The sequence below is a fragment of the Rhopalosiphum padi genome, chromosome 3 (genome assembly GCF_020882245.1).
Source record: "Rhopalosiphum padi isolate XX-2018 chromosome 3, ASM2088224v1, whole genome shotgun sequence".
In the NCBI taxonomy this organism is placed as follows: domain Eukaryota; kingdom Metazoa; phylum Arthropoda; class Insecta; order Hemiptera; family Aphididae; genus Rhopalosiphum; species Rhopalosiphum padi.
The window spans coordinates 57,926,607-57,987,083 of NC_083599.1; the positions used below are offsets into that span (position 1 = coordinate 57,926,607).

The 60,477-nt window shown below is 29.3% G+C and overlaps 3 protein-coding genes across 6 annotated transcripts; all 3 read right to left on the reverse strand.

Annotated features, from left to right (window-relative positions):
• Nucleotides 1-38,463: 38,463 nt before the first annotated feature.
• LOC132925236 (uncharacterized) lies at nucleotides 38,464-39,729 on the reverse strand. Its single transcript, XM_060989646.1, has 4 exons — nucleotides 39,639-39,729; nucleotides 39,009-39,262; nucleotides 38,772-38,910; nucleotides 38,464-38,666 (listed from the first exon to the last, which is right to left on the reverse strand). Exons 1-4 carry the CDS (start codon nucleotides 39,727-39,729, stop codon nucleotides 38,464-38,466), a joined length of 687 nt encoding a protein of 228 aa, XP_060845629.1.
• Nucleotides 39,730-47,139: 7,410 nt separating this feature from the next.
• LOC132926668 (uncharacterized) lies at nucleotides 47,140-52,884 on the reverse strand. Of its 4 annotated transcripts, none has more exons than XM_060991058.1 (12): nucleotides 52,726-52,884; nucleotides 49,519-49,737; nucleotides 49,322-49,444; nucleotides 48,947-49,126; nucleotides 48,781-48,861; nucleotides 48,636-48,686; nucleotides 48,462-48,542; nucleotides 48,323-48,388; nucleotides 48,093-48,158; nucleotides 47,768-48,012; nucleotides 47,550-47,709; nucleotides 47,140-47,386 (listed from the first exon to the last, which is right to left on the reverse strand). In XM_060991058.1, the coding sequence occupies exons 2-12, from the start codon at nucleotides 49,715-49,717 to the stop codon at nucleotides 47,256-47,258; spliced, it is 1,383 nt and encodes a 460-aa protein (XP_060847041.1). In that variant the 5' UTR covers nucleotides 49,718-49,737; nucleotides 52,726-52,884; the 3' UTR covers nucleotides 47,140-47,255. The 4 variants fall into 4 exon arrangements, with proteins under 4 accessions (XP_060847041.1, XP_060847042.1, XP_060847039.1 ...); XM_060991059.1 differs by having other exon boundaries at nucleotides 48,645-48,686; nucleotides 49,519-49,747; XM_060991056.1 differs by having other exon boundaries at nucleotides 49,519-49,747.
• Nucleotides 50,127-52,240, reverse strand: LOC132925237 (uncharacterized). The gene is made up of 2 exons (XM_060989647.1): nucleotides 50,216-52,240; nucleotides 50,127-50,135 (listed from the first exon to the last, which is right to left on the reverse strand). The coding sequence occupies exons 1-2, from the start codon at nucleotides 52,238-52,240 to the stop codon at nucleotides 50,127-50,129; spliced, it is 2,034 nt and encodes a 677-aa protein (XP_060845630.1).
• Nucleotides 52,885-60,477: the final 7,593 nt, after the last annotated feature.

Genomic DNA, 60,477 nt, shown 5'->3' on the forward strand with positions numbered 1-60,477 from the left:
AGGATTATTAAATATTTTGGTTGGCAGATCAATGAACAAATTAGAAGTTTGACACCAAGCATTAATACACTATTACCATTTAATAACACTAGACAAATACTAAGCCGGTCATCATCACCTGACGTAAGTATTAATTAATCAAGTACATATATGTGAATACATAGTTTTTAATTATATGATTTTGACTTCAGTTTTTTAGAGGTGGACCATCTACTAGTTATCATAAAGAAGACCAGTCAACAACTTGATAACATAAACAAGTCAATAATCAATAAAGTATAAATATATATCATGTAAAAAATTGTTTAAATTAAAATTTATGTGAATTTAATTAAAATATATATTTTATTAATGAAAAGTATACCAGTATTATTTATTATGTAGGTAAATTAATTATTTGTATATTAATCTATATTTGTTATTTGTAAATAAATATTAATAACGTAGTAATTACACTAATTCATAATTTCTTTTATATTTATGTATGTAATATATGTATTATTCTTTAAATTATTTAATTATAAATAAAGACCGGATTTATATTACTCCATTATGGTACTCCAAGCCCCAAGGTACATACCATTAGAAGTGTTCATTATACAAAAAGGATATTTGTAAATATGAATTTTTATTATAATGACTACCAGTGTACCTTGCAAGGTACAACCTTATAATATTTTTTTTATAACTCGTTTTTCAAATATCCATGAAAACCTAATTTCTTTAATATTGCACTTATCGTCCTGATTTTTTTTTTAAATGTTCGAGATGCTATCCTTAGTCATATTATACAGTTGGAAAAGGTCCATCAACCCTAAATCCGAATCAGTAGGGTGAAATCTATGTTATTTGGGATCGTCAAAACATATCATTTTACGAAGCAATTTAAAAAAAAAATAATAAATGTACTATGACAAATAATATATGTACATATTCAGCACATACTGGTCTATCAGAAAAAGTTATGCTCATAAATTTTAGGTAAAAAACAAAATAGAAATAGCCTTACGTACAAAAAAAAAAAAAAAACCGCTTAAACGATGAAAATATACTGAATAATTTATGATTAATGCATGATTTTCTGGAAATGTTTTTTTAGCTAAGCTAAGGTTTGCATATCAAACGATTCAACGTGTAATTATCTATCAGAAAAGTATAACTTCATAGAGTTTGGTTGTGTATTATAGGTTTTTTACTACATATGGTTCGCAAAATTATGAAATAACGTATTTGCAGCTATACGTAAGCAGCCTGGACGTTTTTCAAATATCCATGAAAACCTAATTTCTTTAATAGTGCACTAATTGACCTGATTTTTTTTTTAAAATATTCTAGATGCTATCCTTAGTCATATTTTACAGTTGGAAAAGGTCCATCAACCCTAAATCCGAATCAGTAGGGTGAAATCTATGTTATTTGGGATCGTCAAAACATATCATTTTACGAAGCAATTTAAAAAAAAAATAATAAATGTACTATGAAAAATAATATATGTAAATATTCAGCACATACTGGTCTATCAGAAAAAGTTATGCTCATAAATTTTAGGTAAAAAACAAAATAGAAATAGCCTTACGTACAAAAAAAAAAAAAAACCGCTTAAACGATGAAAATATACTGAATAATTTATGATTAATGCATGATTTTCTGGAAATGTTTTTTTAGCTAAGCTAAGGTTTGCATATCAAACGATTCAACGTGTAATTATCTATCAGAAAAGTATAACTTCATAGAGTTTGGTTGTGTATTATAGGTTTTTTACTACATATGGTTCGCAAAATTATGAAATAACGTATTTGCAGCTATACGTAAGCAGCCTGGACGTTTTTCAAATATCCATGAAAACCTAATTTCTTTAATAGTGCACTAATTGACCTGATTTTTTTCTTTTTAAAATATTCTAGATGGTATCCTTAGTCATATTTTACAGTTGGAAAATGTCCATCAATCCTAAAACCGAATCAGTGGGATGAAATCTATGATATTTGGGATCGTCAAAACATATCATTTTACGAAGCAATTTAAAAAAAAAATAATAAATGTACTATGAAAAATAATATATGTAAATATTCAGCACATACTGGTCTATCATAAAAAGTTATGCTCATAAATTTTAGGTAAAAAACAAAATAGAAATAGCCTTACGTACAAAAAAAAAAAAAACCGCTTAAACGATGAAAATATACTGAATAATTTATGATTAATGCATGATTTTCTTGAAATGTTTTTTTAGCTAAGCTAAGGTTTGCATATCAAACGATTCAACGTGTAATTATCTATCAGAAAAGTATAACTTCATAGAGTTTGGTTGTGTATTATAGGTTTTTTACTACATATGGTTCGCAAAATTACGAAATAACGTATTTGCAGCTATACGTAAGCAGCCTGGACGTTTTTCAAATATCCATGAAAACCTAATTTCTTTAATAGTGCACTAATTGACCTGATTTTTTTTTTAAAATATTCTAGATGCTATCCTTAGTCATATTATACAGTTGGAAAAGGTCCATCAACCCTAAATCCGAATCAGTAGGGTGAAATCTATGTTATTTGGGATCGTCAAAACATATCATTTTACGAAGCAATTTAAAAAAAAAATAATAAATGTACTATGACAAATAATATATGTACATATTCAGCACATACTGGTCTATCAGAAAAAGTTATGCTCATAAATTTTAGGTAAAAAACAAAATAGAAATAGCCTTACGTACAAAAAAAAAAAAAAACCGCTTAAACGATGAAAATATACTGAATAATTTATGATTAATGCATGATTTTCTGGAAATGTTTTTTTAGCTAAGCTAAGGTTTGCATATCAAACGATTCAACGTGTAATTATCTATCAGAAAAGTATAACTTCATAGAGTTTGGTTGTGTATTATAGGTTTTTGACTACATATGGTTCGCAAAATTATGAAATAACGTATTTGCAGCTATACGTAAGCAGCCTGGACGTTTTTCAAATATCCATGAAAACCTAATTTCTTTAATAGTGCACTAATTGACCTGATTTTTTTCTTTTTAAAATATTCTAGATGGTATCCTTAGTCATATTTTACAGTTGGAAAAGGTCCATCAACCCTAAATCCGAATCAGTAGGGTGAAATCTATGTTATTTGGGATCGTCAAAACATATCATTTTACGAAGCAATTTAAAAAAAAAATAATAAATGTACTATGACAAATAATATATGTACATATTCAGCACATACTGGTCTATCAGAAAAAGTTATGCTCATAAATTTTAGGTAAAAAACAAAATAGAAATAGCCTTACGTACAAAAAAAAAAAAAAAACCGCTTAAACGATGAAAATATACTGAATAATTTATGATTAATGCATGATTTTCTGGAAATGTTTTTTTAGCTAAGCTAAGGTTTGCATATCAAACGATTCAACGTGTAATTATCTATCAGAAAAGTATAACTTCATAGAGTTTGGTTGTGTATTATAGGTTTTTTACTACATATGGTTCGCAAAATTATGAAATAACGTATTTGCAGCTATACGTAAGCAGCCTGGACGTTTTTCAAATATCCATGAAAACCTAATTTCTTTAATAGTGCACTAATTGACCTGATTTTTTTTTTAAAATATTCTAGATGCTATCCTTAGTCATATTATATAGTTGGAAAAGGTCCATCAACCCTAAATCCGAATCAGTAGGGTGAAATCTATGTTATTTGGGATCGTCAAAACATATCATTTTACGAAGCAATTTAAAAAAAAAATAATAAATGTACTATGACAAATAATATATGTACATATTCAGCACATACTGGTCTATCAGAAAAAGTTATGCTCATAAATTTTAGGTAAAAAACAAAATAGAAATAGCCTTACGTACAAAAAAAAAAAAAAAACCGCTTAAACGATGAAAATATACTGAATAATTTATGATTAATGCATGATTTTCTGGAAATGTTTTTTTAGCTAAGCTAAGGTTTGCATATCAAACGATTCAACGTGTAATTATCTATCAGAAAAGTATAACTTCATAGAGTTTGGTTGTGTATTATAGGTTTTTTACTACATATGGTTCGCAAAATTATGAAATAACGTATTTGCAGCTATACGTAAGCAGCCTGGACGTTTTTCAAATATCCATGAAAACCTAATTTCTTTAATAGTGCACTAATTGACCTGATTTTTTTTTTAAAATATTCTAGATGCTATCCTTAGTCATATTTTACAGTTGGAAAAGGTCCATCAACCCTAAATCCGAATCAGTAGGGTGAAATCTATGTTATTTGGGATCGTCAAAACATATCATTTTACGAAGCAATTTAAAAAAAAAATAATAAATGTACTATGACAAATAATATATGTACATATTCAGCACATACTGGTCTATCAGAAAAAGTTATGCTCATAAATTTTAGGTAAAAAACAAAATAGAAATAGCCTTACGTACAAAAAAAAAAAAAAACCGCTTAAACGATGAAAATATACTGAATAATTTATGATTAATGCATGATTTTCTGGAAATGTTTTTTTAGCTAAGCTAAGGTTTGCATATCAAACGATTCAACGTGTAATTATCTATCAGAAAAGTATAACTTCATAGAGTTTGGTTGTGTATTATAGGTTTTTTACTACATATGGTTCGCAAAATTATGAAATAACGTATTTGCAGCTATACGTAAGCAGCCTGGACGTTTTTCAAATATCCATGAAAACCTAATTTCTTTAATAGTGCACTAATTGACCTGATTTTTTTTTTAAAATATTCTAGATGCTATCCTTAGTCATATTTTACAGTTGGAAAAGGTCCATCAACCCTAAATCCGAATCAGTAGGGTGAAATCTATGTTATTTGGGATCGTCAAAACATATCATTTTACGAAGCAATTTAAAAAAAAAATAATAAATGTACTATGACAAATAATATATGTACATATTCAGCACATACTGGTCTATCAGAAAAAGTTATGCTCATAAATTTTAGGTAAAAAACAAAATAGAAATAGCCTTACGTACAAAAAAAAAAAAAAAACCGCTTAAACGATGAAAATATACTGAATAATTTATGATTAATGCATGATTTTCTGGAAATGTTTTTTTAGCTAAGCTAAGGTTTGCATATCAAACGATTCAACGTGTAATTATCTATCAGAAAAGTATAACTTCATAGAGTTTGGTTGTGTATTATAGGTTTTTTACTACATATGGTTCGCAAAATTATGAAATAACGTATTTGCAGCTATACGTAAGCAGCCTGGACGTTTTTCAAATATCCATGAAAACCTAATTTCTTTAATAGTGCACTAATTGACCTGATTTTTTTCTTTTTAAAATATTCTAGATGGTATCCTTAGTCATATTTTACAGTTGGAAAATGTCCATCAATCCTAAAACCGAATCAGTGGGATGAAATCTATGATATTTGGGATCGTCAAAACATATCATTTTACGAAGCAATTTAAAAAAAAAATAATAAATGTACTATGAAAAATAATATATGTAAATATTCAGCACATACTGGTCTATCATAAAAAGTTATGCTCATAAATTTTAGGTAAAAAACAAAATAGAAATAGCCTTACGTACAAAAAAAAAAAAAAACCGCTTAAACGATGAAAATATACTGAATAATTTATGATTAATGCATGATTTTCTTGAAATGTTTTTTTAGCTAAGCTAAGGTTTGCATATCAAACGATTCAACGTGTAATTATCTATCAGAAAAGTATAACTTCATAGAGTTTGGTTGTGTATTATAGGTTTTTTACTACATATGGTTCGCAAAATTATGAAATAACGTATTTGCAGCTATACGTAAGCAGCCTGGACGTTTTTCAAATATCCATGAAAACCTAATTTCTTTAATAGTGCACTAATTGACCTGATTTTTTTCTTTTTAAAATATTCTAGATGGTATCCTTAGTCATATTATATAGTTGGAAAAGGTCCATCAACCCTAAATCCGAATCAGTAGGGTGAAATCTATGTTATTTGGGATCGTCAAAACATATCATTTTACGAAGCAATTTAAAAAAAAAATAATAAATGTACTATGACAAATAATATATGTACATATTCAGCACATACTGGTCTATCAGAAAAAGTTATGCTCATAAATTTTAGTATATTTTCATCGTTTAAGCGGTTTTTTTTTTTTTTTTGTACGTAAGGCTATTTCTATTTTGTTTTTTACCTAAAATTTATGAGCATAACTTTTTCTGATAGACCAGTATGTGCTGAATATGTACATATATTATTTGTCATAGTACATTTATTATTTTTTTTTTAAATTGCTTCGTAAAATGATATGTTTTGACGATCCCAAATAACATAGATTTCACCCTACTGATTCGGATTTAGGGTTGATGGACCTTTTCCAACTGTATAATATGACTAAGGATAGCATCTAGAATATTTTAAAAAAAAAATCAGGTCAATTAGTGCACTATTAAAGAAATTAGGTTTTCATGGATATTTGAAAAACGTCCAGGCTGCTTACGTATAGCTGCAAATACGTTATTTCGTAATTTTGCGAACCATATGTAGTAAAAAACCTATAATACACAACCAAACTCTATGAAGTTATACTTTTCTGATAGATAATTACACGTTGAATCGTTTGATATGCAAACCTTAGCTTAGCTAAAAAAACATTTCAAGAAAATCATGCATTAATCATAAATTATTCAGTATATTTTCATCGTTTAAGCGGTTTTTTTTTTTTTTTTGTACGTAAGGCTATTTCTATTTTGTTTTTTACCTAAAATTTATGAGCATAACTTTTTATGATAGACCAGTATGTGCTGAATATTTACATATATTATTTTTCATAGTACATTTATTATTTTTTTTTTAAATTGCTTCGTAAAATGATATGTTTTGACGATCCCAAATATCATAGATTTCATCCCACTGATTCGGTTTTAGGATTGATGGACATTTTCCAACTGTAAAATATGACTAAGGATACCATCTAGAATATTTTAAAAAGAAAAAAATCAGGTCAATTAGTGCACTATTAAAGAAATTAGGTTTTCATGGATATTTGAAAAACGTCCAGTTGATATGTTTGAGACGGTAGTATACAAAAATGTCCACGGTAAAAATGTCCGAAACCAATAATGTCCTTGGTAAAATTTAGTTAAAATTGAGCAAACAGATATAGGACAACCTCCGGCAAAAAAAAGAAAAATGTATATTAATATGCAAGAAAAATTAAAAAAAAATATGCGAAGAGTATAATATTAAAGAAAGAAGTATAGAAAACTTTTTAAAATGTATATCGTTGACATTCATAAATTTTAATTAGGCAATAATTATCTGGTTTTTTTTTTGGACATTTTTATAATCAATTTTTTTATTTATTTTTATATTCATTAACGAAAGAATTATTAATTATTATTAATTATTTTTTTAAATATTATAATCAATGTTGTATAAATACACTTTTCATATCCGACTACCGCAATAATGAAATAATTGTTTATTTTTTTTAAAAATATTATTATAATCAATGTTGTAAGTATTTTTAACGAGGTCGTTTACTTAGTTTATTTTGGACAATTTTACCATGGACATTTTTGGTTTTGAACAATTTTACCATGGACATTTTTGGTTTTGAACAATTTTACCATGGACATTTTTACCTAGATTCGTTTGAGACTTAGTTATTAGTAACCAAAATTGTAATTTACATTACAATCCTCTTAATACCTAATCTACTTAGTACCTAATATTGTGACATAATACCTACCTAAGAATGTCAAAGAGAGACTGATTAATTGTTTAATTAATTAATTATTTTATACTATTTTGTTTTAAAAAGTTATTTATTTACTAATTGTTAAACTATTAACTATTTAATAACTCCTAAAGTCCTAACTAAGACTGTCAAAGAGAGACTGAGTAATGGTATAATTAATTGTGTTATACCTATTGTTTATTTTTAAAAATTGTATAATAAAGTTTGTTTTGTTTTAATGAAAAACATAATTGTATATTATTACAAAAAAACCTGATCGTATAAAAATCCTATCTAAGTCACCCCGCTGTATATTTTATGCAATAACTTTAAACTACTTTTTTAGTTTTTTAAAATATTACTTAACCTAATTAAAGGCAAAATAGAACTTGAAGTAACGATACCATTTTTAGATTTTTATTTATAAGTATACAAAAGTTATGAGTAATAATGTGCAAAAAAAGTTGTAAACATTATCAAAGTCACCCCAAACTACGGTATATAAGTTTTATAACAATAAAAAAGTAAAAAATATATGTTACATTTCTCTCTGTATATGGTGCAGTTTAATATTTTTTTCTTTGTTTATAATTTTTCAACAACCTGTGGAAATAAAGGTTCAATATGCACATATTTTTAAAGGTAACAACTTACTCTACTAATTGAAAGTGTAAACAGTTCAAAAAAATTTGTATTTTAGCCGAAATAAATAATTTTATGAAGACTATTACAATATTCTGCCTTTAGATCTCTTTTCACAAGAAAAAATTTAAAATTGGTTCGATAAGTTTACAACCCTTATTAAATAATTTTTGAAAATTTGCAGTGGCGTAATTTCGAATTGGTTCTGGGATGGGATTGAGATTTGAGATATAAGTTCATACTATCGTTCTAGTAGTTCTATGCCCCCCCACACTACCCTTGACCATTGAATCTCATGGATCACAATTTTATATTAATTTATTATTATAAATTAAACGAGGTAAATGGTATAATTATGATTTTCAAAGACAATAAAGTAAACAATTAAATTAAATTAAATATATTTTTCATAAATTATTATATCAAGTCAATTTTCCTTTTTGTTTTTTTCTCCAAAATATCTAGTAAGTCATCGGGATTCAACTTAATGTCCGGATGCACTGATAACATCGTAAGTCCATTCAAGCGTTCCTATTAAGATTTAAGTTAGTAAAAGTTCATAATTATTATGTTATTATATTATGTATTATGTAAAATTAACAAAATTATTTTTGATTTAACAAACTGTTATTATTTCTACACAACACATTGTAAGGAAGAAACATATTAATAATAATTATTATTACAAACATCCCTAATGTTACTTGGATATGCGGTCTACGTCTACAAATTATTATGTAGACCCTATAGTAAAGTACACATACCTACCTATAATACACAGTGATAGTAGTACGCAGTGCGTAAATAAATAAGTAAATTCAAATAATATTAAAATATTATAATTATTTGTATATACAAAAAAAACTAATTAAGCAAATTAATAATACATATATAATACACAATGTCATAATTCAGCAATCTGTTAAATATTCTAGGGATACCAATTGCGAAGCTGTAAGATGGATAGTTTTTTTTACGAATTTTTAAAATTAATAATATATCATGTAATAGACAATCAGATAACCTAAAATTTAAGTCCAAGTACCCCGACTTACTCAAATTCCTAAATGATACTAAACTACACACTGCAAAAATCTTGAATTATATATATATGTGTGTTTATTACCCTTTATTTTACTTTGTAACTATAAGTTATAATATTGTAAAACATTTCCTTAATTATTGGAATAATTAAGCTAAGTTTCTTGTAGGTAGCCAATAAAAAAAAAATGGTTTCTCCCTCAATCGTGCCAAAATAACGTAATTATTCATTATTATTTCATTATTATCAACCCGTTCAACGGGCTATGGTAGTCGATAGTTGCACTAGCGAAAAACAGCATTTATTCTAATAATGTAACCACTGGCGACTATCAGCTAAAAATTTTATCTTGTGAACCTACTGGTTTCCTATTATCGAATGACTGCTGCGGTGGTCATAATATAATATGCCAGTCAACGCGTTGTATAAAAAAAAAAAAAAAACGTACACGTATAACCCATCACGGCATGTCAGAAATTGAACGAATAGATGTGACCTATAGGGGTATAACAAAGCGAGACGAAACCAGAGTCACTCGAAATACAAAACACAAAATATGATATCGGTTGCTGTGTATAATGGAAATTTGGCGAGTTTTCCGATCGATCGCCGTCCGCATATTTTGACACCCGCGGTTTACGTCATATAATACAATATACACAGAATATATTAATATATTATTATAATTATATACAGATATTTATTCTGTGATTCGCGTCACATTATGTGATTAAATCACTTTTGTTGTATTTGTCGCTACTCCTCTCTGCGTTTCGCGTAATAATAATGTACGGAGACCAAACACTCGTTTTAACGCGCACCGGGTACCTTTATATTACATGTATAGTACGTAGGTCCGCGGCGGTGCACCGTAGGGGGTTAGAAAAGATCGTTTCATTTTTATATCCTATACTACGTCATATTTTTACACAGACAAGGACAGGTATGTGTTATAATAGGCGGTCTCGTCGCGGCCAAAACTCCGATCCACCCGTCGTTTTCCTATACGTATAGCTAATATTATTATATATATATACCTACATGGCTACATGTATTTTTTGTACCTCACGAGCGGGACGAATTTTTTTTGTTAAAAAAACAACACACACCGTTTGCGCCCCGCGACGATTTTTATTCGAACGAGCACACATTATTATTATTATTGTTATTGTTATTATGTAATATTATATTATTATTATATAAACGTATTCTGCTTTATTGTGTGTGTATGTGTGTGGTGTGACATCGAGCGGACGACGGATGCATATTTCACGGTGGATGATAATATTATTATAATAATAACACGAAGATGATAATAATATTATTTTAATACCGTCGAAATATTATTGTAATAATAATAATATATGGTCGTAGGGATGTGGTGTTTTATTGTGGTCGACGAGTCTGGACACACACCGTGTGACACGAAAAAGGATAACTCGAGCGCGCGTGCGTCCGTTATAATGGATTCGGCCGGCCCCCACGCGCCGTTTTTCGTTTTTAATGCATTGGACACGGTCTTAGTCGAAGGGTTGCACAGATCGTATACTGGACGGGCTTATCTATTTCGATGAAAAAATATTATAAAATAAAAAAAAGTCAAATACACAATCGTGACGACCATACGATATTATGATAATTCATGATATATTGTATCATAATATGATTACTGTCTTATTTTCTCACACGAATTTAAATGGGAGAAAACCTCGGTGCGTGCCATTTAAAAATTATAAAATAAAAAATTGCCATATATTATCATATGCGTTTAACGAGAACTCACGCTATTTCCCACCCCCTCCCCGCAAAATGCTCAAACGAACAAAAGGCGCAAATATTATAATTTTTTTTTTTTTATAGAATTGAACCAGATTGTATATTTTTTTTATCCACCTATCCACCTTCATTATATTATCATTCTGCTATTTATCGCCACAAATCCACAATCGTAGACAATAAATTTAAAAGTTCGCAACACACACGGAATAGATTATTCTATCCAAAAATGTACAGTAACCCTCTATTGAACTATTTAATGAACATATTTTATCATTAAGTTTAAAAATATCTTTCTGAAACGTGTATTCCTAATAGTGATCAATGATTGTACCCAAATTCTTGAAGTTAACGTCTTAATAATATTAATTCCATAGACTGCAGTTTACCGTGATATTGGCATACCATATAGTCCATATAGTCCATAAAAATGTACAAAATACACCTATAATGTAATGTAATGATTTGATCTTAAAGCAATACTTTTTACTTAGTTTTAGGTAATAAAAAATTGGATATTCATAATTAAATTAATGATAAAACAATAAATACTTAAAATACTTGTATGATACAATACTAGTTTAATTTAATAAACGTAATAGAAATAATTGATAATATATGTAATTATGTAAACCTACATAGTATAATCTAAATACGAGAAACGGCTTAATTTACTCCTAGCTGTTTCCAAAGTACCCGTGGCAGAAATGGTTAAATGGGTCATTGCCTCTTGGGACTATTTCAAACCGTATGTCTAACTCACATCCCACACGCATAGTTGATGCACATAGCATAGATCTACCATATTATAAAATTATCATTTTGCACCGAACAGGATTTAATAGATAGACTGCGTCTATATGCGCATGTTTAATGAGTATAGCTTTACAATATATATATTATCCTACTTAGTTGAATTTTGTTATTTTGAGGAAACTGTTGTAGTTACTAACTATTAAAAAAAACCGTAATTTTCGATTTTTAAACACTAAAATAGTATATTTATAAAAAAAATATACTTACCTACCAAACTAGTATGATAATACATGATATTATATTATTTATATCTTTACTCCAAAATAAAGTACCTAGTTGGTTAAACTATTTACCTTTAATGGGGTTGATTTTTTTAGATACTAGGTAGTAATGACTAATGGATTATTATTGACTTCAAATAATTAAATAGTTCTAATAATTGTTGAACAGCTGCTAAGTGTACAGTAGTTTATTGTAAATTTAGCATTTTTAATATGCGTCTTAAACTCGGGTCTTTGAATCTCAGAAAATTATGTTGTTCTATATTTTTCGTACTCTCGCACATATTAAATTTTTTTATCATTTTGTATGCGTGAAACACTAAAACCCTATGTCAAACTTGTTGGTAAAAACATTTATCCTTTTATAATTTTTTTTATGAAATGTATTTGTACTTAACTTCTAAAGTACTACTACACATTAATCAATTGATAAATCAATATGATAATTTCAAAATATAGTCTGTTTATCATAACTTAAGTTTTAGCTTTTGTAGCAGCTATTCATAAGTCAAGAATACTCAAGATGTCAATATTGATACATGTTGATGTACACTTTCAATAAAAATATTATTGTACAGAAGGTATGTGTAAAATAAGCAAACAGCATAATACGTTTGATGTACTTACTTTTCTATTTCATTTCCGTTCCAAACTTTTAAGGTAGCCGCGTCATGTCTCTTGTATACGTACCTATTTATACAAATACATTACGCTCATTACAATAAAACATATTTCAACATTTATATAAGCATCATACTTGATCAATGATCAGCAAGAATGGGTTGTACGGGACTATAAACTGAATAAACTCTTTGCTGACAGGATGACCTCTGACGTATGTGTGCATATTAAGTGCACGTCTGTGTGTATTTGTTTAAGTATGAGTTGTTACTCGTTTTCTAAGAATTAGCTCCTATAAACGTACCTATACATTATTTCATTATTATAAACATTTAGTATATACTATATACCTATGTATTACTAAGTAATATCCCGTTCCCGCTTTCAACGACCACGACGAAATTATATTAAATGGCGTTTATAATGTACCTATATAATAATAAATTATATTATAATGTTGCTGTAAATTATACGGTGCCTAAACGGCTAAACGCAATGGTGCTGTACAGCGCTGCATTTACCTGCCTATATAATACATGCATGTGATGATATCGTATACCGTATATGCGGACACGAAGAACGTCAAAAGCGTATACACATCACATTAAAAGGGATCCCACCCACGGAGCGCTACGATTATATTGTACAACCGATGGGATTTTCATTAGCGACCGAAAGGGATTCGGTGGTGGCCCGAGGGGGAGAGAGTGTTGATTTATGTGTTACTGTATCAATAACATCACATTATTATCGTCGCTGGCAAATGATTATTGTCATAATAGGTATACGATGTAATCCATAATGTCGTACGCGTAATCGTAGCACACTATACTGCAGACAGAGTGGTAAATCAACATTTTCTTGACAAGGTGTAGTAGGCATTATATTGTATAAACCTCATATGCGCCTGTATACGAAGTAACTCAAGTAACACATTATCGTTTTCTTGATACGATTAAGTGCCGATCATTAATAAAGGTCGTCACTTAAACGATTAGCCGAAACGGCGGCAACCGTATAGGTACAGGGGAGTGTTTAAGAACACTGTATACGGGTGTTCCGAAGTTCTCAACGGGTTGTAAACGTGAGGACAAAAATAATGATTAACCTTGTACGCGTGTGTTTATTATTCGGTGAGTCTGTGTAGCGTGCATAATAATATAATATCGTACATTATATTATTATGATTTATGATAATTCACAATCGACCGCAAAGAACCATAGAATTTGCACCTATAGATTCAAAATTTCGCAAATAAATGGTACGGAATATAATTATACCTAATTTATTGTAGGTACTTCAAAGAGTGATGACTGATGGCTGATGAGACAAAAAGTAGCTAAATTTTCACCTAACGGTTTAAACTTTAAGGCCCTGCTTTATGATATTAATTTATATTGCATCGGTACGAATAACAATTCTCAATTTTTCATGATAAATTAGAATTTAAAACTTATATTATTATTTTTACAACTACTATATTATTACTAAGCATATGTACACAGGATACAACATAAATTTCTATATTACCATATATTTTTTTTACTTTTCGGAATGTTTAACCTTACAAATACAATATACATTCTGTAATTGGGCGAAATTTCCGTAAATAATTAAACTTAAATAAAATTAATTAATTAATTAATTACAAGGAACGTTTGAAAATATAAAGACAGTAAATAGTAATTTTGAATTAATAATACCTTCAATGATTATAGAAACCAAAGAATGAGAATAAATAAAATCCATATAAATATTGTATAATAATTTATACTTATTTACTATAGTTTTAATTTAATTTTAATTAGATTCGATGTGCAAGTGATCTTAATCAAAAAATATGTTAATTTTAATGTTTGTTTATGTATTTTTGTAGTCGAGTTACTGTGTAAAAGTTTGTAAAAGTTGGTGGTTTTTGTATGCATGTAAGTGTGTTGGTGTAATATGTGTAAAATGTTAAGTTGTTAAGTAGTTTTTCGATAAATACTTTTTTTCTAATGTTTTCTGTGAGACTTCATATCTTTCCTCACTTGAAGTTTTATTATCGAAATCTATCTTTACCCACACTGATATTGATAACTGAAACATAAGACAAAACACAATTAAATAAATTATTTTAATTTGTGAACTATAATTGTCATTTCTCATTAATACAAGTTTAATAATAGTTATAATATAATACTCAGTAGGTATTTATTGTATACAGTAATGAATCTTACCTTTCTAGTTGCCATGATAAACTTTAAGTCTTAATACGATCTAAAAACGATGACAGGATGCTAACCAGCTGAATACGTGATGTATCTACTGCTGTATTATCGTACTATTGCAAGTAGAAAACAAGAGGCACGAGAAATGCGAATATTCGTCCACAATTACAAGACACAATTACTGTTATATCTGCTGCAGTAAAATAATAATAAACGGATGACTGACGAGCACGGATATAGATACTATCTATATCCGTGCTGACGAGTGACGACGGTTATCGGTGGTGTTTTTGGATATTGTTGATAATTTATAATAATAAAACTATTTTCAGCCGTTATTTATAAATTTGAAATAAAACCCATACCTATGGCGGAGTAAATAATAATTTAATATATTTTTGGATTGCTATCAACATCAAAAGAACATAATATTGATATAATATATTATGTTATAAATGGGTGGCGTTTTTATTATTATCAAATATTCTTACGTTCTATTACTATGTTTATTTGATGTATTTATATTTGGAAATACATACATTCGTTGAATGTTTATTTCGTGTAATAAATATTGATGTTTTTTTTTAACAAATATATTATGTAAAGTAAACGTTGTACAATTATGTTATTATTGTGACTTAAAATTAACATTTTAAGGATGTTTAAAAACTTCAATTGCACAGTGGGCGGGTAGCCACTGTAGTTGGTAGGCATTGTACGTCCATTTATGCTCGGATGGATTTTTTGGGAAACCATATTTATTTAATACTGTCTGAATGGCATCGATTGTAAATTGTGATGGGTTTATTGTTGTTGCCAAAATTTCCCAATTCTTTTTTTTTATGTTGTAATTTGTATATTTATGCATGCCTTCAAATTGACGATCCTTTATTTTCTAGTTATCTTCAAACAGCGTCTGATAATTAATTAAGGTAATTTATAATAGGTCACTTTTAGTTAACTTCAATAAGTAATATTATTTTTATTAAACTATTTACTGAAGTTAACATCGCAATAGCAGTATCGTTGACTAGACTACACGATTGGCAAAGTATGATTAATAATTGTTTCACCAGCTGCGATATTGTCCCACGTGGTTTTTTTAGTAATTTTAGGAATATTGCCATTTCTTACAAAGTTACATCATGAGAATTTTTTTTATACAGCACTGATAAATATTTAGAAATTATTATAGTCACTATTCTTCTTAGGTGAAGAGACATTAGAATATATTATTTGGAGAATTTATTTTGAAAAACGGTGAACATATGGAAAAAAACTGAAAGAAACGATGCAAACAGCACACGTATTCATATAGTGTCGAATAGAAAATGACAGTAAAGAAAGTTTGGTTAGGTATGCATCCAATTCTAAGATAATTGAACGTAAGGTAATTTTATTGAACTAGGGTATACAATAAAGTATACAGTTAGATTACAAGTGCTTATCAGTGGTTATTTTAGCACAGCATTATGACGTACTTGAACAATTTAATATGACGCTGAATCATAATATGCTTATATACAAAAATAAAATAACCAGCTAAAATGATAAGATTGCAAATATATCATAATTTTACCATCAACTTTTTAAACATAACGCTGAATCGTTATATATACAAAACTTAGCTTAACTTCAAATATTTTTCCAGAAATCACATTTTGAACATAAATATTTGGCATATTTTCATCATTTTAGCTGGTTATTTCGGTTTTGAACGTAAGCCTATTTAACCTTTATTTTTTAGCTAAACTTTATGAAACTTTATTTTTCTGATAGACCAATTAATATGTGTTGAATAATTACATATAATTTTTGTCATACTGCAATGCTTATTTTATTTTAAATGACGGCTATTCAAGATATAAGTTTATAATTCACCGCAGAATGGCAGATCAAAAATTTTTTTTTCAGTTATAAGTTCTGGACGCCGTAATTCTTAGATCTTATTTTTGAAACTTGTACACCAAGTAGCCAACGTGTATACTTAACTATCGATGTGCTTTTTATAAAGATGGTACAAAAATTGGATTTTTGATGAATTTTCAAAGCGAACACACTTCTAACAGAAATGTGATCAACCCCCCCCCCCTTTGAAATATTTCATTATTTTCGTAAAACGAATGTCTTTGTACTTGGAAAATCGTATAAAATCAATTTATGGACTTATAAAAATGGTATGAGTGCATTCCTCAGCGCATTTACTATCGTTTTGTAGTGTTTTTGGAAACAAAAAGTCCAAATAACGGCCATCCGGAAGGTAAGTATAGGATTTATTGCCTTTGCTTTTGGCCAGCAGTATTGGATTTATGTTTAATCAAACCGTTTCTAAGGACAATATATTTTATTCAGCGTAGTTACACTATATATTTAATTTGGTAAAAAAAATAACACACGACACGATTAATCTATTAAAATGCATTTTAAACACTTTGTCGGTTTAGTAGTTCGAGAATTTATTTCAAGGAATACCCAAAAGAAGATAACTCTTTTGGATACGGATGATTTCAAGAGGCATGCTGAAATGCTCCACGATAATTACCGCGGACTGCCAAACATAGTTAGAAAGGTATGTGACGTGTTGTTCAGATGCCCACCGAAGCACCTAAACATAAAAAAATTGCTGATTTTTGTGCGCTGGTTCAAAAAATCGTATAAAATCAAGTTTTGGACTTAGAGTCATGAAAATGGTATGAGTGCATTCCTCTTACCTGTACAATTGTTCTGTAGTGTTTTGAAAACAAAAGTCCAAATAACAGCCGTCCGGCAGGTAAGTATAAGATTTATCACTGGGATTTAACAACATAAAAGATGCCAAAATGAACAAAAAGGAGAAAACTTACGACTTACTGTCGACCTAAAGTTTTTTTGAAAGCGGTGGAATAAGGCTACGGGCGAACCACATTTATACAAAAAAACGCATTTTAAAGACGATATTATTATATAAATTAATCATTTATTCTTCATTAAAATATTTTTGTAGCCTTTGTTCGTAGAGCTTAATTTTTTTCGCGTTGTGATTGTTTTGTTCTACTTGAAATTAATCTTATTGGTTAAAATCTTCCATTTGGGAATTGCGTAGTGTAGGGCAGAATTTTCGATTGATGATATTTATATTCGTAATGTTTGAATCTACCATACGGAAATTTTATGTAAATATCTTCTCCACCAATTCTTAAAATTTAGCCAGCCAGATATGTTTCTGTTGGTGATATGACATTTACACCTTCCCCGACCACATACAATTGCATAAAATCGCATAGATTATTTTGTTCTTCGACTATTTCTGTTCGCCTGCGGCTAATTCAACTTAATCCTCACAAACTGCTTGTTCGAATAAGCACTCCTAATAGCGGTTGGTGCATTACTCTGTCTTACACTATTTAAATTATTCAATTGTGTATCTGTCAATGGAACCGATTACTATTAACCTATTTATTGAGATGACCTAATTATTGCATAGCAGTATAAAACAAAATAACAATTAATAAATATGTCAATTGTATTAAAAAGTAGCAATTAATGATATATATATATATATATATATATATATAAGAATAAACTGAAATAACAAATATAATATATAAATTTTACGCGAAGTAAATGTTAGTAATAATAATAACACCTCATAAGGTATAAATAAAACAATAAAACATCAATTAAAAATATCACTGATAACAGTGTATAATATAATATATAAAATTGATAAAATAAATAAACCTGCATCACCGGGTGTACCAGATGTCCCTCGATGATTGACCACAGCATCCAACAGTACCACTGGGCGCACCAATTGTTCCACGATGATCTCTTCAACGCCATCAACCTCAGCGACAATACAGCACGCACCAACGCCATTCCCAAGACCAATTACGCAAAGCTTGCGGGTCAAAGTGGTCAATTGAAAACAAATTGACACGGCGCAAACGGAGGGCGAAGAGTATACGCAAAGCCACCGAACAAGACTGTGCGTCGGCGCACAATATAATAGCAGCCGGTTAAACGCGTTATTATAATAAAATAAAGCTCACAGCACAACAGGCGGCACGTTAAAAGCCGTAAAAACAAAAAAAGCTACGCGTATCGGCGATTGTACGACAAACGTGTCAGCACGGACGCAAAGAATAATACGCACATCGCGGAACGCCTAAAAGCATAGTAAATAAGATGGCGACAACGCGTCTCGGCGAGCGAATATAAAACAAAGACGTCTGCACGGACGGATGATAAAAAAACGACCACGGAGCCGGCATAAAAAACGGAGATTATAACAAACGCTATTACGGCCGGCTATGCACAAGGCGTTACCAACATTGACCGGTCAGTCTTGATCCAACACTGCTCTTTTCCGAGAAGGTAAAACTGGAATAGGCTCATTTGTTGTTGGAAATAGTGGGTAGTTAAATGTTTTATGAACAGCATCGAAATCGTTTAATGTTTCACTAGCAGGTGTGAACGTATAGTTATCGATTGGATGGTATGTACTACTTATCTCGTTAAACATCGTATGCATCAAAATCGCTCTTATAAAATCCAAATTGTCTTGCTCTTGGTTTACACGCGTTTGGAAACATAACCTACAAGAATAATAATATCTTTACAATTAAAAATAATTAAGTTACGACGACACGACGTGGTGACATAGGTACTTACATTATCGATGTACAATACTGTTTTTTTTTATTCAATAAATGACATTTTATCGTATTTAAATTGTTTTATTGTTCTCGTAACTTTAACGGGTTGTGTTGTGTATCATAAAAGTGTATCCCGACGACGTTTGTGTCGCACAGTACTGTATTAATGTACTTGGGTGTATATAATACATGATAGGTTTTTTGTAGGTGAATTGTCGAGTTAATAATAATTTATATTTATTACCGACATTCAATGTACATTTGAGAAGCGTTCACAGTGTATTTTATATAATTTATATCAAATAAAGGAATGACCTGTACTTAATTAATGATGAAATAAATATTTAAAAAAATTTGCTCCACTACTATATGTATGATAATAATATTTTATGTTTTTAAACACGAAATAATGCAAATGTAATTAAAATATTATACTGTTGTCAACATTGGGATATTTTTCTTTTACAATATTTAACATCATGGAAGGAGGAGATACATTTGGTAATTTCAGGTATTGTATATTTCACTCATAGTGATATATAGGCAATAAGTGCAGATAAATACATTAAATAATATGTAATATTTTTCTGTGGCAAGATTTATATTACCGTAAAACGAGGTGAATAGAAACACTTTTGAACTTTGGAGTATCATAAAAACTTTTCTATTTGTGCTTTATAGACAATCAATACATCAAAATATTGGTCTCGTTGAATAATTTAAGTTTGTATATTCAAATTTATTTTATATTTTTTTTTAAGTGCTTTGTTTCTATTCCCCCGCAAGATGGTTTTTTGGTGTATTTTTCTATTTTACCAACTGAAAGATAAATAGAAACTAATATGTAATTAATTAATTTCAAAAATACAGAGAACAACATTTACAATTTAAAACTTTTTAATTGAAATTTATAACTTTTTTTACATACCTATGTAACATTTTTTTAACAACGTATTTTTTTTTTTAATAAACATTTTAACAAATTAGTAAACTAAAACAATATAAAAAAAAAGTTATCTACCATTACAAATAGGTACAGTCTTTAAAATATTTTCAATTCAGTCTTAAGGGTGTCTTTCCCGCATACAGACTTAATTTATACAGGTTATATTTTTGACTAGGAGTTTTACTTACAATTATAATTAAATTTCAATAAACCTCTACCGTAAGGAATAGGTTTCTCTAGTTTTCTTACTACTTGAGAAGTGCTAAACTCACATACATCACGGACCTCTGGAAAGCTATACACCATACCTTTGTACTCCCTTGTTGTTTTGCTTCTTAAAAAAGATCCAAAAAAATTTTTTTTTTTAAATATTTTTTTTTTCTATAATTTGGCTAATGTAATACATATAACTTGAATTTTTGCTGCAGGAAGGTTTATAATTATCTGGTTCAAAACTTACTAATACCCAATCATCAACATTAATTTCTTCACTTGTTTTGACAGGGATTATGTTTTTGAATGATTTTCCATGTTTTAACACACTAATTATTTCTGGTGAATCTACAATTGTTTCTTCTTCATCTGTGTCTGATGAGCTCGAAGAAGATGTCATAGGTTGTTCTAATTGTTCCACTTCACTTTCATCAGAAACTGTCTCAACACTTTTTCCAGGTTTAACTGCCAATATTTTTCTTTTCCTAGGTTTAGTTTCGACAGACCTCATATTCTTTAGAAATTCTTGGATTGATTAACTTAGGGCTTGAACTGGAGTATTTACACTGTCATCAACTGTCATATCCCTTGTATCAGATGGAAGCATACTCAGCACACGGTCTCTATTGAACGTTATAATACCACATTTGTTGAAATTAGCTTTTATGTTTTCTGCTGCCTTATCTTTAAGTTTTGTGTGGTTTTTACAGTAATAGTGGAAATCGGTCTTTTGGAATTGATACGCCCATCACCCTTTTTCCATTGTTCAATTATGTTGTGCCAATAGATTTTAAGTGGCCTAAAAAAGGCAACATCTAACGGCTAGGTGAGGTGAGTGGAATTAGTAAGCAGAAATATAAACTTAATGTTATGCATTTTACATAAACTTATTGAATCAGTGGACAAGTGACTAGAAAGATTATCCTGTAACCACGTTATTTCTATAGCACGTTTTTAGGTTACATCTATGTATAACTAACTATATAACTAATAATAAATAATAAGCTGAATGCTAACTTCGCAATATAATAAAAAAAAACCAATATAATATGACCAGACAGCGACAGCAGTTGGTAGTCGGTGGTCCCTTGCTGGAACGGCAACAGTGGATGTCATCACACAAGGTTTGGTGACGGCAAGTATATGTGGTGAACGAGCGTGACGTCGCGTTCGACTCAATTGTTCAATCCGAACACTCGGTTTTGACAATAACCGATCACAGTTAGTGCAAATTCTTTCATTTCGTTAAAGTAGTGGCAACCGACTTCTTTAGCATTATTTTGTAGTATTTTGTCTTGTAAATACTTAGGAAAACCATTGAATATTCTTGGATAAGCATTATCTTTTAACAGATGCTGCAGTGTCAATTCCACAATCGATAGTGATCAGATATGAAGTGTTCACTGCATACACATGTGTATTTTGTAGTTTGAAAATCTAGATATTAAAATTAGAGTATTAATTTAAGTATTAATCAGTAATTAATATTTTATTACAACAGTAATAGAGCCTATTCATTGTAATAAACAGCATGATTTTAAATATTAAAATATATTTTTCATGACCTAAATTAAATTAAAAATATTGTAATGAAATAATATTCACCCATGGAATTAAATAGATTTTTAATTTATTTTCTTTGTTCTATCTGTTAGTACATCCAAAGGCCAAATTCCCAAATATGACAAAACTATTTTAATCTCGGCATGGAGATGAATTTTTGTTATGTCTCAATCCTTTAATTACATTATATAATTAATAATAAATAAAATAACATGTAATTATACTAAAATACTTATAGATTATTGATAAGTATAACAATTTCGTATAATTTCTTGCCATACGGGAGTAGAGGTAACTAAAAATGCGAAGGTCCGTTTTTAAAACCTAGTCCACGCTCCAGTATATTCTAATCAATCTCAGTGACTGCAGTGATCCGCTGGTGATAATATATTTAAGATAACATCAAAATGATAACCACGATTGTGGTCCACGGATATAGATACTATGGTTGCACGACAGCCTATATTGGATCACGGCGTTGAGCGGCGCAGAATGTTCTTATCAAATCTGACAAAAAGTCGCGTACTACTAGTGCCCTCTACAGTCATTATTATAGAAATCTTGTACCATGTTACCACAGACTACATTTAGTTTGTGATGTTACCATAACTAATAACAATAATAGAGGCTATAGAGAGCGCTAGTATGACGCGACTTTCTATTCATTCTTGATAGGAACATTCTGAGCCGTCATATCCGTGCTCGTTGTGCAACCATAGTATCTATATCCGTGTTGTGGTCTAATCGACGACCACATATAGACCATAGAAAAGAGATTAAAAGAAAGGCGACTCCAGTAGAACGTTTTGAATGACCATAAACCTTAGAGTAAGGACACCTATCTATACAGATAAAACCAGATATGTAGCACCTGCTATAGCGCGCTGTAGAATACTATAGTCATTATCTTGAAACATTAGAAGCATAGCCATTTTTGTAGTTTTTATCATTTTATCCTAAATTAAATTATAAAACTTATGATAAAATATTATACAAAATAAACATGAGAGCAGATTATTTTTAATGAAAAAAATTTAAATGTACATTAAAATAAAGTTGTATATTATTAATTATTTGAAATAATAATATAAATAATAATAGTGTATCTAGGACTATGTACTTAAATACAATTATGTCTAATATCTAATATTATTTTATTTATTATTGTTATTTTTATTGGATAACTTTGTTACAATAATTATGTTATTATAGTTGATCATTTTTAATGTTTGGTTCAACCCACAGCGGAGAAAAATAATACTAACATATTTATTTTTCAAAACCGAAAGTTGTTGATTAAGTATATTTTACCTGTACTTTAAAGTGTAGGAACCAATTAATTCAAAAAAGCATATTTAAGTTAAAAAAATACTCAAAATTAATGGCTATCTTAGATCTAAATAAAAAAGCTTTGTTTTATTCAGTCTATAAAGCCCTTCGTCTATATCAGTAGCGTATTTAGAAATAATTAAATTTTAAATGGGACTGCGGCGAAACGGGATACGAATGTTAGTAGGTATACAAGGCTTTTCCAAATATGTTCTTGATTAATAATCGGGGAAATCTAAAAAAATAAAGAAGATATATATCTATAGTAAGGTTTCGTAATTTTTTTTAAATATGTTGTATTAATTAATTTTTTTATATAATTTTTATTTTTCATGTATTTAAGTGCATATATTTATGCATATTTAAGATATTTTAGCGCATATTTAGTTGGTTTTTAATGCATATAAATCCGCGCTCTAGTAATTAATTAAAACAATATTTGTATACAATAATATTAAAGTACAAGTATGAGGTACCTGGTATACCTACATGTATATGGTATGTCTACTACATTATCCAATTGTGCATTACATCACAATTTAAAGAACAATATAATGTTTATCCTAAATCCTAATACTATAGTAGTATAATACCTATATTTAGTTTATGAATAAACAGAGTTTACCTTACCTTAGGTGCTTTAAACAATGTTATTATGTTACGAATTCCCAATGTATTGACCTGGTAAAGGGGTCTCTCTTTACATGACAGCACAAAATAATTTGTTGACATGTAAACCGTTAAATTTGAACGAGACAAATTAAATAAGCTTCCAACGTGTATTTTTATAAAAATTATGTGGTGTAACATTTATTAATAATTTGTATAATTAGAATACTAAAACCACGAAATATCGGCACTTGTATAAAATGAGTATAACTAATACTCAGTAGCGCGCTCTAGCGGAAGCTACGAATTTGTGACTTTTTTTCTGTCCAGCCGGCGCCCGGCGGTGATCTGTGTCATTAGAACTATTATTTACATAATTTACATTTTGTCATAATCACTTGTAATGAATTCAACGCTTCGTTATTTGAATGTTAGTATTCATTCTTTTATTTCTTTGAATACAAAAATATTACCTAGATTTTGTTTTACAAAATATGAATAATTAATATAATATAGGTACATATTATATCGCGTATGGTTTGTTTTATACAATATACATATATATTAAAAAATATATTTTATTTGTATGTTTAGTTTATATGTAAAAACAACGTGTGAAAATATCGCGTAAGTTATAATTTATATAATATGAAATGAACATGGATACACATATGTAAATGTTGGGCTACTTACACGTACTATTGTGTGTTGTAACTTGATCGATAAAAATGGCTGGTCGTTGCGGCGGCGATTGGTCGTAGCAGCAGCTCTTGAGACTGTGACGGCAGAGACTTGTGGCAGTTTTACGTTCATGTCCCCAACCCCACTCATTTACGGGGACGGCTTACAAATTTTAAATTCGTGATTACAAATACTTACAAATTACGCATGACAATTTGGCACGGTCAAAAACGTTGAAATTATGAAACTACGCCAAGTTCCGCGGAAGTTGGCTGTGATTTAAAGTTGTGTGGATAATTGAAAACAGCTGCTTACAAATTTCCAGTTTGTGCTTAAATGAACTTACAAATTATTGACAAAATTTGGAGAAAAAATTTTCATATTGGGCGGCCAACTTCATGGAGCTACTCGCTCACGGGAATTTGTTTTTCACGGCTGGAATTTTTGCGTAGGAATTCTGAAATCTAGAATGAATTAGAATGAATAAGAATTCATAGGAATGGCGTACTAATTATATAGAAAAAAAATTGCGAATAGTTAAATGGGTGGCGCTGGGGACATATACGTGGCACTTTTACTAGACGTAATACACGCAAAACGCTAGTCGTTGGTCGGACCCACTAACTCCAAGCGGAATATTAACTCCAATAAATTGGTGCCAGGAATATTCGTCTCACTACGATGTCAGGAGTGGATCATTCAGCTGACCATGTACGTGCATATATCTAGCTTGAGACATGTCGTGTAAGGTGTTTAGTCGGTGTGCTCGACGCTCTTATGAGTACTTTTTAGGTGGTAATGAAAAGTATTATGTATTATTTGATACACAGAAAATACAGTAACCGTTGCCCACAGTCTGGCGATATTTAAAATAGATGTTAAAAATATGACTAATTATGCACGCCTCAGGTGATGTTAAAAGACGTAGATGGATATAGCGCGTTCTATAGTTGTGAGATATTTGACGTTGATTCAAATGCTATAATTCTGCGGGTATGAAATCGGTTGATGTCGCAGCGGTCGAGTAGGTATGCATTATATAAGTTTATTTAAAGAGGGCGGTGTATGTATGTCCTTTACAATCCCCTTTTTTTAAATTTTATTGAATGTATGAACAAAATTTAGAAGATATAATACATTTTTCGTTTAAAATGAAGGAATTAAAAACTCAATTAATTGTTCTCTAGCGGTTGATTCTTTTACCTTTTATGTTTTTGATACCATCGTTTCTTCTTTTCTTCTTGTCACATGTACTTCTGGCTTTTTCCTTCATTTCATTGACCTGTATTTTAGCTTCAATTTTGGAAATTTCAGGAACGTGATTATGGTCCATGTTTTTTATTTTTCACCATTAGATACATGGAATCTTCCTAATCTTCCTTCTACATTCTTATTATAAGTTAAACTTTATACAAAAATACAATATATATAAGAATAAGGTATTGGTGAGCAGTGTTGCGACCTGACTCCAAATACTGATAGGCAAGACTGTGAGTGGTGTTACGACCTGCCTCTGAATGTCTTGGATATCCCTAACCGTCTGCTGAACTCTCGTCTCAGTCACCCTTATATTCAGTCGGTTTACAATAGAGCAGTGGTTATGGTGGTAGTGACTCCGTAATTATACTATATTTAAGTTTATTTAACATGTTAGTAACCACAAACACCGCTTTACACAGTAGCATAATTGAAAACCATGGATCAATAATAAAATATCTCCATATTTTGGTCATTAGTTTTTGATTGCACATAAAGAAAATACTGTGTTGATTGGTGCATTAACCAGACAAATCCGATTGTTATTGATTACTTGCATATTATTATTTTTTTCAAAATCTTGTACTGCATTTATTTCATGTGTCTTACCCCATTCAATTGATTTTACCCCTCAACACAATAAGTATCCAACAAGGTTTTAAATAGTGAAATAGGATAATGATTTATCTATATAGACTGAAAGATTTTATGAAAATTACTTGATGTTAATCTAAACTTTCGATAGGGCAACTTGATATTTTCAGACAGAAACTGTGTGTTCTATGCTATTATTTTTATATCGTCAAAACCTACTTTAAACATGTTTAACATCAGTTTATAATTATGTGATACTCGAAATTCTTCAGAATATATGATATGATCAAACTTTAAAATATTACAAAAATCTTTAGATTTGGGTTCTGGTAACCCAGTAAAAATTATTGTAATATTAAATAATAAAGAATAGACAATAATTTATGCGTATAAAAACATAATAATTGTTTAACCCTTAAATTGACATTATATGAATTAATTGTGTGAAAATATTCAACTCATATTATTCTTACTATATAAGAGTCCTAGAATCCAAATTTGAAGAAAAAAAATTTTTTTTTCAAACCAATTTTGAAATATAAGTTGTATCTCTGGGGATACATTATCAAAATACCCTTATTTTATACATGTATCTGACAAGATACATTTTCAAGATCAAGATTAAATATGAAAAAGGTTCTAACATAGTATAAAAACACTGATAAATTTTTATTTTAATAATACTTATAAAAAAGGAACCATTTAGAAACTATTTGTAATGAAACTGTTGAAAACAGTTTCGTCCTTCAATCAAACACAATCTTACATTGCATTTCAAACATATTATTGAAGTTTGACCAGCTGAGCAATGGCGACATCTACCTTTTTTGGTAAAGGTAGGACAGTGATCTGTTTTATCATATCTTATTTCAGTATACGGTCTTGGAGCTATTTCATGTCGAATTTTTTTAACAGGAAAATTACTATTTTCCAAAGCTGGCCTACGCCCTAGCCGAGGTTTGTCCTTACTAGTTAGGGCAACTGCAATTTCATGTCGAAATTCTTTAAGCCTTTTGTCTTTTTCTTTATGCAGTTCACAATCTCTACGGTATAGTAGCCAAGCATTGTTTACAGATATATCAAGCATTTGAGAAAAAAAAGACATATACCATTTATGAGACTTTAAACCAGTTCTGTACAATGCAACTAACATATCTGCTAAATCGACACCACCCATGTGGGTGTTATATTCTTTAACTATATTAGGGTATGGAACAGGCACCCTTTTTTTTGCATCTTTTGAATATCGCTGTAAAATGTTAGTGTTCGATTTACTTTCCTGTGTATAGGAACTGGCTAAACTAACTACCTTATTATCAAGCCATTTTAAAATTATAACTTTTTTGGATTTATCACAAAGGTATTCATAAGTGCCTCTTGGTTGTTTCATTAACTTTTTATCTTCATTTAGAGGACATCCTCGTAGATGCTGTTTTCTAATAGTGCCTAAACTTAATATACCAAACTCAGATCTCAAGTAGCTTATTAACTCAGGAGTAGTAAAAAAATTGTCAAAATATATAACACTCATTGGTTTATCTGGTATTGATATCGATAGTGCAATGACCACTCTTGGTCCTAAGCGAAAATAACTCATTTCACGAGGAGAAAAAGTTATACCACGAAAAGTACAGTCACCAGAATAGACTAAAAAATCATAAACCATGCCATCTATGCCTGCCCTAACAAACATTTTATAACCCCATTTTTTAGGTTTGTTTTTCATATATTGTTTTCTAGATCCTGCCTTTTTGCCTTTGTAAGGGATCATCATTTCATCAACAGAAAATCTTTTACCTTGTGGTACAGATAAACCATTGTTACGAATTATGTCTAAGAGCTTGCGAACTTTAAAAAATCTATCAATATCATCAGGGCAATTATTATCACAAAAATGAAGACATCTCATAAGTTGTTGATATCTACGCAATGACATAACATTTGAAACTTGTCCATAGTTTGTAGATGGAGCCCAGTAGTCTGTATATGCAGGCATTTTTACTATTCCCATTATTAATGAAATACCAACCAAGTCTTTTATTTCTTTAATATTTGTTCCCAACATTTTGTCAAATTTTTGAAAACAGTATAAATTGGACTGTTCAACGATTAGTTCAAATACATCATTAGAAAAAAAAATTAAAAAATATTCTAAAGGAGATTTGACATAACTATTAGTTGGATAAGATTGTATTATTGGTATATCAACACTAAACTTTTCACTAGTGCATTTTTTCCATTTAAAATCAAAATGCTTTAATGGTACTTTCTTGTTTACTTGAGTTGGATTTGAAAGACAAATATTAGGGCTAATAAGTTGGTCTGTAGGGGTAGGAAGAGTAACAGGAGTAGATGATTTAAATAATCTTTTTGACCGCCTAGAACCAGATGATTCAGTTCCTGATATATTTGAAATAGAATTATTATTAGATGTTGGAGTTGCAGGAAGTTCAATAACTAATGGTACTTCTAGATTCTGCTGTATTAAATCCTCACCTACTGTTTCAAAGTCTCTTTCAAATTCTTCATTCAACATTTTATTATACTCCTAAAATGTTTATTAAAATTTATAATAATTAAAAAATACATACATATATGACTAAAATCATACAAGTAATTACTTCATCAACTAAATCCTCATCTAAAATCTCTAAGAGATGATCAATTTCTAAAGGATCAACTTCAAGTTCATCATCTTCCTCACTAGACCCACTATCTAATGGAGGATTTATAAGCGCTAACATCTTTTTACTTCTTGAAAACATGTTTTTAGTTAATAAAAATATCTGAAATTTATAAATAAGTGATATTCATTATTCAACATTCAAAAAAAAAATATATATATCTGTAGTACTTATAATTATTATGTACTACATTTGATACCTACATACATTATGATGTTTTGGTTTATAAAATATAACTACTGAAATAATGAATTTGTATCTTGTGAGATACAATACAAAAATAAGGGAATTAATAATTTGTATCTTCAGGGATACATTAAGTATAATGCGTTGGGAAACTTTAAATACTGCATGAAAACGAATATAGTTTGTATAATAATGATCTTTAGACTTACCTTAACTAATATTGCTATAATATAACTCCTTCTGAGCACAGAACTTAAAAAAAAATGAAAATTAAAATACAACATTTTTCACATATTGTTTATTTGTGATATGACTGAAATCAAATGATCTTATCACTCAGCACTGTATACATTTTCCCTCCAAAAAATTATTTTATGCTTATCAGATGTCTAAATAAGCGTGACCAACCTTCAGATATAAAAAATATTGTAATTTGACAGAAATTAATTTATTATAATCTAGTGTATCTTATAAGATACAAAATCAAGTTAAGGGTTTTAATAAAAAATATTAATTTCAGCAGTTTCTTGCAATAAAAGTTATTGATCGCCTAGAAATTGTAATAGTTAAACATTAATGAATAAACTTATTGTTAATAGGTTTTTTAAATATTGTATTTCCTAAGATATGGACCAATTTGTTAAGTAATATATCCAACAATTTTGTGGCATGATCTCTGTAAAAATGTTTGAACTTTATCGTGTTCATTGTCAATTATTAATTATTCTATGAAATTTTTAATTACTAGAGTATTAAATTCTCTAGCTTTAGAAGAAACACCAGAACGAATCTAAAAAATGGTATTTTATTTACGCATAACAGCATATTATACTTTCTGAATAATTAATTTAATTCTGTTATGTTTCGTTATCAATTATTATTTCGAAAATTTTCCATTTTTCACCGGATTTCAAGACTTTTTCCTTCGTTTTTCGAGTCCGTTTCGTACGTATTCGTGTAGTGCGCGTCTTTTGAAAACCATGTGTGTATACGAGTTGTACAAAAATTCGGTTCGTGTGCTGTGTGCTGTATATACATATATTATAATATATATATAGTATAGATATTATATAATTACATTATTTTACATTACATTAATGTTATTAATGTTAAAAATGTAATAATTAATATTAATATTAGTTTTATTCAATTTGACACTGCCTTACAAAGTACAGTGAGTACTTAGAATATGTGTGTATGCAATATTAAACAAGGCACAATAAAATTACATTATTGTAATAATACAATAGTATGTTCAAGTAAGTAATTTAATATACATTATTACACATGTTAATAACGTGTTCCATCGTGTCCAAATTCCCGCATAGCTGACATTCGTTGGTCTCTGACTTAGAGAAGCGTAGAAGGTAGGACATAAATCCGCCATGTCCCGTAAGGAACTGGGAGGACTCATAGTCCACCTCCACCCAGCTACACTTCAACCTTTCTTTCACACTTGGGAAGTAGCTATATGTGAGTCTACCCTTCTCACTTACCTCCCACCGTGCTTGCCATTCGGCAATTCCTTCCTCCTCTACCCACGTCTCTTGTTCCATCCCGAGCCTTAACCTTATGCTCCTAGCCACACGACCCCATTGTCTCGCCGCCAGGTCCAGAGGGAGAACTCCTGCCAGCACAGGCAGGGCATCCGTACTTGTCGTACGATATGTCCCCGTTACTGCCAAGAGCGCACCCCTCTGAGCTCCCAACAGCAGACGTTTCATCGTACGATCGCCGACGGTTTCACCCCACACTGCAGCCCGTAAAGCAGTCTCGGCACACCGAGGTATAATCTGCGCGTCGTCCGCCCACTAAGGCCCCAGGTTGAGGCTACTATCCATCGGATCCTCTGAAACATTGGAGCCGCTTTCCCCGCTACTCTCCTTACGTGGTTTCTAAAGCTCCACCTATCATCCAATGTAACGCCGAGATATTCCATCTCCGTTACCTTCGATATCTTCTTCCCGTCCATCCTAACCGTGTAAGGTGGAATCAGTCTCCCCTTCAGACACGTGACTTTCGTCTTAGCGGCTGATAAGGTCAACTCCATACCATCTTCCCAGAATCCTGCTCTTTTCAGCTTGGACTCTGTCTTTCGGATCACCTCCGATCTCGTCTTTCCAGCTATCATCAACAACGCGTCATCCGCGTAGCCGATGGATAGTTCCCCTTCCGATTCGTCAAGACTCAGTAAAGAGTCCATCAAAATGTTCCAGAGTTCTGGTCCGAACTGAGATCCTTGAGGACAACCGTTAGACAGCTTAATCTTACTTCGCCTCGTTGGCACAGTGATTCTGGCGTATCTTCCCCCTAGATAGTCCCGTGTTATATCGTACAACCTCTCAGTGGCTCCCAACCTTTTCAGATGATGCAATATTGCCGGCCACCAGGCGTTGTCGAACGCTCTCGAAATGTCCAAGAACACTCCAAGAACGTAATTCTCTGCCCGGCTTTCGGACCATTCCCTCATTCTCAATATTGCATCGGTTGTAGATCTGTATGCTCTAAAGCCATATTGATTATCACTCATACTCGGACCAATCCTTTCCCTCAGTCGCACGCATATCAGGTACTCCAATGCTTTCGACAGCACTGGAAGTAGACTGATCGGGCGATATGACTTCGGGTCAGATTTGTCCTTGTCGCGAATTTTCAATAGAGGTACCACCACGGCATTCTTCCACCCTTTCGGAAAACGGGCTCTTCTCCAACACTCGTTGAAAAGAGTAGTCACTATTTCCGCCATCACTGGAAACGCAACTCTGAGAATTCTGGCTGTTAGACCGTCTTCTCCTGGAGCTTTGTCCCGTCCCATTCGCCCAATTGCCCTCTTCACCTTCTCCTGAGAAAATTCCTCATAGTGGTTGCTTTCACTCTCCCCGCTACAGGCCGCTTCTTCAGTTTCCCCTAGTCGCACTCCCGTTTCCTCTCGGAGCCGTTCATGCTCTTCGGTTTCACCGTCGATAGTGTCCGGAGGGATTAAGGTTTTAAGCAGTAAGTCTAAGGTGTCAATCAGACCCACCCTTTCGGAGAGTTGCAAGCACACCGCGCGAGTCAGTGTTCGTCCCTTCTTTACACCACCGGTAGGCGGACCCCCATGACTTCTCGTTACCCTCCTCTGTGCTAAATTTTCTCCAGGTTCTTGTCTGCTCTTTTCTCCTCCCTGCCGTATACTTGTTCCTTTCTCTCCTGTAGATTTCTTCCAATGCGGCTGTCTTTTCCTCGCTTCTTCCGGCTCGTGATTTACAAACTTTCCGTCTTATCCGCTGGACGTGTCGCCGCTGGGTCTCAAGCTCCTCCGTGAACCACGTCGCCATCTTGAGTCTATGCGGCTTTATCATCGGCATCGACTTTCTGCATGCTTCGGTCAGAGCCGAAGTTAGGTAATCCGCTCTGAAATGCATATCCTCCTCAAGCCAGCTAAATTGACCGTCAAACGGTTTTTCAGCTAGCCTTTGTCGGAAAGCAATCCAGTCGGCTTTCCGGACATTGAACCTTTTTCTTTCCCAGTCTAGAGATGCATACAATTAGCGTAAGGTGGTGGTGGGGTCGAGTTGTCCAGAAAATAATACTAATTGCAGGATTACAGCGAGTAAAACACTACGTTTAGCCACCAATACATGTCCAATTCGCCTAACAGGGGACTTAAATGTATTTGGGGTCATAGAGTAAGTCATTTGGAGTCGAGTGATATCGTTTTGAAAGCTGTAGTACAAAATTTTGATGTTTAATATTTCTTTTTCGTAAGATACGTCACAAGCGGACGTAATATGCACTACCGCGGTATAGACGAATCGGTTAATTGTTGATTAAAACTTATGATTTTGTACTACGACTTAGATAATCATATCGCTGGATTCGTTAGGATGTCCGCTTATTGGGAAATGTATTTTGGATGCATACAATTTTCATATTTTGGTGGTGTGGTCGAGTTGTCCAGAAAATAATACTTGGTGCAGGATTACCGCGTGAAAAATAATATGTTTAGCTACCACTCTCAGTAAAACAAGCTTACAAGGGGAAATAAAACTAATTGATGGTATAGACTAAGTCATATGGAGTCTTGTGCTATCATTTTCAAAGGTGTAGTACAAGGTTTTGATTTTTAAAATTTTTTTTTCGAACTACAATATGTCCTGGGTACTTATAATATGCACTACGAATATACACATTATTAACACAATGACCAACGACCGCTCACATTTTAATATAAATATGATGGTGATATTTTTTTTAATTTTATTATAATATATAATATTCATAGATGTGTATACGATTTCATTCGCGTTATCGAAATTACTTATATCTACTGGATTTTTTCTGTATCGGCCGGCAGGATTACTAAGAATAGAAATCTACAACCGACGATCGCAGAGCCGTCAACGCGCTAAGCACGGACCCCCTTCCACCCGCTTGGGTGCTTCGCCATCAACCTCAGGCGTTACCTCAAACTCTACGTCTCTCCCTCTATTCGTTACCCTGTTACTCCTTGGGACGAGCTCTAGATTTTTACTCCAGCCGTCACTTAGGTTCACAGAACCTACATACTGCTTTTCTAACTGAACCGCTATTTCATCGTCTTTGATCTCAATCCACACCCCGAATATTTTAATCCGAGGATTTCTCTCGCCCGCCCTACGTAAATCGAGCGAGGCGTTTTGGAGTAGTTTCCTGCTCTCCTCATTCTCTGGCTCTACGTATAGCTTGTCTTTACTAACCTTCTTTATTTTCCTGAACTTTGGGTTGTACACCCCCGTTCTTATTGCCTCCCAGAGAACTTTTATCAGTTCTGCCTCGGTTGCCTCACGGACAATTTTTGGCTTTCCCACTCCGATTCCCTTTTTGGCGCCAAGTTTACGACGTACGCCCCGCAGTTCTTTTCCTTCACTTTCTTTGTTTCCTCATGGAGTATTCTTACATTCTTGGGAACAGCCCTTTTCACTTTTTTCTTTTAACACGTTCACGACCAAGTCTTAAATTTGAGTGGTCTTTAAATAAACCATCTCATAAAATGGTTTTTAATTAAACATGAACTCATTGTATCTCATAGTAATATATTTTATAATATTATTTATAAAGAATTTTCGGATATTAAGGACATGTCACATATGTGTGACATCAAGTTTTTTCAGTGGTTATCCTTTACAGAAACCTGATGTCACACATATGTGACATCATTATATTTCTATAGAAGAATCAGTAATCACCATTGCATAATATTATAATAGGTATTTTTTTGGTGAATAAGTTTTTAGACAAAAAAATTATACGAAAATCATCTCCAATAAATTAACGCAAATATAAAATGATTCAAATATCATTACTTGTCAAGAAATCATCAGCTGGTACATCTCAAAATAAAGTCAAAATTATATTTATAAAAAACACCAAAATTAACAAATGTCAAACTTAATACAAACAACTCAACATCAATGTATAAACAAAATTTATAAAAAAATTAAACAAATTACTTCTTGTAAAATAATGAATAACAGTTAACATTATTTGAAATAAAATCAAAGCAAAATAATAATAAAATTAACAAATTAGACCATTTGTTATTAAAATCAAGTTATAAAAACATATTTTTACCAAACAAATTTTAAATATTTATATGACAATAAAATGTATAAAAACAAAGTTATCACGAATGAATCACCAAAGTTTAACAAAATTATAAAATAAAACAAAATTTTGGTTAAAAATAACAATGAGTTAAAGATTTTAGTTCCAAAGAACTATTATAGTAAAAAAATCTCAAAAAAAAAAATAATTACAAAACTACTTTTTAAAACAAACTAAAAATAATTTTAGTAACGTCTAATTATAAATGATAAATTTTGAAACAAGGATCAGGACATAAACCGATTGTGTTCCCTTTATCGTCCTTGCACAAACAAAAGCAGTATTTTTTCGCAGTTTATTCTGATGACAAACTCTACATCTTTTTCTAATATTTACTTTCATAAGATTATGCGTTTTCTGTGATGGTCTATTATTAACTACACGTTGATTATATGAAATACCAATAAGATAACTTGCAACACATTTTCTGAATTCTAAATGAGCCATATTTTTAACTTTCATATTATACAATAGATTTCATTTCCATTCCATAAGCACATATCCATGAGGTGAAAAAAAACTTTTATATACCATCGTAAACATTTTCTAGGTGTAGGATAGTAGCTGATCATTTGATCAGCCCTGTCAATACCAGACATATTATTATTGTAATCAACAATAATATTAGGTTTCATTTTTTTCCGTCCAAATCTGTCTGTGACTTCTACAAAATCCAGTTTCTGTTTGGTGGAAATCATGCACACATCTCTTTTATCACTATACTTAATTACGTGAATATTGCCTTTCTGGACATGAGCTACTTCACCTTTTCTCAATTTAGCATTCAAAGTATCTTTGGGATTATCTTTTCTGTTTTTTCTCAATGTACCAACAACCATAGTTTGATTTTCAAATAAAAATTGAGCTAAAGGTACACTATTGTGAAAGTTGTCCATATATACTGTATGACCTTTTCCTAAGTATGGCTCCATAAGCTTAGCAACAATTCCAAATGTTACACCTCTACTAAACTAACTGACAGTTATGTCGTCCATACCGTAGCCCGCCGTTCCGTGGGCTTTTCAAGGCGGAGTCTTACCGGGTTTTTCTCCCGTTTTCGCCCTTCTTCCTCCAGCACTATCCGTACTAGGTTCTTGTTCTTAGGTTGCTTTACAGCAGCCTTTTGAACCGGCACCTTCCCGGCTGACACTGGGGCAACAACTTCTTTCGAAGTTGACGCCTTTGATTCCGATTCAACTGTGGTTATCGGACCCTCTTTCTGTTTTTTTGGATACTACTTTTTCAAAATCTTCGCCTTTCATGGTGTCCCTCGGCGATGCTGACATCTCCGTTGACCTTCAATGTTCTTTGTCGATTTCTACTAGTGTTCTATCCTTCACCAACTCGGGTTGCCGTAGATGTCTAGCTTCTATTAATCTTCCTAGTATTATTGTGATCAGTGGTACGATGAGTTTATTATTAATTAATGGAAACGTTGTGTTAACGACTTTATGTTTATTCATATATATTTATTATTTATTATTATTGCTATACGTGCCGGTAACCGATGATCGGGGCCGTGCCCTATTAATTTATTATTATGCCGTATTACATTATTATTATTATTATTATTACTTTGATGTGACCTTTATTTGGGGCGAAGTTTTTATGCCGTATGACTTTTCTTGGCCATAACTTACCTTTCATTCTTTTTTTTCAATTACTAATAAATTCCGCAAGTATAACCATACCCAAAACAATGCGTTCATTATTATTTATTCTTCCCTATTTGTCTTATTTTCTTCATCCATATAATATTATAAAATCCTACACGCTCCGGTTTAAAAATCTCGGCTGTGGGTTGGCGACCTTGTCAATGTACGCTCCACAAACCGAACCTGTGTAATAGATTGAGCGAGATGTCACAGATGGCGACCTTGCCAGGATGAATTGTCCTTGCATCAACAGTGGGCGTGCATACTACCCTCTTATTAGACCCTTTCTTAAGCTTCACTAAAGTATTCACTTCTGCGAACAGCTGTCTGTAAAATCCAGCTCCAACGTCAACTGAAACCCCGTAAACCGTCAGTACACTCTTAATACGTTGACGCAATGACATAAAACATAAAGCGTCATATCCACCCTCCTTCTCCCTAAAACAACCCAACTGGTCAGACTCAGTGTATATGTTACCCTTATTAATTAAGTGTTGTCTATATTGTAAACTATATTTTTGATCAACTACATATGTAGTGGTTCTGAACTCGACTCTTATAATCTCTTGAAAATCAGATGTTTTCAAGCACTTGACAGGCTTAATATTTAAGTATTAAGCATTTTCATCCTTCTGAACCATCTTTAAATTTATACACATTTGTTCAAACATCAGCCGCGCTCCTCCCTTTCTAATCTCCCGCGGATAGATTTGAAATATTGTGAAACAAAATGATTTCAAAGTAATATCATCCTCTGGTAGTTTTAATTTCAGGCAGTATTCAATCAAATGGCTAAATCCAATATCCGTTATTTGATGGTTTGGGACTGGACCTCCAAATAAAGTTAAAATCCGTTTAAACTCATCGTTCCACTGAGTCAAAAAACGTTTAAGATTAATGTACAATTCAGGCCTTGTTGTTATGGCATATCCACAACTTTTAACTAATTCATCATACTCAGCTATTAATGCTTTCTATGTACTAGTAATGAAAGCTCTAAGATTAATTGTTAATCCAGCTACTTGAGATCTGCTACGATCAATTCCCTCCATCTTGATATGATATTAAAAATTTAATTTACTCGTTATTTCAAAAAGTATTAATGTTTTGAAAATATTTTTTATTCTTTTAACTTTTTAGAGGCTTCTTTGGCCTCCTACAATCTCGGGCAAGGTGCCCGAATTTTGAACAATTATAACATTCTGTAATATTTAAAATTTTATATTACAAGCGTTAAGATTTTAACTATTGTTAATTGTTATTATTCATACTAACTTTTGGCCTTGCGGCCAGGCCCAGATTTTTGCCGCGGCGGATTTCGCTGTTGCTGTCCGTGGGATACGTTGCCTTTGTGCACCCGTACCCCCGGACAGTTGATGAAAATCATTTTCCCTTTCATATTGCTGTAATTGTATTAAATTAATAATTTATATACTACTTTTTCTATTTACCCAGCTAAATAATATACTATACAATCAAAAACTGTAGAATCTGAATAATTATGCTCTAAGAATATGTCATCTACATCCCGACATTCTTCATCAACAATATTATTAATTTTTTCTTTTAATTTTTCAATTCTAACTGTAGAATTAGCAGTTTCTTTGATTATGTCCTTTAAATCTCCAATAGTTATAACTGGAATATTATCTGAAAATTATAATCCAATAGTAAAATTCATTACATACCTAGGCCCTAGGGCCATAGGGGTAATGTAAGTAGAAGTACAAATTCAAATAATAATTTAAAACTTACCTTCAAATATTTTACAATTGCCACTTCTAGGGGGTTTAATCAAAGAATGAACTGAAAGCATCCTGTACAATTGCAAAAATGTAGGACAAGAAGGATGATCATTCGGACCTGACACTTGCCGTATTATCCCAAAAAATTGCTATAATGCAATTTAAATTTAAATTAAATTTATTAGATTATTATTTTGAATGAATTGGCACTAATTAAAAGTATTTAATATTTATGGTTGTAAATTACTTCCAAACAATCTTGATTGAACTTAGCTGTCAAATCATATGCAAATTGTTTTTCATCTAACAAATAATTAACCAAATCTATTGTTGATTTTAATGTGATTTTGAGACCAGATACCCATGTGTGTAATATGTCTTCATTTTTAAAATGGTATTGACATATCCTAGATTTGTCTTTTAATGTAACCCCTAAAGCTTTCTCCCATTTAATCTTCAAGGAAATTTCCTTAGGTACTCCAAACGTACTGGGGTTTAAACCTTTATAAGAGCAGAAAGGTAAACAACACTTCACTATTTTCTTTGTAAAACGCAATACCTATTATAATGTAAAAATACTTAAAAAATGTGCATGAAATAATTATTTTTAAAATTATAAAAATAATAATCACAATTAAAAATTAAAATATACATTTATATTATCCCCCCCCCTTACGCAAAGGTTAATAACTAATTATATCTTTAATCGTGATTTTAATCATAGTTATGGTAGTTGTGTGCTAACTGCTTACTGCTTATAAAGTTTAAATTAGGCGGGAATATATTCTTACATAATATTTTAATAAAACATTATTATCACGGATAGAGAGCACACTAAGTTAGTTCAGCAGCTGATTCTGAAAGTAATTTCAATTGCCATGTGATATCGCTTGTGACATAGCCCGTCGGGCAACCATTATATCTTTAATCGTGACTACCACGCATATGGCTTTCGGCTTCTTGTTCATAGTGCGTCAGATATAATCAGTTAGTTATCTAGTTATTGTATATATCTGTGTTCTAGACACAGTGATTAAATAATTATAATAAATAACTCTACTCCTAGCGTGTCGCGCCGCGCGCCTACGTTTACTCCGTTGACGCCGTTATCATGCGCGAAGCCCTACGCGTGACGATAATCGCTGTTAGCCACTGCCGATATATTAAGAAGAAAAAACCACTCCCGTTCCTTTGCTCTGACTAGACGCCCATCCTCAAATTCCAATCTAGGGTTCCACGCCATCATCATGGAGTAGAGCGCCCTTGATTGTGCCCCCGGCGGATATGCCGAGTGGGCAACAACGATAAGTGAAGTGGTGTTCGTGTTTTTTGTTTGTAAATATATGTATTTTTATATCCGGCCGGTACGTGAGTACTACATTTTTCTATATTATCATAAAAAATTATACCCGAGTTATGGTTGTAATGTGTACCCTCGACGTCTACGAGCGTCGGGGCACCCTCATGAGGTTTCTTAGAAATTATAAAATTATTATTATTAACATTATATATCGCTAATATTATCCTAATTATTTCTTTTAGTCTGAGTTTTATGCCATTCGGCTTTCTCGGCACAAAATTAAACTTTTGTATATTTCCACAAACTGATTTTAATTATTTCTTCCTATTTTCTCATCTTTATATATAATATCTATGATACTCCGGCTCAATAGGGCCTCGGTTCGTGGTTGGCGACCTTTTTTAAATATCAAGTGTCCGCCATTGGGGGCTTCACAAATAGTGAAGCGTCTCATATTATTTAAAATATATTATACTCAAATATCGAAACTTCGACAGCACCTATCTTATAATAATCGATTTTGATTTTGGCGCAATTTCCTATTTCTTATTACTGCCTGTGATGGTGCAAATTACAAAAGCAGTTTAAAAATGTTGGTGCAAATTACACGCATGTTGTAAATATTTATGGTTAATTTTGGTGCGAATCGACTACAGCCGATTTAATAGATATTATCTAATTATTCTGATTTATAATTCATTATCAGCACACAGTGACGCGCGGTCGGCGTTTTTATTTGGTTAGGGTCTCAACTCTCAATGGTAAAAACGCTGCATTCGAGTGGGCTACCATTAATAGAAAAAATACAATAATAAATAAAACAAAGCAATTTTTAAATATCTTTGAAATAAAATGAATTTATATTTATAAATATATTTTGTTTTAACTTACAAATTTACCGGCTTGGGCTTGGGCATCACTGCTTTGAAACATGGCGTATATTATGTATACGCGCGCGCAACAAATCCGATTGTTCAATTGGAAAACCCATAAATAATATCAACGGTTGTAAGTTAGTAACGATCTACGGTAGTGTGACCCAGACGGTGACGGTACGTAGGTACAACAACGACGTACGCGCGCCTATAAAAATAAATAGTCGTAATTATCTATTCCTACGCGTGTATGTAGGTACTTAATAATAATAATATAAATATATAATTACGCGTAGCTACACAGGTACTCGTGTCAGATGTGCGTATGTGCGTCGCGTTCAACCATCAGTTATCACAATCGGAAACGAATTCAATACACATTACACATATTTTACGAATGATTGATGGCGACGTGTGGATTTAAATATACGACAGTACACAATGCTACAATACCAGTAATGGCGCCTTGTGGTCGTCAATATAATAACGTGTGCCTATACACACTGTATATGTATAGTGTATATCTACGCTCGAAACGCTGCTGCTGCTGCTGCTTCTGTTATGTATAGTTACCTCTACCTACCTACATTATACGTACTATTATGGTGCACCATAAACAAATCAAACTAATATTGTAATACGATATATTTTAGACGTGATTTTTTTTATTCTCGATAAAAATAAATCGTCAGACGCTTATATACACGAAACTCGTACACATCCGTCATCATCATTCATCGGATACCGAGCTGATGTATATATCCAGACGAAACGCGCCAACGGTCGAAGGAAATGATATGCTTAACTAAAACGAGAAAAATATATCAAGGTAAGATGTATGGTGGACACCGATTAACATAATATTATATTTGTTACGGTCACAAACAGTTAACGAAAGGAATTTTCAGTATTGTTCTAATATTAAATACGTATTACGAATAAATTTAAAAAAAATATATATATATTTTTATCTTTATAATTGCTTAAGATGTTTACTATTAATTATGTAAAAACATATTTTCAAAAAAGTTAATAGATTTAAAAATAGTTCGATAAACGAATCAGCCCTAGTATAGGCAAGAATTTACACCCGGCTTTAATACTATTGTATTATTACTATTAACTGTAATAATGTAAAAGATTTTAAAATGGGCTGCAAGTCCTACTTCAATTTTTGGCCCAGCAACAAATAATATTCCCATCCTGAAATATGGCCCTAGTCCGCCCCTTCAACCACCTCCCATCAATGATTTAATTAAGAATGATAATTGATGGAACTATAGGTATACACAGTACACGCGTATGCTCACACAAGCACCTAATATTACGCTTTACATACTATTATATTATATACATATATTAATATATTACTATTACGATACGCTGTTTAACAACTTAATGGGATTTATATTTATACCGAACGTGTATTGGGGCCGATCACTCTGGTATAATACATAGCTTTACGTAGTTGTACACAGTATAATATGTATATAACTAATAACCAAGTGTACAGTGCAACAACAATATATCGGTAGTCCTGCAGTAGGTACGTATCCTCAGTTTGAGCCGATCGCACCAGTTTTATTTTACATACAATATATTGTTATATTTTACTATCTACTGACATATTTGTACACGGTACACCTGATCCAACTATTACTATCAAATTAATTATTTGAGGGTAAGTAATTTATTATTTTCTTCGAAACTATAGTTGAATAGTATTTGATACATTATCAAACCTTTTTCATTGTACCAACCTACTTTGTTTAAATATAAGTTATAACTATACCATAAAACATACATTTTTCGTGTTTATACTTGTTAAATTGTGCAAAATAAATAAAATGTATTTTTATCAATATTAGGCAATGTGTGAAGATTATACTAACTACATTTGTAAAATAACTCAACAAAAAAAATATATATATACCAATACATAAGATTAATCCTAGCCGTTATTATGCTCTAAAGACTGCAGTGTACAAATCAGTCACAGGCTTTCACTTTTATTCTCTAATATGAACGAATATTGTTAAAAAGATGTAAAAATAATAAATATATTATTTGTACATTGTAGGTAAATGTCTATGGCTGACAGTTATACGTGTATCTAGGTACGTTTATTAGTATTACAAATTTACATTCATGGGTATATAAGTGCAGGCGCGTGAAAACACGTATGTAATATATAATATATATGTATATAATTATATTTTTAATATTACAATTGAATGAATATTATATTTTTATACTTTATATACTTTTGACACAACACAGACGTGTACAAAAGGGTAAAAAGGTTTAAAGATATACATGCAAGAATTGTAAAATCACCCTACTCAGACTGAGTCTGACAATAAACGTTTATTAAAGTAGTATATCTTACAAGACCGATCAGCGATTTTTTCATCGATAGCGGTTAATGCTTGCTCGTTTATAATAACATTTTCGGTTACGTATGCATGATTTAATACAACAGACATTTTTTTTTGACGAGATTGATACTTGAATACCACTTTAAAAAAAAAAAAATGTTATTTGTTAATATTTACACCACAGTCGATAGTCAATCGCGAACACGTGAGAATGTAACCGGAGAACAAGTTAAATGCTAACTGATTGACAATTCGTAATTAGAAAATATTATCACGGATTTATGAAATTAATAGCTTTAGAAATAATCGTTCAGGGTGTATATTTTGGTTGTAATAAAAATCAACCCCCCAATTAAAACATTTAATCCGCATGATTATTCTTTATAAAAAATGTTCATTAACTAAAACCTTACATGATTATTTTAAATATTTTAAACTTTAATATTATTATATTATATTAGAAGAGGTGAATAATAAAAATTATATTTATAATAGAAACAGACAATATTTTATTTGATCATGTGTTTTGTGTATAAATTAGAACTATTTTCAATATTTATTTTATAAACAGCTGAAAGATTTAAAATATTAAAAAAATTATCTTCTGTACTGATATAAATAACCAGTGAAATGTCAAGTATCGTACGAGGTTTTAATGGTTACAAAATAAAAAAATCGAATTTATCAAAAACTTGTGTTGAAGTAAATATATTTTTTTATTTTTCCTGATTATTTTGAATTTTTGCTTTTGATCACCAAAAAGAAAATCAATTAGATCCAATTCGCTAACAAAAAACGCGTTTAACAATAAAAATTGGAGCATTTTGATTAAATTTTATACAAAACACAATACATTCATAATATTATTAACTAATATCTGCTTATAATTTAAAATGTATTGAATTTTTTAATAACATAAAGATTAGCAAAGTTTAATATGAACAATATATTTAATCTACTGATAATTTTACATTTAATCTATTGACTTATATGACTGGTTAGTGACTACTGGTACTGACTATCGCAGTATCGCTAACGATAGTGCCATAGTGACATGTTTACGTTCAAATATTCATTAAATACGTATCAATTTGGTTATTTTGTTGTGCCTAATTTAAAAATGAATAACACTAAATACTTGATACTTTTAAAGGTAGTCGGATATATTATATTATGTAAATACCTACTTACTTTTTATTTTTAATATTTTATACATATTATACATTGTAAGAACTCTTTATATAAAAACATTTAGTTGATTAATTTATTTCTATGCAAATAAATCTATTACAACATAACTGTTTAATTTTAAATAGGTAATCATTCAAAGAAGTATATATAGTTAACACTTAGATATGTCATCTCTATATCTATTCAAAAATTCATAACATTACCTTTATTATTGTGATATATTTTTAATTTTTTAATTATTATAATAACTACATACCATTTATATATTTCACTAAGATATTTTTAATGTAATATTTATGTTTTTTATACATTTTATTACACATAAATCATTTCAAATTCTAAGCGGAGCGATGAATGTATTATTTTTATTATGATATATTTTTTGTGTGTGTGTGTGTGTGTGTGTGTGTGTATGAATATGCGAAGTTTTTGATAAATTACCTACTTCGATTTTCAACTTTGAGGAGAATTATGGATAGAAAATTGGATCTAGTTTATATTTTAAAGGGGTCAAAATTAAAAATTCCCAAAATTTTTTTTTTATTATCAGAAAAACTAACAATTTTTGATTTAAGTTTTTAGTTATAAATTTCCATAAAAATTTCATGAATGTGTCAAAATAATTGAAAATTGTTTACAAGGTTCTTTATAAGTTGTTTAACCTATTTAAAAAAAGATTCTATTGGAATGGCAAATTATTTTTTTATAAGTATTTGAAGTTTAAATTTTTACGACATTGTATATTCACCCGTATAGGATATTTTTTGTTTGTTTTAATTAAAAAACGGATAACCATAAGTTATGAATAGAATGTTTATGTTTTTCTAGAAAATCAGATCCTTTTTCGACCTAATTGTATAATTCTTTAGTTTATTTCATTATGCCAACAACTTTGAATGATATGTTGTGTGTACCTATGTTTACATTTTTATTTAAATGGCCAAGTCTTACTTATACTTTATATTAGATACCTATTCAAACATTTCTTACAATGCTTTTAAAACCATAATTTTTAAAAATATTTAACTTAATTATCTACATTAAATTATTTCAAATTTACCTTTTAAATAGAAACGGCAAGATACTTTTACATTTTTTTTATCACTCAACAAAATGTCCCTATAATTATCAAAACAAATGTGTCGATTAAGCGAAAAGACTTTTATTAATTTGACATATTAAAATTTTGTTGAATTCACAAAATAATTTTTTGATATTATAAGTATTTAACAAATATATGTATTTATTGTTGAAAACAAAACAAAAAAAAAGGGGGCAAGTGGGTATCGCTCTGCTGTATAGTAGAGATGGAGAGTAGGTCACTGGTCACTATAATGGATGTGTTAAATTTGAATGCAATGACGGGTATCATTGTATATGAAAAACGATTCTGAACGGAGATGATTTGTCAGTCAATGATAATTAGTTGGATATATTATATTATATTATTACCTATATTTAAATTGTAATATATCGTTATTTTACGCGATTTCGTAAAAAATTAAATTTCATACGCTCATAAAATGTTTTCTATATTGACAATGGAATTTTTTTTTACAGTTACTTGATGGAAAACTTATGGATAACCTAGTATTGGATTTTCTAATCTTAAGTATAAATCACAAAAATTTTATGAATTTTCAACTTCAAAATTCTTTGCAAACTTTCGTGATTTTGATATATTTTGTAAACATTTGAACTTTAAATGATTATAAACAAAAATTGTGACTAACGATTTTTGATTTTTTTTTACTACGATAAGTAAAACTTATAATAAACTTTGTATTAAATTTTAAAGATTTTTTGGATAGCCAAATTTTTTTTATCGGCATTTTAAGAAAAAAACTTAAAAAGTCAAAAATTTCAATTGTCTATAAGTAGCTTAAAAAAATTCTAAATATTTTGAAAATTTAATCGTAAATAGATAACATTAATATAAACATTTTGTGAAAATTTTCAAATATTTACAATGATTCGTTTTTTAGTTACAGCAAAATCAAAAAATCGATTTTCTCAAAAAGTGGTTATGCGTAAAAAATTCCCGTTTTTCCGTAATTTTTTCAGGGTTTTTCCCGACGCTTTTAAAAACTATTGAACATTTTACCAAAATTACCACTAGATAAATTTTCCTTTTCAAATCCACACAACATAGATATATTTAATAAAAGCCTATTAAATATTAAATATTAAATATTGAATAAAGATATATTAAATCAACATTTAAAATTCTTTGAATAAATGTTTATTAAATCTTAATTAAAGTTTAAATTTCATTGTTTGAACCCTTTTGTAATGTTGAACCAACTTTAAAAACTAAATTTTATTTAAAATTGCTTTGTAATACCTCAGCAATATTATATTTTAATATTGCATTAACCTTAGACCTTATAGATATGTATTCATTTATTATACAGAAAATATAATTATAAATACATAATACTAACAAAAACCATACATTAGAAAGGGTTTTTTGGGGTTTCAAACTCCCTCAAAAATGTATCAGTATTACGCACTTGGAAATAATTATTTCATTATTTTTAATTATACCCCATTTATTAAGATTTGTATAACACCTCCCTTCTCTTGAACACTTTAACATTATAATATTAAATATTTTACTAGAAAATTGAAGAATTTAATTTAGAAATATACAATTTTATTACTTTGATGTATGAACAATTTATTATATATTAATTTTATTCATATATATAATAAAATTATTACAATATAAAATACTTATTAACCATTAATTATACACTTTCACTAATTTTATCATTTAATCTTTTTACATTAAACGGAGCTTGTGCTAAATGGTATTTCAATCGTTCCTCCATTTCATTTTGGTCGACATTCTTCACCTTGGTTTGATTTTTAACAGCATCTAAAATCAAGTACATATATCTGTAATTTAAGTTATAAAAAAAGTTTATGATCTAGAACTGCTATCATAACAGTAATGATATATTATTACATTAATAGCTTTTAATGTTCAGGTCAAATTAAATGTATATTAATAATTAGATACCTAACTGTATTATTCTTACCAAAAATAACAGAACATAAATTTAGTTTACAAAACTTCTGTTTCCCCTTTTTGCCAGTAAATGAAAAATTGGATAGTAAGACATCAGTAAATAATTTATAAACTATTCTCTTTATAATAGCTTTTATAGAATTTCCTCCCAAATGTGACAAGTCATTTACCTAAAACAAACATTTTATTGTAATTTATAAAAAAAATGTTAATTAATTATTTGCATACCAAATAGTCACGCATATCTTGATCTTTTATTTTTTCTTCGATAACTTCAAGATATTCAAGTTCATTTATTGGCCAGTTGAAGTTGTCTAAGAATTCATTGTTAGATGAACACTTAATACTGTTTTTTAACATTGATGTACTATCTAGTTTAGATAGAATTTCTTTTTGTTGCATACTTAGATGTTTAATGTCAGTTTGAATGTATACCATATTTTTTAATATAGACTTCAATATTTTTTGAGTACCTATAATAAGTTTGAAGTTTAAAGTAATACAGTTTGAATTGCTATTAGGTATTGATAGACCCATTATACTATAAACTAACCATTATCAACTGCCGAATTACTACAGATTCGAGAACCGCTATCAATTGTTTGTAATGGTGTACAACCTATAATAATGCAATTGAAAAAAAAACACTATAATATCACTATAGAATATCAGATATTTTTGTATGTAAAAAATGTTATTTTAATTAACTAATTTATAACCACGGTCTTAGTAGATCTTCTAATGCCGTGATTATAACTAGGTATATATTAATCTTGTTTTTACTTTTTTTTCGGTCATTGGTATTGGACTTTAATGTTTGTTCATTATTATGTGTAACTTTGTTTATAACTAGAAACAATAAATAAATATTATTATTATTATATATCCAATAATTGATTTCAAATAATTCGCATAAACGTACATGGAGAAACTTTATTTTTCATAATTGGTGTTCCAAAAGATTCTTCATCTGACAGCATGTCAAAATTTATTTTTTTGTTGTCTGTAAATTAAAAAAAAAATGTAATATACTGTAAGCACCTAAATCTTATACTATATAAAAATATATCACGCTAATATTTGTAAATATATTTACAATATTTACATGGTTTGTCTTTATAATCACCAAATTCAAGTTTTCTTGAAACTAAAAAGAAAATCAATTGAAATATTATTAACCATTTGCACACTTTATTAACTATATATTGTTTATCGTTTAATACTGATATTTTGGAACATACCTGTAGTGGAGATAACTTTTTTAGTACATGAATCGATTGTTTTTAATGATATTTTATCCGTAGATGCATTTTTTATGTGGTCTATATTAATCAGTCAAAGTTTAGTAATTATTTATAGACAATTTATTTGGGGATGCTTATTAGTTATTATTTTATAATAAGTTACCTTTAGCAGCAGCTTTTAGAGGTGATGGTGACCAACCACTAATTGAAACAGGTGACTTATCAATTAAAGGCTGCTTTGAAGCAGCAAAAGGTTGACTGACTACAGTTTCACATTTCTTTATATTACTTCCAGGTAAATGTAGAGAATTTTCGGACAGATTTTCAGGAGCAATATAATTTTCTATAAATCATTTATTCATAGAAATTTAATTAGTAATTAAAATGCCTACTGTATAAATCATATTATATTCTATTGATATACATAATATTAGAACACTATATAGCTTTTTCAATAGATAATACATAGATAACTTTGTACAAATGAAGTATATATGTTAATAAATAATATTAATTAATTATTTACTATTATATTTACCTGAAAAAACGGGGCAATCAATTGATGTTTTAAGTTTTTTAGTCTTAGGTTTAATTTCATCTTCATCAAGATCGGAAATGTACATGGCTTTTTTAGCTTTTTGTTTTGCAGCTGCTAAAGATTCTAATCAAAAGTAAAAATCACACATAAAATATTTTAACTTATAAACATTATATTTGTAATTACACAATTATTACCTATTCCTGAGCTCATTACTCTTGCTTCTAAATACTCATATTCAATTTTGTTGGGTATGCTACATTGCTCGATCAATTTTTTGGTATTGTGAGGTTTTTTTGGCCATGCGCAAGTACTTTTTTTATCTGAATACCAAAATCTTGGAACGGCTGCTACACTATTATCTCCAAAAAAATGAACAACAGAATATGTGGCCATTTTTTCAATGCTTGTAAAAACTAAAAACAACTGAAGTTTTAATAAATTAACAAAACTAGTGGCAGATATGAAAAATAAATTATGTCAACAAAATTCATAATTTTAAAATATAAATATCAGGAACAAATTAAAAATACTAATATCATTTTAAAGAATTAAATGTTTAAAATAACAAAACATAATAAGTAACTATTCAAGCTCAACCACTATAATAGGGTAATAAAGTATTTTATCATATTATAATAGGTATTCAAAATAATTTAATTACAATATTACTATATATATTAATATTTAAAATTAAGAGCATATTTACAAAAAAACTAAATTATATAATATAGACAATTTAATTACAACCTCTTAATTACTGTACTAGTTATTAGATGAATGTAAAATAGGAAAAGCAACTTTATTACCAAGACTATTGTTTAGAATAACATATTTTGAAAAATCACAAGTTTCTATATTAATTGTAATAAGGTGATTAGACAGTTCATTCACAATAGCTATACCTATTTTCATACTATTAATTGGTTTTTCATAAAACGGATGAATTGTATTGAATGATTGAGCTACAAATACTTTTTTTTTACTACTTTTATGAACACATATATTAACAACTTTAAAAATATTAAGTTTGCCTTCAAAAGTATAACCTATGTAAGCATCAGAAAATGATTTTATATTAATTTTTATATTATCTTTTATAGCAATTTTAAATTCCGGTTTTATGCAGTCTTCAGGCAATGGTCCACCGCTATATATTTTTAAATATTTTATATTGATACTAGACCCAGACCTTGCATTCAATTCATACTCACCAAACATTTGAAATTCATGATATCGTTTTATAACCTGCTCCAATGGTTTCTCATGTTTTCTTATCATTTTTTTAAGAGTTTTCATGTAGTTTTCAAATGGAAAACATGAGCAACTATCGAGGGCACCAAATTTCTTATAGTCATCAACAATGTGCAATAAGTTGTGTACATTAAGTGACATAAATTCTTTACCATATATTTCACGAAATTTGTCTACAAAATATTTTAATAATTTTTCAACAAAATTAACAAGGTCTGTGCTAACATTTGGTGCTAAAAGAATTCGAAAACTAACATGTAAAGAAAGAAAATGTAAGTAGTATTCACTATTTAAAATGGTTTGTAGAACAACTGGGCCAGTATAAAGAAGGAATTGACGAAATTCAGTTGCCTTCCACCTATTAACTTCATTCAACCCCCGAGGAACTCTAGAAAAATCACTACATACTGAAAGTCTCAATGCTAAAAGTAGTTCTTTAGTAATATCATTGACTTTTTTACTTTGCAATCTAACCGAAACAGGTGCATTTTTAATGCATCCAAGCCACAACAAAATTAATTTTTTTGTCACTCCTAAGCAAACTAGATGCATATAGTCAATGCTAATACTATTTACTATATCTATACCAGGTATTTCAGTGATAATAGAAACTTCATCAGTCATATGGAATTCTTCATCAGTTCTATTTAAAAAATCTAAGTGAGTTCTCTTAGTAATACAATCTGTATCGGGAAAACAGACTCTATGTTCAAAATAAAAACCACTTATTAAACACCTAGTACACGAATAATAACCAGTATGTCCTTTAGTTTTTAAGATGAAACTCTTTGCTGGTAAATCACAACATATAGTATCTATAATTACTTGTTTTATACCAAATGCTGTTTGAAACCCTGTTTCATATAATGCTTTTGTTTCATTCACAAATTCTAACAAAAAAGGATTGCAGTTGAGAGGCTTATCTTTACCCCAATATAACCCAATTAAAAAAACATGAGGTTTATAAACAGGATGACGAACATATCCAAGTATTGGCCAAAAACAGCTAGATGAACTTTTGGTCAAGGGCAGACCATCAATCCCTACAACTATTTTGATTTTGTCTTCAACAAAATATTCATAGTCAGAATCAGAAATACTCTTCAAACTATTACATATTGAGAAATAATAAAAACTACCGGGTGTCACTGTCTGTACTTGCAAAGGTTGAACAGATGACTTGGTTTTTAATATAGTTCTGGCATCTACAGGAAAATAATTATGACACTTATGCATTTTTAAAACCTTCAATAATGCACTCAAAGCAACTTGAGAAATATTATAAGATACGGCCCATTTAGCTAAATTGTTTAAAATTGATGAATCTGTTTCATTATCTAGGGAGTGATGTTCATTTGGATATTCATTAGTAAAACTTAATTTATCCTCATCCTCAATATCAGAATTGGATGAAAAACTAATTGCATCATATTCATCATCACAGATATTATTACTATCAAAGTGAGGTAAATTATGAATTAGATTTGGTAACAGTAAAGAGTTTGATTCGGAATTTAGATTTAAACTGGCACTACAACTAGATACATTTGGTTGAACTATACTTTCTGGTTCACTATGAATACTTTCATTATCCAGTTCTATCAATTCTAATTCCTCTAAATACCTTCTGCGCTTAGTAGATTTGCTAATGGTTGAATATGACATAATAAAGTATAGAATATGCTTTTCAAAGAATACAATTAGAAGTTCTAATACAATGAATTTCAAATAAACTGTAAAAGTAATAGTGAATTGAGAAATATAGAATACAGGGTTCAATACCAAACAATAGGTAAATTATTAGACTTAATAAAATACAAACACAGCAGATAATAAAAACATTTTTAAATATAATACAAAACTGGTAGAATAAATAATTATTATACTACCACTTTAAAAATTAGATAAGTACATAATATTATATTTTAAAGTGTAATACAAGTAGGTACAACTTAAAATGCATAAGTATTAAGTACCAACAGTATAATATATTTAAAAATCAAATTATTATAGGCTATAGGCAGGTATTAATAAATAAGCTTCTGCCAATAATCAAAATACATTTGAGTATTTTACGTACTGACTATACATTACATTATATTATAGGTATCTAAGTATAATACTTATTACTTAGTAACAGTAATACTTACCTTATTTTCAATGACATAAATTCACAAAAAAAAAAAATAAAATAATGCACTAAACGCAGTTAATATACGACGACGACGGGTCGGACGCGGTACACTTATACGACGACGACAACGACGTAGTGAAATAAAGAAAAACCGTTTATATACCTACAATATAGTGTTAAATGTTGATACCGATATACACGCGAACAACAATAAAATTATTACTTAAACCTAGCAAGTACGCAGAGGCCAGGGACACGAGTGACGAGTGCACGAAGCCACGAACTAACACAAACAACTGAAGAATTACCAACATTTACTTAAATTTAGCTATTGCTATGTAATATTATAATACTGTGTTCGTATTTCGGGGAAAGACCAATAATAATAATATAAATATGGTTTCGAACCGTTGAAGTTTATATCTATATACCAACCGGTCTTATCGTATATAATTATTACAATAGTTACTATTATACAAAAACATGCAATATAATATTAATAGTAATGCCCAAAGTGTGTTATTATAAGTAAAGTAATATCAGACAAAATACCCGGTTAAATTTATAATAGAGCTGATTACACACTAGGCGATTCGAATCTTCGTTTTTAAAACGTAATTAAATACAATATAGGTAATCGCTCAAAATTAAACGTGCAGTTTTATATGGGTAGTTGTATTCACACATAATATGAGATGATACAAATGAGACCAGCTGGCAGGCGGCAGCTTTTGCTTGCGTCTGGTCGTGTTCGGTCTTCGATCCTTACGGCATTACGATGATTTACGGCATTACGGCATTACGCATAGTTAACGTTGAGCGTTCTGTAGCGATTTTCAGCTAGAATTAAACAATATTTTTCCCAATTCCAATTTCTTACTACTTACTAGTGTGGATATTTTAATATTGCCATTGATTATAAATATTAAATACTATTTTTATGGTACACTAGCTATTACACTATTTACACTTACAACTAATATATTATGTTATCGACTTTACAAAGGAGATTTTGTGAGCAAACAATCCGATTAGGTAAATTTAGTATATTCTAATACCTATTCTATGTAGGTACATACCCATATTTTATGTCTTACACGTAAACTTTAGATAAAACCTCCGACCAATAAATTATAATAATTTTAAGTTATTTTTATTACATTCACTCCTTATTATAACCATACCTATTACCTATATAATATATCATTGTTAATTAATTATTTAAATATTAAATTAAAATTATGAAAACTGCACTACTGCAGGGACATAATAATATATAATATACGAAATTATTATATTATAACAATATAATGTAATGGATACGCAATATGTTCTTCGCTCATATCGCTCTATAATTTTAATAAATAAAGTAAACTCTACAAACATATTATACCTGTACGTACAATAATATATAGCGGAATATATGCGTAGTACACGACTAAATAGATGACAAATAGTCATATAACTCATACAATACTGAATATTATAATACATACATCTTATTTTTTTTACGGTACACTTCCTATAAATTCTTGCAATAAAAAATTGAAAAAAAAAACCTACTCGCATAGAAAATATAATTAATATATTTAATGCAAATTGGGTTTTGTTATTTATTAAATAATATATTTTAAAAATTAAATCAATATTAATTTTTAACATTGAATAATAATTGTGTTTGTTAAATATTTATTTTAATAAATTGATAAAATGTTAACATTTAACGATAATTCAATATTAATTATTTTATATTTTTTTAAATGCTTTTAAATATTTAAATTTAAATATTTTTCTTTTAATATTTATTAAAATTTTAATAAATTTTAAAATTTAAATATTTAAAATTTAATTTAAAACAAATATTTATTCAAATACTTTCATTGAAAAATGCCGTGTGGGAAGAGGGGCTGAAGTCAAAAATCGAAGCATTATTACTACTCCAAAATATGATGACAGACACAAAAAAAAAATAATAATAAAAAAAAAACACATCATTGTAAAATCAATACATTCATCACTCCGTTCAGAATCTAAAATAAAACATTACATTATTTTTAACTTCTTTATTAACATTTTGTATTTTGTTTTATATACAAAATTCTATTAAAACTTTAATTCATTAATTATTTAATTTTTTAATTATTATTTTTGTTTAATTAATAATACATTAGATTTATCATACTTTGTTGTTATTTTAAAATAATTTTAGAAATAACTACATAACTTGATTATTGGATATTTTACAATAATAATAGGTACATGAAACATCTTAAAACAGATTTTAAAGGCTTTAATGGATGAGAACATTTTATATTTTTAAACATGTCATATAATTATTTTTGAATACATTATTTAGTCAATTTCATTTCAAAATAATTTTTTTTAATAAGAAAACTAATTTATTTTACATCTTAATTTTATTAAATACAAACTTGTACATCTTGTAAACTGAACCAAGCTAATTTGTGGCTAATAATTCATTAATAATTTAATTAAAAATTTGTAAAAACATTAAAATTATTATTTTAACAAATGTTGTTGTTTCAACTAGTAATAATTCGTTGAGTGTAGAGATGTGGTAACAACTAATACATGGCTAAATTCACATTATTATATCTATACTATTATTTGTTCATAAACAAAACATTACTTATAAAATACATTTGAAGAACAACAAAAAGTTTTTTTTTTTAAGAAATGGCAGGTTAAAATATTAAAATTTTAACTTCTATAATTATTTAAGTTTTCGAGTTTATTAGAATATGAAAAATAAATTATTGGATTTATTGTGTCTTACGCATCAAATATAAAAAGAGGGATATCCTCAAATATGCATTTTATAGTCCTTATTATTATGCAAAATATGTCGTAATCCAGAAATTTACAATAGGAGGAAGATAATCGACCGTTTCCAAACATATTTAATGCTTTGTATAGTTTATTTGAGCTACTTTAATTAATTTGTAAAATTCGGTTATTTATCGTTTATATTAAATTTAATACCATAATAAGTAACATAAATATAATTTAAATGGACGACTCAGTCTCATTGTAGTATCTTACCCATTTAATCTATGCTACACCAGTCTTGAACAAATTACTTTTCTATTTAAATATCTAAATTTAAGTATTATACTTTATGTATAGGTAAACCCAAAAATATGTACTTACCTACAAATTTTTAGTTCACTACTGTCCTTATAAACAGTTTAAATGCTAAATAGTAAAATATTAGCAGCAAATTAATTAAATTAGTAACTGTACTATGTAATTTTTAACTTCTAAGTTGCGATTATTTTGCAATAATGTTAGTAATAAGATTGTTTGCTTTACGACTTACAAGAGTACTTATGACAATAATATTGTATAGGTATGTATTGAATTATCTTGCATTGTGCAAACGGTGCGCGCTCTAGTAACATAATTTAAAAATTTTTTGAATCTTATTTAAAAGTTCAGAACATAACATTATTTTAGTCAACATTGATCATCCAGTAGATAGCGACAAGTTTCGCTACGCCAAGCATACATTCTTAGCATTGAAACACCTAAATTCCTAGAAACACACATAACAAAAAAAATAAATAAACCATATTCCGAAATCGAATTAAACGAAATAACAAAAAGTATAGCGCATTAAACGCACGATATGCCGGAAGGTGGTGAATTTTTAAATTACGCTTTCTACTGAACTTTGGGAAATTGGATGGATTATATTGGTTATATGGTTTAATTTAAAGCACCATTTCAACAGCATGTACATTTGCGATTTTTTGAATTTTGTTATATACATTATTTTGCGGACAAATAGTTTTTTAGCAAATCAAAAAAATGATTGACATGCTAATAAAATTTTGCGATCTTGCGGACTTTTCAAATTCACTTGACAAACATTTTTCATATTATAATAGGTACGAGTATACCTTATTAAAATTATAATTTTTACAAATCAAACAATTTTTTCTCAAAATTTAAAAAAATTGATTAGGTACTTTGTTTTTATTATTCTTTTTTAAACATGTTATTATTTTGACTATATTAAGACCTTCTAACTATGTGTTTCAGTTTATTTTAATTTTTACCTCTTTTTGCATTATACCTAATAATCGTGAAATTAATAAATTATTTTTATCATAAATTTAAACCATATTTCATAGCCCTTTTATCTTTAAAATTTAAATGTTACTTTATTAAAAATAAAATTATTTACCATAATATCTAAGTTTCCTTAGTACACAAAAGAATTTGTACACCACATTTTTTAAATTTTAATATAGGTTCTGGCTTATGTTTTAAATCATCATACTCTTCCCAGTGTCCATAATTTCTTAGTGCAACTGCTACATAATGACCCATATACCTGTTCTTGCAGTACGTCTGTTACCGATAAATACAGCTGCTCCACGCAATATAAAAAGTTCGTTCAAAACTGTTATTTTTGTTGGTATGCTTTCCAAACTGCAAACAACATCATCAAAGACGGCGTCTGCCACACCCAATAAGCTTTTCTTATCATTTTTATTTTATCTTTGAATAAATTGTATTATTTTGAATATTGTTCGGTGAATACTTACCAAATTATAATACATTTATTGTATACCTAGATACGCTATTTAAAATCATATTAAAATTTAATTTAACTTATTATTATAAGAAAATCTTTTTAACCAAAATGTTAAAATAAGTAAAATCGTGTTCTTCATTGCAATATTCTAAATATTAATCTGCTACATAAAAAAGCATTTAAAGAACATAAAATGAATATAAAAAATATTAAAAACGGATAATATAGTTTGATAAGTTAGATATCCACGATAGTCCGAGTGGCTCGCTAATTTTATAGTTAGTACTATTCGAGAGTTTAAAACAAAATATGAAATAACATGTCAGGAAAATTTAACTAGTTCACAAAATTGCAAAATTTTATTAGCATGTAACCATTTTTTTTTTTTTGCTAAAAAACTATTTGAAATGGAGCTTTAATTTAACCTACCTATCCTACGCGCTAACCATTTTACCTACCTAAAAAATGTTCAATGATCGTGAATAGTAAGCTATTAAATATCAGTTTTAAGAGTTATATCAATTGCTAAGTTCTAATATAAAATTATAGTTATAATAATTTGATGAATTCTGATTACACTTGTATCGTACTGAAATTGATTGCAAATTTGCGAATATTGTTTATTATTTTGTTATATTCACATATATTTGAATAAATGTATTGTTTAATAATTACTTTTACAATCAGCTTTAGTTTTTTGTCAATAAATGTTCAAAATACGTTGTAAAAAAAAAAGATTCAATTAAATAGCAATGAAATACATAATAATAAATAAAATAGGAGTGAATATTTTTAATTTTTGCCTGGGTGCCGAATCTTAACGGCACCGCTCTACTACTTAGATATACTATAACAAGTATGACATAATGTTGTAGCAATTGCTTTTTCATTTGATATAGGTACAAAAAAACATTTGTATTTTATATCTGTAACACTTAATCCATCTGATAATAATGCAGTATTTACAATAAAAGTTCCTAAATTTGATGATAGTATAGGAAAGTGGCAGCTATCCTAAAGTAGAGGTGTAGCGCTGCTACGCCTTTAATTAGAAGTGGGTGGGGTGGGTTGTCTATGTAATTTTTCGAATAATAGCGAATAATACAATAATACTTTGAAATATTTTAATAGTATAATATTAACTATTATTTTTTTAACATGTCGAATAAACTATTCAGTAGATGGGATGTTATATGGATGAATATTATTGAGGGTGGGTGGTTATTTTTTATGTTTCGCTACACTTATATTTTTAAGGATATCCGCCACTGGATAGGAGAAGAATAAAAATGTTTGAATTATTATTTTGAAATTAGATTCATTTTGTCGTTTCACTACATGCCTAACAACAATATTCTTATTTTTTAGTATTGCTTACTTATCTTTTATTTTAGTAAGTGTTAATAGTTATGTTTAAATCTTGTAATTTAATTTTTTCATAGATCTTATCAGCTAATAAAACATAAGGAGAAACAATTTTAATAGTGTTTTTGTTCTTCAATAATTCTATTCGTAATTTCTCGTAGTGGATATTTGAAATTTGAAATAGATTATTTTAATTCTCGAAGACAATTTTCATACTTGAAACAACTGAAATTGTCCAGACGACCATGGATTTTCATAAAACATAGGAAGATGTACTAAATTATGGACATTATATGAAACATGATGTAGGCCATATAAATTTAAATATTGTGAAACAAATTCTTTGAGAAATGTTTCTGCTAATAAATTGGTTATGTAATTTATTGATTTTAAAATATCAACCACAAATTCATCAGCCGTAATATTTTTTGATATATATTATATATATAATATTACAGTTTGAAAAAACTACATTGAAACGTTCAAAAATAAGGCAACAACAATAATGAACAGATTAACAACAGACTGTTGTCAATAGACAACAAAAAATTATTATAACAGATAATTCGTAGTTTGTAACAAGAGTACTACACTATAGTACACTACTATGAAGAGAGGCGAGTGTGATATGAGAAATGAGACAAATGAGTATGTACGCCGTGTGGTTAAACTATAGTCTGCAGCAGAACGTGTAAACAAATAAATAATATTGGGTATACCTATATTCATTTATAAATAGATTATTTCAACAATATCCAGTTTATTATTATCGTTGATTATACCTAGTTGCGTAATTTTTAATCACTGAAATAGTTATTATATATTATAACAACATCAAATGGTGGTATAATTAAAATATAATCGGTATTCGATGCTAAAGGCACAATAGAACAACAAACTGCAAAAACTAATAATTCTTAAATACAAGGTTTTTTTAAATATATATATTATAATTTATATGTACTATATTTTATGTTATATATTCCTAATAAGAAAATTAGTAGGTACTAAATATATTTAATATGAAGTAGTTTTTATACGTAAAATATTACGTATATTTATCTATTCTGTATAATAATAAGTTATTTTATATAGATATGCTTAGTTAAATTCTAAAGACTAACAGTATAAGTTTGATTTGTATTTGATTTATTTTTTTTGTGAAATTTTAAAATAATAGGTACATTGATTATGATATTTTTATATTTATAATATATGTATTTTATTATTATAGCTACAGCTAGTGTTATGATTTGTTTGTGAGATATTATTAAATTAGATATTAATTATTAACTAGATGGAAACAAACATTTATAATATATCTGGTTGATAGATGAATTATGACACTGTACACACTATATAAAAAGTAATTCAACAAGCATATTTTCACCAATTTTTCTTTGATAATACAGTTATTTAATAATATGATTTTTTTTAAATTTTTTACTATACTAAAAGACCACATTTTTATATTTTTGACTTTTTTGCACTATTAAGGAGCATTTTGTTGAGATACAAATTTCTGTTTTTCAAATGAGAACCCTATTTACTACAATAAATAAATAATTTATCAGATAATTTGTTTTTAAATGTTGACGTACTAGAATAAAAACACAAACGAGTAGTTTTTGATTTGGCTAACTGCTATAACTTTGTGTTTAAAAGGTAACAGGTTCAATTTTAATGAGTAGATCATCAGTGATTTGAAAAACATAGTGATTAATATTAATTTATCAACCTAAATAATTCGCAAATTGACAATATGGTTCAAGTATAATAAATAGGTTCTAGATCCAATATTTTTTAATATTTTTGTAAAACCATTATTAAGGACTTAAG

Bases quoted from the DNA above. Each gene is read 5' to 3' on its own strand.
- LOC132925236 (XM_060989646.1), bottom strand. From the start codon at position 39,729: ATGAACAAGAAGCCGAAAGCCATATGCGTGGTAGTCACGATTAAAGAT. The intron at 39,263-39,638 runs GCAATTGAAATT...GCTCTTATAAAG, and splicing joins GTCACAAGCGATATCACATG to GTTTAAACCCCAGTACGTTT. The intron at 38,911-39,008 runs GTAATTTACAAC...ATTGCATTATAG, and splicing joins TCAATCAAGATTGTTTGGAA to CAATTTTTTGGGATAATACG.
- LOC132926668 (XM_060991058.1), bottom strand. From the start codon at position 49,717: ATGGCCACATATTCTGTTGTTCATTTTTTTGGAGATAATAGTGTAGCA. The intron at 48,687-48,780 runs GTATGTTCCAAA...TTTTCTTTTTAG, and splicing joins AAAAGTTATCTCCACTACAG to TTTCAAGAAAACTTGAATTT. The intron at 48,159-48,322 runs GTAAAAACAAGA...GCATTATTATAG, and splicing joins TACCAATGACCGAAAAAAAA to GTTGTACACCATTACAAACA.
- LOC132925237 (XM_060989647.1), bottom strand. From the start codon at position 52,240: ATGTCATATTCAACCATTAGCAAATCTACTAAGCGCAGAAGGTATTTA.